Source organism: Ranitomeya imitator, chromosome 5 (assembly GCF_032444005.1).
Source record: "Ranitomeya imitator isolate aRanImi1 chromosome 5, aRanImi1.pri, whole genome shotgun sequence".
Lineage (NCBI taxonomy): Eukaryota > Metazoa > Chordata > Amphibia > Anura > Dendrobatidae > Ranitomeya > Ranitomeya imitator.
The window spans coordinates 617784782-617856870 of record NC_091286.1 but is presented as its reverse complement, the minus strand read 5'-3'; the positions used below and the strand labels follow the sequence as shown (position 1 = coordinate 617856870).

Genomic DNA, 72089 nt, shown 5'->3' with positions numbered 1-72089 from the left:
GTGCTGCATTACATTCTATGGGGGCTGGCTGCATTACATTCTATGGGGGCTGGCTGCATTACATTCTATGGGGGCTGTGCTGTATTACATTCTATGGGGGCTGTGCTGCATTACATTCTATGGGGGCTGTGCTGCATTACATTCTATGGGTCTGTGCTGCATTACATTCTATGGGGTCTGTGCTGCATTACATTCTATGGGGACTGTGCTGTATTACATTCTATGGGGGCTGTGCTGCATTACATTCTATGGAGGCTGTGCTGTATTACATTCTATGGGGGCTGGCTGCATTACATTCTATGGGGGCTGTGCTGCATTACATTCGATGGAGGCTGTGCTGTATTACATTCTATGGGGGCTGTGCCGTATTACATTCTATGGGGCTGTGCTGCATTACATTCTATGAGGTCTGTACTGCATTACATTCTATGAGGTCTGTGCTGCATTACATTCTATGGGGGCTGTGCTGTATTACATTCTATGGGGGCTGTGCTGCATTACAGTCTATGGGGGCTGGCTGCATTACATTCTATGGGGGCTGGCTGCATTACATTCTATGGAGGCTGTGCTGTATTACATTCTATGGGGGCTGGCTGCATTACATTCTATGGGGGCTGTGCTGCATTACATTCTATGGAGGCTGTGCTGTATTACATTCTATGGGGGCTGTGCCGTATTACATTCTATGGGGCTGTGCTGCATTACATTCTATGAGGTCTGTACTGCATTACATTCTATGAGGTCTGTGCTGCATTACATTCTATGGGGGCTGTGCTGTATTACATTCTATGGGGGCTGTGCTGCATTACAGTCTATGGGGGCTAGCTGTATTACATTCTATGGGGCTGTGCTGCATTACATTCTATGGGGGCTGTGCTGCATTACATTCTATGGGGGCTGGCTGCATTACATTCTATGGGGGCTGGCTGTATTACATTCTATGGGGGCTGTGCTGTATTACATTCTATGGGGGCTGTGCTGTATTACATTCTATGGGGGCTGTGCTGCATTACATTCTATGGGGCTGTGCTGCATTACATTCTATGGGGTCTGTGCTGCATTACATTCTATGGGGACTGTGCTGTATTACATTCTATGGGGCTGTGCTGTATTACATTCTATGGGGGCTGTGCTGCATTACATTCTATGGGGCTGTGCTGCATTACATTCTATGGGGTCTGTGCTGCATTACATTCTATGGGGACTGTGCTGTATTACATTCTATGGGGGCTGTGCTGCATTACATTCTATGGAGGCTGTGCTGTATTACATTATATGGGGGCTGGCTGCATTACATTCTATGGGGGCTGTGCTGCATTACATTCTATGGGGCTGTGATGTATTACATTCTATGGGGGCTGTGCTGCATTACATTCTATGGGGCTGTGCTGCATTACATTCTATGGGGTCTGTGCTGCATTACATTCTATGGGGACTGTGCTGTATTACATTCTATGGGGGCTGTGCTGCATTACATTCTATGGAGGCTGTGCTGTATTACATTCTATGGGGGCTGGCTGCATTACATTCTATGGGGACTGAGCTGTAATGTTGGATACAGCTGTAATTATATGTTCTATAGTCTTGTTACACTCCCCTCACTTCTTGTAACCTACAAGTGTACAAAGATATTATACAGTCACCATGTGACAAGTGGGCCTGTGTGACTTCAAATGCCAGGGCTGAATTTTAGTCCCAGTCCGGCCCTGTCCCAAACACACAGCCAATGAAAGATAATAAAACTGCTAGGTTGGCCAAGCCAATCACCTGACCCGAATCCAATTGAAAATGTAAGGAAGGGACTAAAGCTCAAAGTTCATAGAAGGAGCCCACAGGACTTTCAGGATTTGAAGAGTGTTTGTGTGTAAGAATGGGCTAAAATCACACCGGAGCAATGTATGCGACTAGTTTCTCCATACAGGAGGCATCTTGAAGCAGTCACTAACATAGGCTTGTGTACGAAGTATTAATTAAATTTCAGCAAGCATATTCAATATTTTTTTCCTGTGTAATTTCTCATTATTACACATAAATTAATTTATGGACATCTATGGTTTGATTTCTTTGCCTGTGTAGATCGGATGAGTTATTACCGACATCTGGTAAGAATTTCATGTCAATAGCACCTTTAGAAATTTATTTACTTAGAAAATTGGTGACGGGTTCAATACGTATTTTACTGTATACTGCTGCAAATTATAATGTCAGAGTGGGCAAAAAGGATTGTGATTTACTCAAATATTCATTTTTTTTCCCCAAAAGATTCTATTGAGTAAAATACCATTTGGTGTAATGTAATTTCCATCCATATTCCTGAGGCCTCACGAAAAGCTGACACTGCATAAGACTTTACAGCAGGTTTTTGTCCTTGGTCATCTACAGAGAGCAGGATTAATAGATAGAACCTAGATTCCAAATTGGAAACGGATCACACCACTGACGACAGGTAATTTACGCTCCTCCTTTCCCCCCTCTCTGCACAGGACAACCTGACAACACCACTATATATCTCAATGAGACACAGTCTAGGTGCTTGCTACAAAGCAAATATATATATACAGGAGATAAAAAATATACAGGAGATAAAAACAAACTAAGAGAATATAAGAATAATACAAAGTATTAAAAGAAAACAAATAATCTCGAGACATAGTAAAAATTTGGCTTTAAACACAGTAGAAAATTGTGTTCAGTCTTTTTTTATACCTCTATTTCTGTGCAATGGTTTTTAGGAAAATGACAGTTTCCAGCTACATAAAAGAGACCGCAGCGCTGGACATTTTACAAAAATAACTACTTTTCTATAAACTGTAGTTGGTAGTTTTCCTGCCCCGCTTTCATTACTGGTAAAAAAAAATGTCCAGTTTCCCTCTGATGTCAGATAGACTGAAAGCTGAAAATAGGATGTAGTAGAACTGACAGTGCGATGGTGGTGGTGATGGTGGTGGTTGTGGTGGTGGTGGTAGTGGTGATGGTGGTGGTGGTAGTGGTGGTGCTGATGGTGGTGGTTGTGGTGGTGATGGTGGTGGTTGTGGTGGTGATGGTGGTGGTGGTGGTGGTGGTGGTAGTGGTGATGGTGGTGGTGGTAGTGGTGGTGCTGATGGTGGTGGTTGTGGTGGTGATGGTGGTGGTGGTGGTGATGGTGGTGGTTGTGGTGGTGATGGTGGTGGTGGTGGTGGTGGTGGTAGTGGTGATGGTGGTGGTGGTAGTGGTGGTGCTGATGGTGGTGGTTGTGGTGGTGATGGTGGTGGTGGTGGTGATGGTGGTGGTTGTGGTGGTGATGGTGGTGGTGGTGGTGATGGTGGTGATGTTGGTGGTGGGCCTCCAGCAGTCAGCCGTAGATCATGTGGAGAGAAGAATTCGGAGAATGGCATTACTCTGACTCATCCACAGCTCTATACAAGGAAAACGAAAATATTTCCTTCTCGTTGTCTGTCCAAGGATTCCACATCTGCTTAAATCAATTTTTATCTGATGCTGGTGAGGCTATGTGCACACGTTGCGGATTTTGCTGCGGATCGTATTGGCTGCTGCGGATCCGCAGCAGTTTTCCCTGAGTTTACAGTACTATGTAAACCTACGGAAAACAAAATCCGCAGTGCACATGCTGCGGAAAAAAAGTGCGGAAACGCAGCGTTGTTTATTCCGCAGCATGTCAATTCTTTATGCGGATTCTGCAGCAGTTTCAATAGGAATCCGCAGGTGTAAAACCGCAGGTGAAATCCGCACAAAAAACGCAAAAAAATTGCAGCAATTCCGCAGGAAATCCGCAGTGCGGTTTACCTGCGGAATTACCAAAATCAGTATGGAAAAATCCGCACCAATTTCCGCAACGTGTGCACATGGCCTTATAGCGGCCTCTGTTCCAGAACTTCAGCAAAAAATCGCTGTACATAATCTGCTCTGAATTTTTTACTCTAACATCTAAGAAATCATCTTTTTTTCACATTTCATATGCATCCAAAGCGCAACTATCCGATCCTTAGAAATGAGCCATAAACAGCGTGGTCCCAGCACCCAGGAAAATGAAAGTATTCTGCCACTTGAGCAATGCCTACTGAATGCCCCCTTCACACAAATACCCAGAGTGCCCCTTTAGTAAGTATTATTGCTTCCTTCTTCAGGGTATACACACATCGCGTTTTTTACTGTATTTTTTTGTGCAGTTTTGCCACAAAAGACGTAGCGCTTTACTGTACCAGCAAAGTGAACAAGATTCTCAGGCACACACTGCTTATTTTTTCCTTGTAGATTTGAAACAGTTTCAAACCTGCAGTAGGGGAATTCTTTCACTGTTCTTGCAGTTTTTCACACACACAAATGATTCCGAAAAAATGCATAACAAAATTCATCATAAACAATACATTTTGCTCTGCTTTTTGACTGCAGAAAATACTTAACGTGTGCACATGCCCTACCCTAAAAAGTAATGTTGCACCTTAAAACCAGGGGTGGACATACTGACAGTGCAGCTGGGGCAACTGCACCAGGGCCCAAAGGTGGAAGGGGCCCTTGCAGGCAGGCGCCTACTACCTATAGCGGCAGAGTATGCAGTATAGGGTATAGTATAATAAACACCCTATAGTGCTCCACACAGTATAATACACACCCCATAGTGCTTCATTCGGTATAATACACACCCCATAGTCCTCCATATAGCACAATGTAGCCCCACACAGGAGTCCAATGCAGCCCCTCAGAATGTAATGCATCCCCATAGAATGTAATGCAGCGCCCATAAAATGTAAAGCAGCCCCACAGAATGTAATGCAGGCCCATAAAATGTAAGGCAGCCCCCATACAGTATAATGCAGCCCCCATACAATGTAATGCAGCCAGCCCCATACAATGCAATGAAGCCAGCCCGATGCAATGTAATGCAGCCCCCATAAAAAGTAAGGCAACCCCAATACAGTATAATGCAGCAAGCTCCCATACTACTGTATGTAATGCAGCCAGCCCCATACAATATAATGCAGCCAGCCCTATACTATGTAATTCAGCCAGTCCCATACAATGTAATGCAGCCCCCGAAAAATGTAAGGCAGCCCCCATACAGTGGAATGCAGCCCCCATAAAATGTAAAGCAGCCCCCATACAGTATAATGCAGCAAGCTCCCATACTATGTAATGCAGCCAGCCCCATACAATGTAATGCAGCCCCTGCACTGACACCGCTGCCGCCTCACCAACACCGGAGCTACCGCCTCACCAACACCGGAGCTACCGCCTCACCAACACCGGAGCTACCGCCTCACCAACACCGGAGCTCCTGCAACCCTCAACCTACTGTCTCCTTCCCCATAATCCTGTAGAATGTAAGCCCGCAAGGGCAGGGTCCTCGCCCCTCTGTATCAGTCCGTCACTGTTAGTTTGTTTGCTGTAAGTGATATTTGTAACTTGTATGTAACCCCTTCTCATGTACAGCACCACGGAATCAATGGTGCTATATAAATAAATAATAAAAATAATAATAATAATAATAATACAATGTAATGCAGCCAGCTCCTATACAATATAATGCAGCCAGCCCTATACTATGTAATTCAGCCAGCCCCATACAATGTAATGCAGCCCCCGTAAAATGTAAGGCAGCCCCCATACAGTGGACTGCAGCCCCCATAAAATGTAAAGCAGCCCCCATACAGTATAATGCAGCAAGCTCCCATACTATGTAATGCAGCCAGCCCCATACAATGTAATGCAGCCCCCATACAATGTAATGCAGCCAGCCCCATACAATGTAATGCAGCCCCTATGCAATGCAATGCAGCCAGCCCCATGCAATGTAATGCAGCCAACCCCATACTACGTAATGCAGCCAGCCCCATACTATGTAATGCAGCCTCCATACAATGTAATGCAGCCAGCCCCATGAAATGTAATGCAGCCAGCCCCATACTACGTAATGCAGCCAGCGCCATACTATGTAATGCAGCCTCCATACAATGTAATGCAGCCAGCCTCCATACAATGTAATGTAGCCAGCCTCATAAATAAATACTCACCTCTCCTCGTTCCCCGCTGCAGCACGTCTCCTCACGTCAGCAGCGCCACTGCCCGGCACAGCGTGGTGCGCGATGATGTCATTGCACCCGCTGCATCAGAGACAGAGGGGGGTGATGACATCTGAGTGCAGTTTCATGATTCACACGCACCTTTAGGCTGTGTGCACACGTTGCGTTTTTTCACGGTTTTTTGCTATAAAAACGCATAAAAAATGCATACATATGCATCCTATCATTTAGAATGCATTCTTCAATTTTTGTGCACATGATGCATTTTTTTCCGCGAAAAAAACGCATCGCGGTAAAAAAACACAGCATGTTCATAAATTTTGCATTTTTTTTCGCGTTTTTCCCGCTATATGATGCATTGGGAAAGCTCCGGAAAAAAACGCAAAAAAAAACGAGATAAAAACACGAAAAAAACGCATGCGGTTTTCTTGCAGAAAATGTCGTTTTCTTCAGGAATTTTCTGCAAGAAATTCTTACGTGTGCACATAGCCTTACTAGACTCGCCGAACTGGCATACGAAAAAAAGCGCTGGTTGGCCATGCCCTATAGTATAACACTGGGTCTAGTGCTATACAATAAAACATCGGAGAGCCCCAGACGTGTTACATGCTCGTGTGAGTGAGCCCTAAAACTGAGAGTCTGCAGTCATAATATTACTGTATAATGCTGTTTAGGGAGCAGAAAAGTGATATTTCATTGTACATGCTTTTTGTATGTAATTAAAAAGTGAATGTAGAGGTTTCCATCCGTTTTGTATCATTTGTTACATAATAATACATAAATAATTAATAAATATTAATACATATTTTGACAAATTATGTTTGTTACTTAGTAAAAATATACACATACACTAGGTGAAAAAAATCAAGCCGTGCATGTGGCCTCTTTACTTATTAAAAGTATCACTGCACCACCTGGTGGCCAAAGTAATAATTATTAATAACCTAAAAGGAAATTCTGGCAAAAAAAGAAAAAAAAGTTTTGAGATATATTTCTGAATATCGCATTCACGGGATCTATAAATTTGAACCAAAAACAATAACTATAATGACGAAGCTCATTAAAGCTGAAACCCTTTGGTGCTGCTCAAAGGTTTCACTATAATAGGCACGGAAAGCAAAGCGCCATTTACCTGCTTAATGCTATTGTACAGTGAATTGGTGTGAATTTCTAATGGGGTTTGGGTGCTTTATCGAGATTTGAGGTCTCAGACTCTAATGTTGAAGCCTCTGGATCAAAGTGCGTATTCATGGGTGGACTTATCATTGGTGCAGCCTGGGGCCCAAGGAGCAGGGGGTCCATTTCGACCTCCAGTACAGGTGGATTCTTGTATTATGATTGGCTACTAGATGGCAAAGAGTCCATATATTGATATAGCACAAAGGTCCTTTATTGTCTTTGTCCACTAATGGGTGTATTGTAGGTAGAATTTGTGGAATGGTTGGAGAGCTTCAAGATTTGACAAAGGACCATGTAGGTGTGAAATATGCTGCCTGGGATAAGAGTAAAAAAGTATGCAAATGCTATGGGATCCCCTTATCAAGATAATAAGTTTACACAAAAAACAGTGAAAGGATACACAAATTAATTAAAAAAAACACTTAAAAAGGCAAAAAGTGCCCAAACAATGTCTAAACACTGATGGAAGACCATAATAGCGTTTAACACCTACCCTCATTAGCCAATAATATTATAGAAGGTTATTATAATAAACCAGACTCCTCACTATATACCAGTATCCAAATTATAGTGTGTGAACAAAATGGTGTAATATGAGAAATGCCCAATGTAGGGCAGAATATGCACACAATAATGTTTTCATAAACCAGATGTATATCTATGCAAATAAATGGTATGGTATAAGAAATGCCCAATATGGGGCTGAATATGTGCACTATAATGACAGCCGAATGGACAACTTATCTAAACGATGGTAGCATACATGAGATGGGAATAAAGGTTAAAGGAAATATACCTGGCCAACCCAACAATGATGGGTAAAAAAACCTTTTATGAGGCATAGTAGTAGAATGAGGACCAGAGTCCCCACGCGTATCGCCACACCTGTTGTGGCTTCTTCAGGGGTAAGGCTGAATGTGTATACCACATGGTGTCAGCTTTACATGTGTACAGAAGTTAATCAAATAGAAATCGCAATTAATTCCCAGACAGAGACATAAGGGAAGTCAAGGACAGCAGGTCGGTGTCCGGAAGTAGTCACTGGGCATGCGCAGTTGTCTAAGGTAAAGATTGGCGGAAACCGGTGGTCTTATGCTGGGTAGGAGCAATGGGGTTGCCCACTACCAAGTTGACCGCATTGGCAGGCTCTTGGAAGGATATGGATAGACCGGTCTTTGTATTGTGCAGAATCCATATCAGTATTTTGGAAAGACAGCATCCGCAGCTGCACCTTAGCGGATTTGGACAGGAGTCCTGGTATGAACTGCTCTTTTATCATTTTATCAGCCCTTTCAGGATCAGTCTCCTGCATGGCCCTCAGGGCCTCCTGCAGATTTTATGCATATTTCCTTATAGTCTCCTGAGGTCTTTGTTTGCAGCTGAAAAGCCTCATTTTAATTTTTTTTGTTATGCCGGTATTCTGTCCCCGGGGCCTGTGGCTGCAAATATGGCTCTGTGAGATTCTGAATCTCTTCACCCTACTTACAATTGGCGACGTTCGCAGATAGCTTAACTCAGCTGCAGGCACACATGTTATTGAAGCATCCAAAAGAGACTTTGATTTCTTTAAGAATCCTTGTTGAATGCATACAAACAGCAGCAGGTAAAAAAGACTTTCTTGCGACAAGCTGAAAGCACATGTGCCTCTAATGAAGCCAAGATGGAGACTGGTTCGCAGGGAGAAGAAGAAGGAAGTGACATGACACCCAGCAAAGGAAGACAGGGAGACAGAAGGGACAAACTTCACGGAAAGGGAGGATTTAAGCTATGTAAAACACAGGAACACACAGCAACAATAAACAACATGAGAAACTGCAAAACAGCATGTAAAATGTACAGGACAGTCTGTGAAATGCCTCATTCATGGGACAAAACAGCCAGTATCAAAGGTGTCTCTTAACTTAGTGAGCACAGCTTCTACAGTTTGTTTCTTAGCATCGGGCCTGGACTTGGGTCTCGCTGTGCAGCACCAGTGCGTTCACTGATTAGAATAGTAACCTTTTGTGCCTCTGTGAAAGGTTATAGCTCAAATAAATTCTGCAGCCTTTCCTTAAATTATTGCAGAGCGTGGGGTACACGACTATACTGTGGTAGCCAGAGGGCACCAGGGATATATGCCATGGTGAGAGGCAAGATGGAGCTGTGGTATCGCTTCCATGGAAACTAGCAGCTCTAGCTCGGTAATCTGCTCTGTCCTCCCTTGCGGGTCTGTTATTAGCATATCACATAGCTATCATCTCCTTTTACAGTTAACCCGGGGTTAATACTCTTCACTTTCCTGATGTTGCAGTCTCTGTCACAATTCTGAGGCAGGTCTTCAGGTAGGTGGAACAGCAGCCTGCGATCCTGTTAGTGATGCTCATTTTCTGCCTCCACTGAGCCCGGTGTAATGGCGACCAACAGTCAGGGCATAATGACAGGCCGTCCTCAGCGTAATAAAAAGGGTAAAGTTATGGAAGGGATGCAGTATCAGCCCGTCTCAATAAGCAATGTCCAGGTGCGAGAGGAAAAAAATCACTTTGCCTGGAGCAGTTGATGATGATTACAGCTCTCCACAGTTATTCAGCACACTGAACCAACAGCCCCTCATGGTGTGATGACCCCGGCTCTTTTCCGGTAATCTGTAGCAGCTCCTGGCTCCCGCTGCATATAGCACTCTATGTGCACTAAGACTTCTCCTCTCCGCCTGGACCTTGGCATCTGAGTCACCCGCCAGGGCTGTGGGGTACTCGGTACCAGGTCCAGTACTTAAAGGGGATGTCACGGTGGCTGCGACCCGGTCCATGGCCCTGGGCTCCCAGATTAAGGGGAACGGTCTTTTAAGGGGAATTGTGAATAAAGTCTATTGTTTGTGACGCCACCTGTGGTATTCGGTCAGTAGGGACTGCTTTAAGGGGTCCTCTGGGGTGATGGTATGGCAGCTAGATGGTATAACTTCCCACAGGTGAAGTAGGTCCCTAGGACTCCCAAGGTGTATGGCAAGATGGTGTATGCCGAAAAATAATGGAGGACACAGAGTTGTAGTCTTTACCTGGTTTACTGATGGCAACAGTCCTCAGTCCAGGGTACCATGTGCCGGGAAGCTGTGGTCCGGCCAGCTTGGAGGCAATAAAGGATCCCTCTCCCAGGTGAGGTCCGTAAGCCTTTCCTACATGTGCTAGATGGCGAGGTCCATGCTGCTTGTAGCTTGTTGACAGAGTCCTCTCTCTCCTGTCCTGAGACCGATGTCTGTGCCATTTTACAGGGTATCTATCATGACTCGGGCTCTCAAGTTACTGCTTCACCTCAGACTTGGTGTGGGCAATTGACATTCAGTCCTATGCCCTCTGGTTCTGTTGCGCGTCCAGGAGAACAACACGACCTCAGGCTCCCGGTGCCCAGTTACTACGCTCTGGCTGTGAGGGTGTCCTTCCGCTGTTCCCCTCCAAGCCTCTTCCTCCACTGTGCTCCTTTCCTCTAAGCTCCTCCATGATTCAACCCCTCAGGTTATGTCTTTCTAGAGGCTGCAGCTCCCATGTGGCTGCGCGGCCTCTCTGTCTGTTCCAGACGTCCTTCTGCTAACTCTCCCTCCTGGAGATTGACTGGCTCCTCCTCCAGACCAGGATGCATATAGCTAAGGGAAGCTCCCCTGAATCCGGGTCACAGCTCTCCCTTCTGGCCTGGATTCGGAATGTGTTGAATGTGAGTGCCTAACCTGGTCAAGAGAATCCTCCTTGCCTCCAAGCGTGATATCACCCTTCCCGAAGGGAAGGCAATATCACTGTAACAACCGGTTACCAGGGGTGTAACACATCCACGACACCTCTTGATTACAGGAAAGTACCCCAGCTCTCTTCCAACTGAGTACAAGTAAGGATCATGTCTAGATAGCTTTCCTCCGATCCCTAACTAACGTAGTCTTGCAGTTGGGCACTATTTGAACTGCGCAGGACACCATGTCGCATGCGGCTGCACAGATTTCGCTGGTGTCCCGACAGTGACCACAGCAAAGGCACAGGCTGGCCTCCTTAATCTCCAGCACCACTCAACAATCCAAGGGGCGCAGGGTTACTTCTCCTATCCTCGATAGTTCTCCCGTGAGGGGGCTGCTACCCTTATGACTTTACAATAGCCTTTACACTAACTACGTGTGTGTGTGTGTGTGTGCGTGTGTGTAAAAATGGCTGAAGAGCTGGTTTCTCACACCATCAGAGTTCACAGACATTTTTACCTCCTGACTTTTCAGGGCACCACATATGTATTCCAACATAGTCCAGTTAATTTCTTTCGGTTTGCTTATGGTTAGTAATGAGCAGATCCCATAGAGTGCCAATATCTTAAATTGTCCTGCAACAAGCTGAGGAATTTTCTCCCCTATGAGGTTGAAAAAGAACCATGACCCCCAGTCAGTACCTGGGTTGTTATAATCTCCCATAATCACCGTGGCGCAGCCCACGCCATCTGATTAACTCTGCATTGGGGGTCTATAGGTTACTCCAAAAAGTACTTTTTCCGTATTTAGCTTCCTATGTAATTCCACCTACAAGGTTTCAACTTCTCCATACTCTTCTTCTCCTATAGCCTCTGTCTCACCCATTTCCCATTTGACCTGCGTAAAACCAGTCAGATTTACAACCTGATTATGAATAGTCCATCCATGTCTCAGCAACACCAATATATCACGTGTTCCTCCAATACCAAGGCCTCAGTTTCTCCCATACTTTGTGAGACTCCTTTAAAAACAGCAACATCCAGACTTTATTCTGCAAAACGTCAGTGCAAAATACAATACATACAGTACAAAAAATACAAACTCTTTATGGTAAAGTGCAATTAAGCAAACATAAATTAAAATAAAAAAATAAATCCAATAGATTTTATTTAAAAATATTGTTCTACTTTTTTTTTCTGTTCAACCTCAACATTTCCAGTACTTGTTATTCCCTAACATTTACTGTAACACATATTCCTATATACTCTGTGAAATATTGAATGAAACTTACTGCTGCTAATTGGAAACCATCAGCAATGTTCTTTTAATGGTTTGCTATTCTTATTGCGTGTCCCTAAAAGGTCGTTAACCCTAAATGGATTGTCTACTAATGTACCACCCCTTTAAATATGACAATTGCTGCATTTATGGTATTTATACTCATCATAGAAAAAACTCATGCAAATTCATAGTATTTTCCAAAATATAAACAATTTTTATATCACACTATGGATATTTCGTTACATGGCCTTTTCCCAAAGAGCATAAATAAAAATTGGAATTTTCTTCATTTCGCAGAGGAAATTTTAGATTTATGACCGGACGGGTGTGTGATATTCATCTATAGCCCCATTTATCCTTGCAAATGTATATGGAATAGAAATAAAGCCATATAAAGATCCATCAGCAGAATCTAGCCTGTTTACTGATGGTTTCCTGGTATGAGCGTTATGTTCTACGCTGCTGAGAGCCAAAATTAACTGGAAAAACAAAAAGTTACTATAGATATTTTTAAAAGAATCGAGCGCCAGGTTTTATATTTCTATATAAATAACCAAACAATAGCAAAAAAAATATATTTTTGGAAAGTCGATTTCACAGCTGTAGACCTAAGGGGTTCACAGCTGCTGGTGGCCATATAAGACACATCTCAACGGGAGAGAATAATATCCGACATTTTAAACTTGATCCAAGTAAAAGGGAAGAATGAGGAAAGCAGGGGAAGGGGGTGCATTTAGTGTAAGGAGGTGGTCCCGCCACGCTTATATGGCATATCCAGAGGATATACAGCTCCCACCTCTGGACGCGCCTATCTGGATAACAGGGCCGCTGCGGCTGAAGATGTTGTTGTGCATGCATGGCTATATCCAATAGCTTCTAAGGGAGAACTGAGTATAGTCAAGTGTGGCTGAGAATACTTCTATTAATATTACATTAGTGTTTTTTTTTGTTTTTTTTACAAAACTCCCTGTTTTTAGCATAATAATTCCAGTTAAAATGCACATTGTTCTTTTGCTATGGCCTTTTGTAATATTCGAGGTTTTCATGGAAGTTGGTCTTGTTTGGAGTTCATGTTCCGTTCCTGGACTAACTTCAATAAAAGGATGGGAAAAGTCATATCTTAAGCTGAGTAAAATCATAATGAAGGACGATTCTAGATGACACTGAGGAATCCTCTAGTGAAGTCATTGCTTGTTGTTCAGCTGCCATTCTTGACCCCAGCTAGAAGACACCGATCGCTGGTCACCAGTCCAGTCCCAGATCTGCTCTGATCACCAGTCTAGTCCCAGATCTGCTCTGATCACCAGTCCAGTCTCAGATCTGCTTTGCTCCACACGTATTTCCCGCCTCTTTTAAAAAACATCTTCTCATCAAAACCACTAAATTTTATGGCATTTTCAACTCCAACATCCAAGATTGACTTTGAAGGATCTTTTCGTCCATTTCTGCAGTCAAGGAAACGCATCTAGAATAAAAGTGAGATTAAAATAATGAACCGGGTTAGAATATTGGAGTCCCTGTAGGTATGGACACTTTAGGGTATTAGGAATGGGTTTTCTATATCAGACAACTCTTAGTACCGTAGATCTACAGTATTAGCACAGAGCTATTCCGCTCCTCTATTTACTGCAGCTTCTGTAGAGTAACTTTGTACTTTTCATGCATTGATCCTGGATTTCAGCCTTCATTATACTTGTATTACACTCCAGAGCTGAAGTCACAGTTCTGCTGGTTGTTATTGGAAAAAGTTACTAAACTTTTCCTCCCATTATATTACTATTAGTGATGAGCGAGCATGCTCAGATAAGCTCATACCCTAATAGAGTATTTTTCGGTGTGCTGGAAAAAAATGCTCCAAGTTGCTGTGGCTTCATGCCGCGTGGCTGTTTGACAGCCACAACACATGTAGGTATTGCCTGTTTGTTAGGCAGCCACAACACATGTAGGTATTGCCTGTTTGTTAGGCAGCCACAACACATGTAGGTATTGCCTGTTTGTTAGGTAGCCACAACACATGTAGGTATTGCCTGTTTGTTAGGCAGCCACAACACATGTAGGTATTACCTGTTTGTTAGGTAGCCACAACACATGTAGGTATTGCCTGTTTGTTAGGCAGCCACAACACATGTAGGTATTGCCTGTTTGTTAGGCAGCCACAACACATGTAGGTATTGCCTGTTTGTTAGGTAGCCACAACACATGTAGGTATTGCCTGTTTGTTAGGCAGCCACAACACATGTAGGTATTGCCTGTTTGTTAGGTAGCCACAACACATGTAGGTATTGCCTGTTTGTTAGGTAGCCACAACACATGTAGGTATTGCCTGTTTGTTAGGCAGCCACAACACATGTAGGTATTGCCTGTTTGTTAGGCAGCCACAACACATGTAGGTATTGCCTGTTTGTTAGGTAGCCACAACACATGTAGGTATTGCCTGTTTGTTAGGTAGCCACAACACATGTAGGTATTGCCTGTTTGTTAGGCAGTCCCTGCATGTGTCCCGGCTGTCGAACAGCCACGAGACATGCAGCTGTGGAAACTCGAGCACTTTTTTCGAGCACGTCGAAAACGCTTGATTAGGACATGAGCATGCTCGGATAGTACCTTAAACGAGGACACGTACTCATCACTAATTACTATACAACATTAATCTCCAGCCTGTGACTTTCCGGCAAATGTGAATGTACAGCACCATCAGGCACAGATTTCCAGAGCATGCAGCAAAGTATTGGAAACCTTTGACACTCCATTTAATGTAGTGGGAATTGCGCAATACGTCATTTACATTATGGTGGTGCTGGGGAGAAATCTAATATTTACCGTAAAGTTTACGTACAAATTCACACTCTCCTGTGGTCAGCCTGTTATTGGGCGATTATTTTTTCAAAAAGGATTGCCCAAACCAGACATCTCCTTTATTACTAGTCTTATACCCTCATAGAGAGTGCAACATCTAATAATGAGAATCATTATTACATTACACAAAATACATTAAAATGGTATCGACTTACATATTCATCCAAAATGAGGTATGAATCCCGCATCTAGAAAAGTAGAGAACACGTCAGACGATCACATGGGGAAGTTTGTAATTAAAAAAAATAAGAGACAAGGTTAAGACTCGGAATAAACACCTGTTGGTTGGATTCTGGAACCAAACATTTGATGTCTTTATGACGATTCAGAAAACCCTTAAACTCTTCGTCGCTTATGACAAACTTCTCAGCCTGTCTCAGCGCTTCTTCTCCAGAATTCTCCCCATCAATAATGAGACACTGGAACACCTAAGAAATAACGAAAATGACACTATGGAAACTCTGGTCATTTTCTTTTTCTCTCGACATGCCTTGTTTTCTGAAGGACAAGTTCTAACATATATTTTAATGAAAGAAAAATTCCAAATGGGGGGAAATAAAAAAACAAAACAAAAGAGCAGTGTGCTTTTTATTGGAAACATTCTGGGTGCATACAGTGTTCTAATTACTTTTTATAGCATTTTGCAAGTAAAGGTGTCCGACATAAAAAAACAGCAATTTTAACTTATATAACTTACGGGTTAAATAAATGTATACTCTCAGTTGCCTAACATACTTTTTTTTAGTTCTTTTATGGGGGCAATTCTTATATTTATGCTTTTTGGAATATTTTTTAAAACTGTTTTTTTTTTTTTACTTTATACTGCACTTTTTTACTTCCTTAAATCTGAGGTTGTTTAATCACTTGTACTACAGTACTATAGTATTGCTGTATGTAGCGAACCTTATGGTCTCTTATGAAGCCTGGCCTGTAGCTAGGCTTCACAGGAGGATGAAGATGGCAGCGTCGCAACGACAGGGTCTTCGAAAGGTCCCTGGCATCTCATTAGCTTCCTTTGATTATGTCGCGGAGTGCCAATGGAAGCTGGCACACTCCACAACAGCTATGCGCTACTTAATTGCTGTTGTCAAAAATTGACAGTGGCATTTAATTATTTAAATTCAGATCTAACCCTGATTATTGGTCATTGAGGCAGATGCTGGCTGTATGAACGCTGTGTAAGCTGAGCCCGCTGATGAGTATATTCTTTGTCGAGAATGAGTTAAAAAGGAAAAGCTATAGTGAAAGTAAATGTATTTTCAGGGAAAAAGGACTGAGTATGGCTATGTATTACACAAAGAGGTCATTGATTTCAGTGTTCATCATGCACCAAGGTGGCTAGGGTTATAGCCTTGAAGCACTGAGGTCAAATCCCACCAAGGACAACATCTCCATGGAGTTTGTATGTTCTCCCCGTGTTTGCGTGGGTTTCCTCCGGGTTCTCTGGTTTCCTCCTACACTCCAAAGTCATACTGATAGGGAACCTAGATTGTGAGCCCCATCAGGGACAGTGATGATAACGTCTGTACAGAGCTGTGAAATATAATAGAGCTATAAGTGTGTAAAATAAATAAATAATGCTTCTTTTCTCCTGTGGTGGCCCTGCATCTTCCTTTAGATGACATCTCATTGCTCGAGGCCTTCAAACAAATAGGAATAGTTTCTGACCTTTCATTCACCCCCTACATCCGATCACTGGCTCGCTCTTCTTACCTGCATCTCAAAAACATTTCTAGAATTCGCCCTTTTCTTACTTTCGACTCTGCAAAAACTCTTACTGTTTCACTTATTCATTCTCGTCTGGACTATTGTAACTCTCTACTAATCGGCCTCCCTCTTGCAAAACTCTCCCCGCTCCAATCTGTCCTGAATGCTGCAGCCAGGATCATATTCCTCACCAACCGTTACACCGATGCCTCTACCCTGTGCCAGTCATTACACTGGTTACCCATCCACTCAAGAATCCAGTACAAAACTACTACCCTCATCCACAAAGCACTCCATGGCTCATCACCCCCTACATCTCCTCCCTGGTATCAGTCTACCACCCTACCCGTGCCCTCCGCTCCGCTAATGACCTCAGGTTAGCATCCTCAATAATCAGAACCTCCCACTCCCGTCTCCAAGACTTTACACGTGCTGCGCCGATTCTTTGGAATTCACTACCTAGGTTAATACGATTAATCCCCAATCCCCACAGTTTTAAGCGTACCCTAAAAACTCATTTGTTCAGACTGGCCTACCGCCTCAATGCATTAACCTAACGATCCCTGTGTGGCCTATTTATAATAAAAAAAAAAAAGGTTCCTCGCATCATGTTCTCATACACTTTATGCAGTATTAGCCCTCTGTGTCTGTACTGCTACATACTTAGGCAGATAACTGGTTCATGCAGCTTTACATGAACACCTGAGCCTTACACTATGGCCGGTCCGAATAACTAAAGCAATTGTTACCATCCACCTCTCGTGTCTCCCCTTTTCCTCATAGATTGTAAGCTTGCGAGCAGGGCCCTCACTCCTCCTGGTATCTGTATTGAACTATATTTCTGTTATGCTGTAATGTCTATTGTCTGTACAAGTCCCCTCTATAATTTGTAAAGCGCTGCGGAATATGTTGGCGCTATATAAATAAAAATTATTATTATTATTATTATTAATAGTTGGGCACAGACACTCGCTCTTTTTCATACAGAATGTGACATGTCTTAAAGAGTCTTAAATACTAAGACTCCGATTTATCAACGTGTTTTCACCAAATTTCTGGAGGAATATACTTTTAAAAGCTGCAACTTGGGCATGAGAGGACGAAAACCCATTGACAAATTCTTCAAAAGTTGTACCACCGTAGTTGCCTAACTTTCTCCAGAAACATACTTCTGGACTACACGGAGGTGCCCGGCACCTAAATCATGAATTGGGTGCCTCTTACTCATTCATGCCCATTATTAAGACTAAAGAGTACAACGCGAGTCCTAATGAATCGGTACCGACGTTCCTGATTTCCCGCACAGCCATTTCTTCACTCCAGCCTACCTTCCAGCGTACTGGGCTGATCATGATAATTTCGTCTCTCATGTCGTCTTCCACGTTGTAACTGTTGATGACCGAATTGATTTTAAAGGCCACATTGTAGTCACAGCACCACTGTCTGATCTTCATCAGCTTCTCCACGTGATTTTTGTTTCCTTGTCCTCGACCAATGAGCTTGTTGACTTCTTCATTGAAACTGTCACAGGACACGGCAAGAATATCCAAATGTTCTCCTAGAAAACACAGAATTTAATAATTTGTGCTCCGGAATCAGAAATTCTGGTTTAAAAAGTAACCGTCAGGTTTTGTTTTTTTTTAATAATTCAATAGTACGTGTAAAAAATATAAACTTTATAAGATATCTTATTGAGGAAATCTGTTTCTTTCACCTTCTGGACTGATCTTTCATGCTTAAAATTCTCAGTTCACAAGTAAAATCTGTCTGCAATGAATATAGACTTTCCCATTACTGAGATAGGTGATGACAATGTCTTTGTTTGCCTCCCGCCCCTCCTCCCTTTTGCATAGAACTTTATGAGCACCAACTATCATCTTTCTCAGTAATGGGAAAATCTCTATGGACTGAATACAGATTTTACCCCTGAATTGAGAAGGAAAGTTCAGTCCTGGCAGAGAAAGGAGCAGATCTCACTGATAAGATATAGTACAAAGTTTCTTATTTTCATATGTGGTATTGATTTATGAAATAAAAATTAAAAATTGATGATTACTCTTTTGTCTACAGAGTTCAACAGCTGACACTCCCACCTATCAGCTGTTTGCTGGTCCTGAGGTGGCTGGATAGAAGCAGTGTGTGAAACTGGCACAAAACAGCTTTGCACACTGTATAACGGGCATTCTTGGGCACTGCAGCTCACTTCCTATGGCCACTACCCAGAGATGTGTTGTGTCAGATCTAAACACTGTTTACATCCAGCAGCTGTTGAAGAACAAAACTGTTGATTTATGGGAGTTCCAAGTGTTGGACCAGATCAATCAGATAGTGATGACCTATCCTAAGAATCAGTCATCAATATCATAAGCCTATAATACCCCTTGTGAGGGGTTGACATGCTTAGCTGCTTCTTCAGGTAGACACAGGAACACTTTGGTAGTGAAACACCTACTGGTTTATTAAAATTCATCATAGACTAAGGCAGGGTTCAGGAAAACAAAAGCAGAGAATCCCTGGCTTAACAGAAAACGAAGCAAACAAGGTTCAACAGAGTCTTTTCTCTGCAGGTTTCGCCTGCAGACACCTGGCAATGTCCTCCGGTCCTCCTGGAGCCATGTGGGAGTGCTTCCTCTCCCAACACACCACCCAGACTGTCTCTCATGTCCAGGTATTTAGCCCGGACCATGTGATGATCACATGATCGTGACAACACCACAAGTCCTGCCAGTTCACATCGGTGTTGGCTCTGCAAGAGGGGATACGGTGAGCACCCTCCCACTTTATGGGTGCTCACATAAAGCTAGCCCATTGTAACTTTAAAATTATCCCTCTCAGAACTTAGTGTCCTGGATGCAAAAACAATCTGGTTCTACATCTCTGACTGTAATATATGCAGTGACACGTATCTCCCTTCATACACAATGACTCTGTCATACCCGTTAAAGAAGAACTTCCATCTATGTGTGTACTTGTAATATAGTGTGAGCTTATTAATAGTGATGAGCGAGTGTGCCCGGATAAGGTTTTATCTGAGCATGATTGTGTCCTTATCGAGTATTTTTGGCGTGCTCGAAATATATGCTCGAGTCGCCTTGGCTGCATGTCTCATGGCTGTTCGACAGCAGCAACACAGCCTGTCTTTTAGGCAATCCCTGCATGTGTTGTGGCTGTCAAACAGCTGTGAGACATGCAGCCGTGAGGACTCAAACACGTTATTTGAGCACGCGGAAGTCGCTCAGTTAGCACCAGAGCATGCTCAGACAACACCTCATCCGAGAACGTTCACTCGTCACTAGTTGCCTATCGCTGCTCTTTCGAAGATTCAGCGCCGTTCTCCTCTTTTTCTCCGTGATGTCACCGCTCTGCAGACTGACTGCTCTCTACGTGGCCCAGAAGTGCCTTTTACAATGTAAGCTTATGGAGTGTAAAAATGAGTCTCCATCAGAGACTTCCGGCTCACACACTCAGATCGTAGAGTTAACCGTATAGTTGTAATTGCGGTGACGTCACCGAGAAGAGCAGCAGAAGGGGGCCGGACACCGGAGCGAGCTGCGGTAGGTGTGTATAATAATGCACTCACAATACATTACTTGCACATATACACACATTTAATACAAAAAATGTAGATGGCAGGCTTCTTTAATAATAATTGTTAACTGTGCCCCTTTTTAAATGATGCTTCTACTGATCAGCGCCGGTCACTTACCGTAGCTTTTAAACCATTTCTCAGTGATCTGGCTTCCATTGCTCACAACGCTGACACTGGGCAGCTGCAGCTCTTTTTTGCAGTACTCAACCAGTTTTCCTAGGAAGTTTCCTCTTTCCTGAAGAAATGGTTCACCTCCAGAAAAGTTGATTTTCTCCATACCTTGAAAAAAAAAGAAAGAAAAGCAAACAGCAATTTAGATGCAAGAGTTATAAAGTTTCCTTTCTTCCTTCTGCAAGTTCAATAAATCCGCAGACCAAGCCTGGCATTGTGATGTTCACTATAGCTGATACTATTATAGATGCCTCCATTACCGAGAACTGGCCACACATGATCACCCGAAAGAGCACAAAATATGTTGTAGGCATAGGATTCCCCCTAATACCCACCCTAAACGGTGATTCGGCCAAATTTGCTACGGTAATAGACAAAATATAAGGTAGAAATAGAAGCAAAATGAGCAGATATAAATAATAGATAATAATGAATAATAAAAGCCATCCCACCACGACAAGTTGTACCCCAATCAGGACAGTTCTATCCTCCAGTATTAACCTCACCTTGTGCCAGAGGACCTCTAAGTAGATGGGGCAGAGAAGGACCCAGATCCGACTGGTCAGACAACCGGCCACAGAAAGTTTTATAAATGAAATGCCTAGATCAAAAAAGGGGTAGCGACGCCGCTGTATATACAAAGTACAATGAACTTCGGCAAAACCAAAAGAATGTGCCGGAGCATAAGCTGGTATACATGCAACTTATAAGAGCATGTTCGCACTGTAGCCATTTCCCAAAACAAAATCTAATCCCACTGCCCCCATAAAAGTGAAATCTGTTACTTGCTAATGATGTATGACCCCATAACCAAAGATAACTACATTACACAGTGCCAGCCAAAGTTGATCTCTTAGGCTACGTTCACATTTGCGTTGTTTGGCGCGTCGTCGTCGATGCAACGCACAACGCATGGCAAACGCATACACAACGCAGCGTTTTTTTGACGCATGCGTTGTCCTATAGAATTGAAGATCTAAAACGCCCCCAAAAAATACATTTAGTCAAAAGATGCATGCGTCAAAAAATGCGGTTCAACGCAGGCACCTGCGCCCTATGCGTTTTTCATAGACACTAATGTGTTTTTTTGGCGCATTTACGACGCAGGTGCGTTGCATGTGTTTTTCTTCGGAAATGTGACGCATCAAAACTGCAACCTGTAGCGTCGTCCGCGTCCTGTCTGGTGCGCCAAAAAAACGCATGCGTCATAATACGCATGACAACGCATACGGCGCATGTCCATGCGCCCCCCATGTTAAAGATAGGAGCGCATGACGCATGCGTCGGTATGCGTCGACGACGTTGCGCCCCACGGCGCAAATGTGAACGTAGCCTTAACGGTATGAGCCACAGATGCCCCTATAATAAATGAGTCAATCAAGATGGCACAATAACAGTGCCTTGGGCAAAAGTTCCTTCATAACATGATGTCAGTCTAATGTAAACCAAAAACACTCGAGTATAAAAAGGTGACCCCAAGAAATGCTTGCGCCAAGACTAACATTGTTTTGTGGTACTATTACTGGTGCACCCATAACAAAGTGTTGGCCACAGATGATGCCGATACAGGGTGTCACAAAAAGAAGACCACAAAACAAGAAGACAAAACCCCTTTGACAAAACCCAGAAGTTGTCTGAAAATGTCAACGCCCAAACACCGAGAGCGGAAACATTTAGTTTTGGCGGACTGGGGTTTTACTGGTAAAAAATGTACAAAATCTTCATCTTGCATTTTAAGATACATCATCCATCAGTGACTCACCTGCATCCTTCAACATGGACAATCCTTTCTTGGCTTCTTCTATGGGCAACACGAAAGACGTCTTTGCCGTGTGGAAGCAGAAGCCACATTTGTAATTGCACTGCCTTGTGAAGTGATAATTCACACTGACAGGCTTTACTCGCCCAGAACTCTGAGGTGCGTTCATTTTTGAAGAAGAAATATTTTTTGTCCCAAAAACCTCCAGCCAGCACCAGGAAGAAAGCATCTTCATACATTCCAGCAGGAAAGTCATATTCCTCCAGACTGCTGTCAGCACCTCCATGATGGGGAACAAACACAGGGACATCATCTTGGACAAGTGGCTGATTCTGGATGCACCCTACTCCTTAAATATGCTGCTCTGTGTCCTCCTCCATGGGCTGACAACATCAGATGTTTCAGTTTCCATTCATGAGAAATCCAAAATCTGAAACCTGCTCACCTGCGCCTCTAGTGGCACAGTTTATAATGACAGCTAAAGAAACTTATTCAAAACTTCAAATGTCTCTTTTCTTCTTCCTTTATTACACAACATATTATTGTAAAGAACAATACTATATGTGTTCATAGGAGACGGTAGATTTATAGACATAGATACGACACGACTCCAAGTCGACATATCGTCACTTACATTTTGAGACCATATACAATTTCACTATAAACCAGCATATAATATACGACATGCAACTACCATAGGGGGATACATTTGATTCTTTGTGACTATCATACTAAATCCAATATGTCAAGATAGCAGACACGTGACACCGACTGTACACAATCATGCGACCCTATAAGAATTAATGACATGTGATATCAATGCATTGCCTCCCCCCCCCCCCCCTTCTGCCAGGAGAAAATCCTATTTTTTTATTTCTACATTAACATAAATAAGCTTATGAGGGTTTGTTTGCGAGATGATTGTTACTTTTTAATTACACCATTCATTTTACCATGGAATGTATTGACAAATTCTAAGTGGGTTAAGATAGTGAAAAACAATCGCAATTCTGCCATTTTTTATTTTTTATTTCTTTTTGACAGCATTCATTGTATGATAAAAACGATCTGGCAATATTATTCTTCAGGTCAGTATGAGTAAAGCATTGTCGAAGTCGAATTTTTATATTCTAGTGGCTAAATCTTTTTTCGAAGTTTGTAAATAAGAAAGAAAAATGTGCTTTGTGTCACTATTTTCTTAGATCGGTAACTTTTTTTCTTGCCTCTGTGTGAGGGGGGCTTCTTTTTATTACATATTTTGGGCGGAGGTACAGCAGAAAAAAAATGAGTGATTTTGTCATTTCAATTTCTTTCTCCTTATATTTCTATTGTAGGATAATTACGTTATCGTAAATTGAACTTTTACAGATGCGGCGATCCCAAGTAAATTCATTTATTTACCTGGGAAAAGGTGATTCAAACGTTGATCTTTTTTTATATTTTTTTAATATATATTTTTTCCCTTAATGTTCTCTTAGGGGACTGCTCCCCTGACTCATGCTATTTCTTGATCGCTGATTCTATGTACTGAAAACCCCATAATATTGCAGAATATAGTGAAAATGAAGGTCTTCGGGACTGGAGTACCAAGATGGCAGCAGCGTGGGCATTGAGAAGGTCCAATGCCAATCCAACCCGAACCGGCTCTGAATCCGACACTCCCTTGAATGCCGCTGTCAGGAATTGACATTTAGTAGCTAAACTGTATTGATAGGAGCAGATGATGGTGGCAGATGCTGGCTGAATAACCTGGCCCAAGATCGGACTCAGACAATAGAGGACCCTGTGCCAGAACAATATATGGCCATGTGCAGTCCTATAGCTCATCATCATGTACATGCGGAGAAGACAACAAGGTCCCGAGCATTAAGATTGGTGGTGCTTTGGACGTGGAAGTGGGTCCCTTTACCTCTTGGACCCCTCTGTGGCTGCACAGGTTGGGTCACACCAATGGTATGTCCGCCCCTGACACAAATCCCACCTTCACCTTAGGTCAGGAAGGGCTACCGGGAGTATTCCCATCTCAGATCCCATATGCCACAGATGTCTGATAGGTATGGGTATCACCTCTGGTACCTGCACCATTGTGGAAGACAGGTCCATGACCTATATCCGGCTTGGAGAGGTTACTGCCGAAAGTATGAAGAGGTGACCATGCGTGGGAGTCTTTCTGGTTATTCACCTCTGTGGGACAGAATGAAAACTTCTTCACCCGTGCATGGCCGCCTTTCCATTTTTTCTCTGCCTGGAGGCAGTGGCTGGTGAACTTCCCAAAAGCAGGCTTGAAAGATGGAACTCAAAGTTAAATAATAAAATATGGGGATAGATAAAGGGATTTCAACTTTTTTTGTAAACAGATGTATTGGGGGCATGATTTGCGGCACCTACTAATATATAGGTGTTTCAGGTTCTCCTCCTTCCTCAAAGACTGCACAGTTCTCCTTTTCTCAGAACGTACAGTAATGGAGGATCATGTGACCAGACCTGTCAATTAGTCTCCTCCAATAGAAACACACTGCATACAGGAAAACTGCTTTTTTCAATTGGAGGAGGCAGATAGACAGGTCTGGTCACATGATCCTCCAGGAAATATAATGTCTGATCACTGATAACATAAGATTTTTCAAATTTCAGTATCCAGAGTCCGGTATAATTTGTATTATTTTATGTTTTGAGTGATCTCACATTATATTTTTTTTTACTTTTCTTTGAATACTTTTTAAGGCTTTCTCTCTTACCTGCTCCATAAGAGACAATTTACACATTTTATAAGTGTATTTCTTACACTATTTAGGTATATTATTGAATGGTTTATCCTCTGTGCAATTAATTTTTATTTTTTTTATTTTTTAGTACAATCCTTTTTAAGCAGCCATTTTACACAGGAACTCTGCAGTTTGTGAGGAAATCTGCACTTACAAGTACAGAAGGAAAACCTGTAAAACTTACACATACTTCCCAAACATCCTGGATTCAGTGGGTCAGTCACGAACCTTGAGATTCCCATAAGATCAGTGGTATGTCCCAATTTTACCTGTACAGTATCTGTGCCCTCAAGGAACAGATGCGATTGAATATAAGGGAGGTACAGGAGCCATCACATCCTTACTCACCATCCTGTCTGGGTACATGGGAAGTGGGATGTGTGGGCCATGGTCAGGAATTCACTCTCTGGGGGGCATCATACAGTATGGGAGGCCTGTTCAGGCATCAAAGTGCGTGCGTGCATGTGTCATAAACTCATAATACTGTATGGGGCACTGTAGGGCATCATGATGTGTGGAGGGGTAGCTGTGGGGACATTGTTCTATGGAACGGTTAGGGGGCAACATACTTTTTGTTGGACAGTAATATGGAGACTTGCTTTTTTGCGTGGTGAGCTCACATTTTTATTGATACAATTTTGAGTTATATTAGACATTTTGATTGCCTTTTTTTTCTTAAGGACATGCGGTGACCAAAAATCAATTCTGACATTTAATTTTTTTTCTCACTTTATGGCATTTACCATAGGGTTTAATACAATTTATATTTTGATAGATAAGGCTTTTACAGACATGGTTATACAAAATATGTTTATTTTATGGGCATCATAAGGCACTTGAGGGGGGACTGTAGGTATCATAATGTGTGGGGAACACTGGCAGCATATAGTGTATTGGGGTGCAATGTGGGGCACCATGTTATGTGCTGGCTGGGGAATGTGGGGGAAGTATACTATGTATTGGCGGGTCCTACATTGTGTGTGGACACTGGGGCATCATACTGTGTAAGAGTGACCGTGGGGGGCATCATACTGTGTGTGGGGACACTGGGGCATCATACTGTGTAAGAGTGACTGTGGGGGGGAATCATACTGTGTGTGGGGACACTGGGGCATCATACTGTGTAAGAGTGACTGTGGGGGGCATCATACTGTGTGTGGGGACACTGGGGCATCATACTGTGTAAGAGTGACTGTGGGGGGAATCATACTCTGTGTGGGGACACTGGGGCATCATACTGTGTAAGAGTGACTGTGGGGGGCATCATACTGTGTGTGGGGACACTGGGGCATCATACTGTGTAAGAGTGACTGTGGGGGGGCATCATACTGTGTGTGGGGACACTGGGGCATCATACTGTGTAAGAGTGACTGTGGGGGGAATCATACTCTGTGTGGGGACACTGGGGCATCATACTGTGTAAGAGTGACTGTGGGGGGCATCATACTGTGTGTGGGGACACTGGGGCATCATACTGTGTAAGAGTGACTGTGGGGGGCATCATACTGTGTGTGGGGACACTGGGGCATCATACTGTGTAAGAGTGACTGTGGGGGGGAATCATACTGTGTGTGGGGACACTGGGGCATCATACTGTGTAAGAGTGACTGTGGGGGGAATCATACTCTGTGTGGGGACACTGGGGCATCATACTGTGTAAGAGTGACTGTGGGGGGCATCATACTGTGTGTGGGGACACTGGGGCATCATACTGTGTAAGAGTGACTGTGGGGGGCATCATACTGTGTGTGGAGACACTGGGGAATCATACTGTGTAAGAGTGACTGTGGTGGGCATCATACTGTGTGGAACTGCCATCATCACACTATATGTGTGGGCAATCATATTGTGTGGTGGGTACCTCGGGCATCATACTGTGTAGGGTAGGCACTGTGGGGGCCATAATAGGGACATATTGTGTGGGATACTAATAGGCTTCATTAGGAGCAATATTTCTGTATGGACACACATAAAGAACTGGGTGAGGTTAAGGAAATGGCTTAATGCAAACTAAAAGTTGTCACTGCACCCTGTGCCGGCTATGTCCCTCTTTAATAACTTTCAGGATTGGGAGGTATGCTTACATATGACCCAACAGATATGGTAAAGATAAATCCTTCAAGTGACGTGTGAGGCGGATGACATAAAGGACAGGATAAGTGATTGTGCTTGGTTCCTACATGTAATAATCTGCTGTCAGATAAGCAGCCTCGTACAGAACAGCTCAGCTGGGAAAATGAAAGTCAGCAGCCTGAGGTCACCAGTCAGGAAACAGAAACTAACACTGGATGTCACCATGTTAGTTTCTATTCTCCTCCTCAGTAGTCGCAGTTTCTCTTCTCCCCAGTAATGACATGGACCTTCTCATACATGATGTCCCAGATGCCAGGCTGGAGGAGACACCCGCTGTTCCTGCAGCTGCACTTCTATGTCAGGTGTGGACGTGCACACAGTAGAGGGATGGCCACCAGCGCTCCCACGTCCCGCGTGTTTGCTGTGGAACCAAACAGATATTCCCCTAATCCCTTTTATTTCCAACCCTACAATCAGGAGTCTCGGGCTCCGTCCATGACCCCCAATGACTGGCCGGTGCTGGCTCACGGAGGACCTGCCTATTCGGTCTGTCTTACCAGTGCAGGTAGGGTAAGATCTGCCAGACTGCACCAGTCTATAGCACAGCAGCTATCTCAGCAGCTTCCAGGAAGCCAGATCTTCAGAATGATGTCCTACTGCCCAGAGGACCTTCACGGGTCTCTACAGAAGGGCTTCTTCATCTCGCCTCCTTATTGCTGCCCTGATGTCCAGACCAGACTATGTGAGGTCCTCATGGCGGACGGAGAGGACATCCAGCTGTGCAGCTACAGCACAGAAGAAGAACACATCTGGCAGCACCTATGGCAGCTGGACGGAGAAGCCAAGGAGACCACAAGGTCCCGAGTGTTCAGAGTGGAGGAGCCAATGTCATCTCCATTCGTGGACACCATTAAAGGTTCTGCTGTCTTCTACTCTCTGCAAGATGCATGTGAGGTCCTGGAGGAGGTGAGAGGATATTCTGTATATTCTGTGTTTTACATTATGGACACTACTTATCTCTGCCAGTAGAAGCGACCTATTGTAGATTGCTTTTACAGGAAATCAACCATTAATTATCTGACATTTTTTTTCATAAAGAAGTTCGTCAGCAGCTGCAGCATATATTATACAGTCCTGTGTTTCTACTGCTGCAGGTCATGATAATACAGACCCCATCTGCTGCAGACCCTCAAAATACAGACCTCCGCTGCTGCAGAACATCATAATACACTTCAGCTGCTGCAGAACATCAAAATACAAACCTGAGGTGCTGCAGAACATAATACACACCTCAGCTGCAGCATAACGTAATAATACACACCTCAACTGGTGTAGGATATCATAACACACATCTCAGCTGCTGCAGAACATAATACACACCTCAGCTGCATCATAACCTAATAATACACACCTCAACTGGTGTAGGATATCATTACACACATCTCAGCTGCTGCAGAACATCATAGTACACTCCTCAGCTGCAGCATAACCTAATAATACACACCTCAACTGGTGTAGGATATCATAACACACATCTCAGCTGCTGCAGAACATCATAGTACACTCCTCAGCTGCATCATAACCTAATAATACACACCTCAACTGGTGTAGGATATCATAACACACATCTCAGCTGCTGCAGAACATCATAGTACACTCCTCAGCTGCATCATAACCTAATAATACACACCTCAACTGGTGTAGGATATCATAACACACATCTCAGCTGCTGCAGAACATAATAATACACACGTCAGCTGCTGTAAGACAACATACTACATACCGCAAATACTGCTGAACATCGTAACACACACACCTCAGCTACAACCGAACATCATAAAGCGCACCCCAGACAACGCAGAACATTATAGTGCACATCACAGCTGCTGCAGAACATCATAACACAAACCTCAGGTGCAAAACTTCATAATACACTACTCACTTGTTACAGATGCACTCTTCAAAAACTGAACTATGGATCACTAATACCTGGAGGAAAGAAGGTTTGATCATCACCACAGACAGCGATTCTTTACTGTAAGAGCAGTCAGACTATGGATTCTTTACAGTGCGAGCAGTCAGACTATAGATTCTTTACAGTGCGAGCAGTCAGACTCTGGATTCTTTACTGTAAGAGCAGTCAGACTATAGATTCTTTACAGTGCGAGCAGTCAGACTATAGATTCTTTACAGTGAGAGCAGTCAGACAAGGGGTTCTTTACAGTGAGCAGTCAAACTATGGATTCTTTACAGTGTGCAGTCAGACAATGGGTTCTTTACAGTGCGAGCAGTGAGACTATGGATTCTTTACTATAAGAGCAGTCAGACTATAGATTCTTTACAGTGCGAGCAGTCAGACTATAGATTCTTTACAGTGAGAGCAGTCAGACAATGGGTTTTTTACAGTGTGAGCAGTCAAACTATAGATTCTTTACAGTGCGAGCAGTCAGACAATGGGTTCTTTACAGTGCGAGCAGTGAGACTATGGATTCTTTACTATAAGAGCAGTCAGACTATGGATTCTTTACTGTAAGAGTAGTGAGACAATGAAAATCTCTGCTATGGGATGTTGCAATGGTTGATTCACTACAACAGTACAAGGAGGGCCTGTGTGCGTTTCTTGAAAAATCTAATATTGCAGTTTACTGGTACTACATTCTGTGATGGGGCGGTGATCCAGGGAGCAGCATGATTGTTGTATGTGGAGTCAGGAAGGAATTTTTTGACCAATATGGAGGTGTTAGCGTCCGTCTCATGGGGTTTGTTCCTTTCTTTGGTCAACATGTAAGGTTAAAGTTTGAACCTGATGGACTTATGTCTACCTTCAATGTAGAAGTTCTGCAGCAGCTGAGGTGTATAAAATAAGAACTACTGTACTTTGTACTATAATTTATAAAGAGTTTCTGGACATGTGCTGATACTGAAAAAACCAGAGGCAGAACCCACGGACATGTTTCTCTCTTTTCTCCTGCAGTGTTCCTCAGTTATCCCTGAAGCTCAGAAGGTTTTGGCCTCAATGGAGCCGCACAGAATCCCGGACAGAGGACGCTTCCCCATCATTGCTATTGAGGGGCTTGATGCTACAGGTAAGAATATTTATTAGCTCTGCATCTTCAGCTACTTGTTTCCAAGTTATTATAAAACTTTAGGAATTGAATACAATTTCAATGATTTTCTCTGAGCGCAAAAGAAACTTGTATTGGTCGCCATCTACTAAATACCAAATGTTGCCTTATTTTTATGTTGTGCTCTGTACTAAACTGTTCATCATCTAGTATCATGTGCTATGGAGTCATTGCCCGTCTCTATTCCATATGTACATTGGGTGACTTTGCAGATCTCCAGTTCCAAGAGCTTCTCTAAACATAATGCAGCGCCTCAGGGTCCTGGTCGTTGCAGTAATGTCATTTTCCTCTAGGGGGAGTGATGTTACGTTTGGAAGCAATGAAGGAGAACTCTTTTGTCAGGTAACACAATGCATGCAACATGTTCACACTCCAGACCAGAAGGGGGAGCTCTAAGCCTGTTTAAGGTGAACTCCCCTATAAGAACATCCTGATCTGGAGGGAAAGGGTTCAGGTCCTGTCAGGAAGACAGAGGGAAAGGAAGCATAGGAGCTGTGCGGCCTGAAGTGCTACAGCTCCTGGGAAGAGACACTGAAAGAGAACTGTATTGTAGAGAGGGTGAAGAAGTCATAGCAAAGGAGTGGATATCAGAGGAGGTCTGCCCTGCACAGGCTGCCTCCTTCTGAGGCACAAGATCCCGGTAGCAGGAACACCGAGGGAGCAACAGTCCTTTATGCTTTGCTCCAGAGACCGGCAGGACAGCTAATTTCACATTACCTGCCCGCCCTAAACCTAGGAGGCCAGGTGGCACCACTTAGAGGCTGGGGCATGATAGAGTCCCTGTAAAACGCCTCAAGCCACCAGAGAAACAACATCTGTAACATCTTCAGCAGTTGTGAGGACCTTATGAGAGGCTTAGCAGTAAGGTACTACAACACACGGCGCTAGAAGAAGGCTACTGATTTCTACCAGGGATTCAAGCTTGAGGAGGCTAATTTGCATATTCCAGGTGCCTTTTGGGAAAAGCGAAGTCTCCCTAAGCTAGAAGATCGTTGGGTACAGCCGGGACCAGCTGCTTGGAAAGCATCGCCAAACCAGGGATTCAAGCTTGAGGAGGCTAATTTGCATATTCCAGGTGCCTTCTGGGAAAAGCGAAGTCTCCCTAAGCTAGAAGATCGTTGGGTACAGCCGGGACCAGCTGCTTGGAAAGCATCGCCAATTTTTGCCTGTAGGATATTATTGCAAGAGAGCTTGGCTGAGTAGATTACACAAGAAGGAAAACACACAGCAAGTCAGCAGGATCTAGGAGCAACATGGCAGATGTGACAACCTACATGGTGAGCTGCAGCATGTGCTACATGTTCACAGACCGACCAGAAGAAGAATCAAATTTCACCTGTCAGAAGTGTAGACTAGTGGCCCTTTTAGAAGAAAAGGTGCGGGGTCTGGAAGAAAGAATAGCAACTTTGAAACTCATCAAAGAGAATGAAGACTTTCTAGACAGAACAGAAGCATCTCTACTGGTCACAGAAGGTGAAAAAAGTGTCAGAGAACCTCCAAAAGCAGATGAGTGGAAGCATGTGACCAAAAGAAGCAAGAAGACCATGGAGAAATCACCAACCACACAACTGAAGAACCGATATCAAATCTTTGTAGAGGATGAAGATGGCACACCTAAGGATGAAGCAATACCAGCAAGCAAAAAAGAAAAGGGCACACAGCAACAAGTGACAGCAAAAAGTACAGCCAAGAAGCAACGAAGAGTGGTGGTGGTGGGAGACTCACTACTGAGAGGCACAGAAGCAGCCATCTGCAGACCGGACATAACTGCAAGAGAAGTATGCTGTCTTCCAGGTGCGATGATCAAGGATGTGACCGATAGGATACCAAAGCTCTTCAGCTCCAAGGACGTCCACCCATTTCTTCTGATACATGTTGGCACCAATGACACGGCAAGGAAAGACCTACCGACAATCTGCAAAGACTTTGAAGAGTTGGGGAAGAAAGTAAAGGAACTGGATGCACAGGTAGTTTTTTCTTCTATCCTTCCAGTAGACGGGCATGGCACCAGGAGATGGAACAGGATCCTTGATGCAAACAACTGGCTAAGACGATGGTGCAGACAACAAGGATTCGGATTCCTGGACCACGGTGTGAATTACTGGTACGATGGACTCCTCGCCAGAGATGGACTACACCTCAACAAACCTGGGAAACACACATTCGCCAGAAGACTCGCTACACTCATCAGGAGGGCGTTAAACTAGAAGAAGAGGGGACGGGAAGAAAAACATTAGACTTGAACAAAGAAGACCCAGGAAAACATACTCAGATGGGAGGTAAGAACATTTCTAAAGCAATCCACAGCGAGGAGATTGGAACAAAACAAAATCCTCTAAACTGCATGCTCGCAAATGCCAGAAGCCTGACAAACAAGATGGAAGAACTAGAAGCAGAAATATCTACAGGTAACTTTGACATAGTGGGAATAACCGAGACATGGTTAGATGAAAGCTATGACTGGGCAGTTAACTTACAGGGTTACAGTCTGTTTAGAAAGGATCGTAAAAATCGGAGAGGAGGAGGGGTTTGTCTCTATGTAAAGTCTTGTCTAAAGTCCACTTTAAGGGAGGATATTAGCGAAGGAAATGAGGATGTCGAGTCCATATGGGTCGAAATTCATGGAGGGAAAAATGGTAACAAAATTCTCATTGGGGTCTGTTACAAACCCCCAAATATAACAGAAACCATGGAAAGTCTACTTCTAAAGCAGATAGATGAAGCTGCAACCCATAATGAGGTCCTGGTTATAGGGGACTTTAACTACCCGGATATTAACTGGGAAAGTGAAACCTGTGAAACCCATAAAGGCAACAGGTTTCTGCTAATAACCAAGAAAAATTATCTTTCACAATTGGTGCAGAATCCAACCAGAGGAGCAGCACTTTTAGACCTAATACTATCTAATAGACCTGACAGAATAACAAATCTGCAGGTGGTTGGGCATCTAGGAAATAGCGACCACAATATTGTACAGTTTCACCTGTCTTTCACTAGGGGGACTTGTCAGGGAGTCACAAAAACACTGAACTTTAGGAAGGCAAAGTTTGACCAGCTTAGAGATGCCCTTAATCTGGTAGACTGGGACAATATCCTCAGAAATAAGAATACAGATAATAAATGGGAAATGTTTAAGAACATCCTAAATAGGCAGTGTAAGCGGTTTATACCTTGTGGGAATAAAAGGACTAGAAATAGGAAAAACCCAATGTGGCTAAACAAAGAAGTAAGACAGGCAATTAACAGTAAAAAGAAAGCATTTGCACTACTAAAGCAGGATGGCACCATTGAAGCTCTAAAAAACTATAGGGAGAAAAATACTTTATCTAAAAAACTAATTAAAGCTGCCAAAAAGGAAACAGAGAAGCACATTGCTAAGGAGAGTAAAACTAATCCCAAACTGTTCTTCAACTATATCAATAGTAAAAGAATAAAAACTGAAAATGTAGGCCCCTTAAAAAATAGTGAGGAAAGAATGGTTGTAGATGACGAGGAAAAAGCTAACATATTAAACACCTTCTTCTCCACGGTATTCACGGTGGAAAATGAAATGCTAGGTGAAATCCCAAGAAACAATGAAAACCCTATATTAAGGGTCACCAATCTAACCCAAGAAGAGGTACGAAATCGGCTAAATAAGATTAAAATAGATAAATCTCCGGGTCCGGATGGCATACACCCACGAGTACTAAGGGAACTAAGTAATGTAATAGATAAACCATTATTTCTTATTTTTAGGGACTCTATAGCGACAGGATCTGTTCCGCAGGACTGGCGCATAGCAAATGTGGTGCCAATATTCAAAAAGGGCTCTAAAAGTGAACCTGGAAATTATAGGCCAGTAAGTCTAACCTCTATTGTTGGTAAAATATTTGAAGGGTTTCTGAGGGATGTTATTCTGGATTATCGCAATGAGAATAACTGTTTAACTCCATATCAGCATGGGTTTATGAGAAATCGCTCCTGTCAAACCAATCTAATCAGTTTTTATGAAGAGGTAAGCTATAGGCTGGACCACGGTGAGTCATTGGACGTGGTATATCTCGATTTTTCCAAAGCGTTTGATACCGTGCCACACAAGAGGTTGGTACACAAAATGAGAATGCTTGGTCTGGGGGAAAATGTGTGTAAATGGGTTAGTAACTGGCTTAGTGATAGAAAGCAGAGGGTGGTTATAAATGGTATAGTCTCTAACTGGGTCGCTGTGACCAGTGGGGTTCCGCAGGGGTCGGTATTGGGACCTGTTCTCTTCAACATATTCATTAATGATCTGGTAGAGGGTTTACACAGTAAAATATCGATATTTGCAGATGATACAAAACTATGTAAAGCAGTTAATACAAGAGAAGATAGTATTCTGCTACAGATGGATCTGGATAAGTTGGAAACTTGGGCTGAAAGGTGGCAGATGAGGTTTAACAATGATAAATGTAAGGTTATACACATGGGAAGAAGGAATCAATATCACCATTACACACTGAATGGGAAACCACTGGGTAAATCTGACAGGGAGAAGGACTTGGGGATCCTAGTTAATGATAAACTTACCTGGAGCAGCCAGTGCCAGGCAGCAGCTGCCAAGGCAAACAGGATCATGGGGTGCATTAAAAGAGGTCTGGATACACATGATGAGAGCATTATACTGCCTCTGTACAAATCCCTAGTTAGACCGCACATGGAGCACTGTGTCCAGTTTTGGGCACCGGTGCTCATGAAGGATATAATGGAACTAGAGAGAGTACAAAGGAGGGCAACAAAATTAATAAAGGGGATGGGAGAACTACAATACCCAGATAGATTAGCGAAATTAGGATTATTTAGTCTAGAAAAAAGACGACTGAGGGGCGATCTAATAACCATGTATAAGTATATAAGGGGACAATACAAATATCTCGCTGAGGATCTGTTTATACCAAGGAAGGTGACGGGCACAAGGGGGCATTCTTTGCGTCTGGAGGAGAGAAGGTTTTTCCACCAACATAGAAGAGGATTCTTTACTGTTAGGGCAGTGAGAATCTGGAATTGCTTGCCTGAGGAGGTGGTGATGGCGAACTCAGTCGAGGGGTTCAAGAGAGGCCTGGATGTCTTCCTGGAGCAGAACAATATTGTATCATACAATTAGGTTCTGTAGAAGGACGTAGATCTGGGGATTTATTATGATGGAATATAGGCTGAACTGGATGGACAAATGTCTTTTTTCGGCCTTACTAACTATGTTACTATGTTACTACCTGGATAAGGGGACTCTGGATTTGCCTCCAAACCGGCCGGACTCTGCCTACCCCATGGTCTGTGCTCTGGACTGTGGATGCTGAAGCCTTCAGTAAAAGGTAAAGAGACTGCAACCTTGTGTCCTCGTTCTTCACTGTGTCTCCCACCATCTATACACTGGGAAGCCCTGGGGACATACTTCACCTGGGGAAGGTATACCATCTAGCTGCCATAACATCACCCCAGCGGACCCCTTAAAGCAGTGTCGATCACCCTGACCGAATACCATAGGTGGCGTCACGAACATATCCCTTTAAAGACCTTTCCCCTTTTACAACGGACGTCCCAAGTGCCACGGACCGGGTCAGCCACCGTGACATCCCCCTGAGAACCGAAGGACCCGGTACCGAGTACCCCTTGCCCACGGGGGTGCTCCAGTAACACTCAGTTATTTGTGCCTACCAACATTTAGGTGACCCAAATAAGGACTTCTAACCCTTTAATAAAATAACAATAATAATTTTATTTATATAGCGCCAACAAATTCCGCAGTACTTTACATTTGAGCATGGACTTGTACAGATAATAAAGACATCAGAGCAACTCATAGTTCAACAGTTACCGGAGGAGTGAGGCTCCTGCTTGTAAGATTATAATCTATAAGGAAATAGGGGGGACACGGTAGGTGAATGTGTTTGTTATGTACGGTCCAGCCATCATCATAATAAATAGGGGTTATGACATAAAGCTCCATGATCCAGTAATCAGCCAGTGTCTGTCTAAGTGCAGTTACCAAGTGCTGTTGGGTGCATGGAGGATGTGGAGATAGATGAATAAGAGGGAGCAGATTCTGAGTAAAATTTAGAAAGAGAGAACAGTGAGGAGTTAGATTACTGAAGTGAAGCGATAGGCCTGTCTAAAGAGGTGCGTTTTTAAAGTATGCTTAAAAACATGGGGGCTAGATATTTGTTAGGGTTGGCGGAACGCACCGAGTATATATATAAGTAATAATAGGTGTGTTCGCAACCTGGGGTCCACCGTGCAGGAGAGTAACCTGCTACTAGAATTGGCTGCGCTATATGGCGGTATAAGCGAACTCTGTTACTTCACAGAATTGCATAGATAGGAAAACGCTGTGCCCTGTTAACCTCACAGAGGATCACAGCTACCTAACTGAGCAGAGAGCAACCAGTGGTCACGCAGTCAGTAAAGCACACAAACACCTCCTCTCCGGTGGACCCAGAATTCTAGTGGCTATATGCCAGCCCTGAATTCACACACACAAAATTCCTCACCGGAGATGCCGGTATTCTGGGGCTTATTTCAGCCAACTCTGACCTCATGCAGACATGACGACTAAAGCAACATAGGTTGATACTAGCGCATGGCTGTGCGGCCATGCAAACCTTTTATAGCTACAGCAGACAAGGACCTTCTTAGTGGTCCAATAGGAACTGCACCAGGACCTAAGCATGTGACCCCCGACCTCCAATGGGAGGTCGTCCTGTGGGCATGCTCAGTATGGAAAAAGCAGGACTTAGTCCCAGAAAGATCTGCTTGCTGCTGAACATTGCTGGCTACAAAGGTAGAGCCTGGAAGGGCAGTAGTAACCAGTCGTCCAGTATCAGCCTGAGCCAGACGCTGGGATGGACGTCTCCGCCGAGCAGGCTCCAATGCGGCTGGAGGAGAATGGGAGACCGCAGCAGACATGGTTCGAGATTCCTCCTGTGCAGTGGTGGGAACTCGACACCTAATTTGTCGGATTCCAGAAAACTGGTGCAGCATGAGAGAAGTCTTGGAGATGGATGTGGGAGGTTTGGATTATGGAGTATGTTAAGGTACCTTCACACTCAGCAACTTTGCAACGAGAACGACAATGATTTGTGACGTTGCAGCGTCCTGGATAGCGATCTCGTTGTGTTTGACACGCAGCAGCGATCTGGATCCCACTGTGCCATCGCTGGTCGGAGCTAAAAGTCCAGAACTTTATTTCGTCATCAGGTCGGCGTGTATTGTCGTGTTTGACATCAAAAGCAACGATGCCTGCAACGTTTTACATGGAGCTAACAACCAGCGAGAACGATAAGTGAGTCGCCGTTACCTCACTGGATCGCTCCTGCATCGTTCTGGAGTATTGCAGTGTTGTGAATTCTGTGGCAGAGCTCCCTCTTGTGGTCACAAGTGGTACTTCGGCTGATTCTCTCTGTGAGCTTCTGTTGGGGGAGGGAAGTGGTACTGCGGCTTCTGAGTTTCCTCCCTCAGGTGATCTGGTGAGGTCGTTAGGTGCTTCTCTACTTAACTCCACCTAATGCTTTGATCCTGGCTTCCTGTCAATGTTCCAGTGTTGGACTTGCTTTTCCCTGGATCATTCCTGTGGCCTGCTGCTCTGCATAGCTAAGTTCTTCTTTGCTTTTTGTTTGCTATTTTTTCTGTCCAGCTTGTCTTATTTGTTGCTGGAAGCTCTGGGACGCAAAGGGTGTACCTCTGTGCCGTTAGTTCGGTACGGAGGGTCTTTTTGCCCCCTTTGCGTGGTTTTCTTTAGGGTTTTGTGTAGACCGCAAAGTTACCTTTTCTATCCTCGCTCTGTTAAGAAAGTCGGGCATCACTTTGCTGAATCTATTTCATCTCTACGTTTGTCTTTTCATCTTAACTCACAGTCATTATATGTGGGGGGCTGCCTTTTCCTTTGGGGTATTTCTTTGAGGCAAGGTAGGCTTATTTTCTATCTTCAGGCTAGTTAGTTTCTCATGCTGTGCCGAGTTGCATAGGCAGAGTTAGGCGCAATCCACGGCTGCCTCTAGTGTTGTTTGGAGAGGATTAGGGATTGCGGTCTGCAGAGTTCCCACGTCTCAGAGCTCGTTCTATGATTTTGGGTTATTGTCAGATCACTGTATGTGCTCTGACCGCTATGTCCATGGTGGTACTGAATTGCCTTTCATAACAGTACAGGAAGCCAAAAGTACTAATGATTCTCAATAGAGGGAAAAAAGAAGTTCTGAGACCATTTTTTTTTCTTTGCACTGTGTTTTGCCTTTTTTTTCCCCTAGACATTTGGGTGGTTCAGTACACAGGTGTGGTGATGGACATTAGAAGTCTGTCTTCATTTATGGATCAGCTCTCGGCAAGAGTACAAAAGATTCAAGACACTATTGATCAGAAATCTATGTTAGAACCAAGAATTCCTATTCCTGATTTGTTTTTTTGGAGATAGAACTAAGTTTCTGAGTTTCAAAAATAATTGTAAATTATTTCTGGCCTTGAAACCTCGCTCCTCTGGTGATCCAGTTCAACAGGTTTTGATTGTTATTTCTTTTTTGCGCGGCGACCCTCAGGACTGGGCGTTTTCTCTTGCGCCAGGAGATCCTGCATTGAGTAATATCGATGCGTTTTTCCTGGCGCTCGGATTGCTGTACGATGAACGTAATTCAGTGGATCAGGCAGAGAAAAATTTGCTGGCTCTGTGTCAGGGTCAGGATGAGATAGAGGTATATTGTCAGAAATTTAGAAAATGGTCCGTGCTCACTCAATGGAATGAATCTGCGCTGGCAGCTATGTTCAGAAAGGGTCTCTCTGAAGCCCTTAAGGATGTCATGGTGGGATTTCCTATGCCTGCTGGTTTGAATGAGTCTATGTCTTTGGCCATTCAGATCGGTCGACGCTTGCGTGAGCGTAAATCTGTGCACCATTTGGCGGTATTACCTGAGCTTAAACCTGAGCCTATGCAGTGCGATAGGACTTTGACCAGAGTTGAACGGCAAGAACACAGACGTCTGAATGGTCTGTGTTTCTACTGTGGTGATTCCACTCATGCTATCTCTGACTGTCCTAAGCGCACTAAGCGGTTCGCTAGGTCTGCCACCATTGGTACAGTAAAGTCAAAATTTCTTCTGTCCTTTACCTTGATCTGTTCTTTGTCATCGTATTCTGTCATGGCATTTGTGGATTCAGGCGCTGCCCTGAATTTGATGGACTTGGAGTATGCTAAGCGTTGTGGGTTTCTCTTAGAGCCCTTGCAGTGTCCTATTCCATTGATAGGAATTGATGCCACGCCTTTGGCCAAGAATAAGCCTCAATACTGGACCCAGCTGACCATGTGCATGGCTCCTGCACATCAGGAGGTTATTCGCTTTCTGGTGTTGCATAATCTGCATGATGTGGTCTTGTTGGGGTTGCCATGGCTACAAGCCCATAATCCAGTATTAGATTGGAAATCCATGTCGGTGTCCAGCTGGGGTTGTCAGGGGGTACATGGTGATGTTCCATTTCTGTCAATTTCGTCATCCACCCCTTCTGAGGTTCCAGAGTTCTTGTCTGATTACCGGGATGTATTTGATGAGCCCAAGTCCGATGCCCTACCTCCGCATAGGGATTGTGATTGTGCTATCAATTTGATTCCTGGTAGTAAATTCTGTTCTGTCCCCACATGAGGCGAATGGAGGTGTAGTTGATTAATAAGTGTTGTGAGAGAGAAACGTACCTCCGTATTTCTTCGATGTGAGGCAGACAGGACCAATGCTGCTAAGCGTCCAGAGAGATGATGCACTCCAGGGATTGTGTAATCCAGACTTGTTTATTTTGTAGATCTGGACATACAGCGTATAACTGGTAATACAGAACTTCTCCAGTAATGCAGGGTAGACAGGGTACAGTAAGATGTAGCACCAAATGTGTCTGCAAGTGTGAGCAGCATGAGAGAGTGGTCGAAAGACTGATGCCTTCCTAAGCCCAGTTCAAAAGCATGTCCTCTCACAACAGAAAGTAAACTGGAAAATGGCTGCCAGAGGAAGAGAAGATTTGACCCTTGAACCGGATGTAAGACTTGCCCACAAGAAATACATGAAAAACAAGCTGCCATACAGAAAAAGGCCATTGGGTGGCAGCAGAGTAAAATATAACAACATACATGGAAACTGAGGAATATACATGGAACAGCACACTCCCCGTCTGAAATTCCGTAAGGGATTTCACTATATCAATGTCCTTAAAAAGTCCAACAACCTAGAAAGTGAAACCAAACATGCATGTAATGCAATAATAACTTTAAACAGGACATTAAGTCAGTTCCTGAGATAATCCAATGGAAAACCCATCTTCGGATCAGAGAAGCCGCACTAGGCCAAACTATCTCTGACCCACTGTAATCCAATGGACAAATAGTAGTGCAGTGTTCTGTTCATAGTTTATCCTACCGGAATGTCCTCGATTGGTAGTACCAGTACGAGCTCGTGGATAGGCCTCTGAAATGACTTAGGTTCACCTTTCCTAAGGACTTTCAGCTCCACCTTCTGGACCTTACCGTCTTCACTAGGGAAAGTCTTTGTAATGATTCCCATAGGCCAGTCAATCCTTTGAGCTTGTTGTTCCTTCATTAACACAATATCTCCTTCCTTCAAGTTTGGTTTACTCTGTTGCCATTTTCTTCTTCCTTGCAGAACCACAAGATACTCCTTTCTCCATCGGTTCCAGAAGTAATTGGCGAGGTACTGTACGCGTTTCCACTGCTTCTGGTAGGAGTTTGCGTGAGTAAACTCTCCACTGACTGTTAGCGGGTTCCCGATCTTTTGGGTAAGAAGAGTAGCCGGCGTAAGAATAGTTGGCGTTTCAGGATCCATTGACACTGGGACAAGGGGTCTTGAGTTGATTATGGCAGAAACTTCAGCCAGAAGAGTAACCAAGGTCTCATGCGTAAGTCTTGAAGAGTTTATGTCCATAAGCATAGAGTTCAAGATGTTGCTTGAGATCCCGATCATCCTTTCCCAGGAACCTCCCATGTGAGAACTATGCGGAGGATTGAAGATCCAGGTGCAACCTTTTTCTGCCAGTTGATCCTGAATTGGCTTGATGTCAATATCCAGCTATCGACATGCACCGATGAAGTTGCTTCCGCGGTCGGACCTTAACTGTTTCACTGGTCCTCTGATCGCTAGAAACCGCCGAAGAGCGTTAATCAGGCTGGATGTGTCCATAGATTCTATCACTTCTATGTGAACGGCACGGACACTCATGCAAGTGAATAGTACGGCCCAACGTTTACTGTTGGCATGACCTCCACGAGTCCTGCGTGCAGATACCATCCATGGCCCAAAGACGTCTAGGCCAACGTAGGTAAAAGGCGGTTCGGTGCTCAGTCTGTTGAAGGGTAGGTCAGCCATTTGTTGATGTACCTGTTTTCCTCTAGTTTTGCGACATTGCACACAGCGATGTATTGATCCCGCTACACGTCTTTTCATGCCTATGATCCAAAGTCCCGCAGACCGTATCTTGCCCTCTGTGATCTGCCTGCCTTGGTGTTCAGTTTTTTCATGAAAGTGCCGAATCAGTAGATCGGTGATGTGATGTCTACTGGGAATGATGCAAGGATGTTGCTCTGAAAACTCTAGCTTGGCTCGACTTAATCAACCTCCGACTCTCAGCAAACCGAAGCTGTCCATTAGTGGATTCAAATGGGCAATGGGGCTTTTCGGAGGGATCTGCTGTTTGTGGTATAAGCATTCCCATTCGGTACTGAATACACTCTGCTGGACATAAAGTATTATAAGAGACTCACAGTGAGAAATGTCCTCAGCAGAGAGTGGTTTTTGGCAGACGTGCCAACCATGACAGTCTTTGTCTCCATGTGAATTGTGATAAGATCTCGCAATGTGGACTAACCTTGCAATAGTCTTGACGAGTTTCATCCAATTGGAGAAGCGTTCAAAGCGCTGACAACCGAGGGTGGAGGTTCGTTTAGCGTTCGTGGCCAGAGCACTGACCTCGGAGCGGACTTCTGGATCATCGTCCGGATCCTGGATGCTGAAGACTTCCTGAACACATTCACTTCCCTTCTGTTCCAGCAGAAACTTTGGACCTGAAAGCCAAGAAGAGTTAGCAAAGGAATTTATAGACATAGGTCTAGTGGCATGGTCGGCTGGATTAAGTTCAGATGGGATATAGTGCCACTGTTCAGGTTTGGAAGACCTTCTTATTCTCTCAATGCGGTTACTGACGTACACGTAGAAGCGCCTTGTTTGGTTGTAGATGTAACCTAAGACAACTTTACTGTCACTGTAGTATTGTACGTCATCTATGTGAGTGTCCAGCTCATGCTGAATAAAGTCTGCGAGTTCTACTGCAAGCACAGCCCCACAGAGTTCCAGCCTGGGAATAGTGTGGTCAGGCTTGGGAGCCAACTTAGCTTTGCCAAAAACGAACCCAACATGATCTTGATTGTCAGATCCCGTTACCTTCAGGTAGACAACAGCTGCAATGGCCTCCGTGGATGCATCCGAGAACACATGGAGTTCCGTCCTGGTGCTAGCAGCAAGTGAGATTCCAGCGTAGCATCTCGTTATATGGATTTTATCCAAGGCACACAAAGACTGCTTCCAGGTTTCCCATTTTGGTTCCTTATCAGGAGGTAGAGGGGTATCCCAGTCCTTGACAGTTTCGGACAGCTGTCTCAGAAGGGATTTACCTTGTATGGTAATTGGTGCTACGAATCCCAGTGGGTCATACAGGCTATTTACCACTGACAGGACACCACGTTTAGTGAATGGTTTGTCTGCACAGTTGATTTGGAATCCGAAGGTGTCGGCTGACAGGTTCCACCTCAGGCCTAAGCTTCTCTGCACAGGCGGACGGTCTGGTCCCAGGTCTATGTCCTTGAATCCAGGTGCGTGGTCGCTTGACTCAAAGGCTCTCATGACAGCCGGGCTGTTTGAAGCAATTTTGTGCAGTCTAAGCTTAGCTCGGTACAGCATATGTTGGGTCCTTTTGAGTAGGTCGATTGCAGCTTCTTCTGTAGGTAGAGATTTTAGTCCATCATCTACGTAGAAGTCTTTCTCTAGAAAGTCTCTGGCGTCTGTTCCATACTCGGACTCTCCTTCTTGTGCGGTTCTCCGCAGGCCATATGTTGCCACAGCGGGTGAAGGGCTGTTCCCGAATACGTGCACCCGCATGCGATACTCCACCATCTCTTTGCTGGGGTCATTGTCCTTGTACCACAGGAACCTGAGGAAATTCCTGTGGTCCTCTCGGACTATGAAACAGTAGAACATCTGTTCAATGTCGGCGGTGATGGCAATGGGCTCTTTCCTGAACCTCATCAACACTCCTACTAAGTTGTTTGTCAGATTAGGACCTGTGAGGAGGACATCATTGAGAGATACGCCTTGATGTTTGGCGCTTGAATCAAAGACAACTCTAATTTGTTTAGGTTTCTTCGGGTGATATACTCCAAATGAGGGTAGGTACCAGCACTCCTCATTTTCCTTTAAGGGAGACGCTGGCTCCGCATGGTTGTTATGGAATATTTTGCCCATAAAGGTGACAATGTGTTCTTTCATCTCCGGTTTATTGCTTAGCGTGCGCTGGAGAGAGTTAAATCTGGACAAGGCTTGTTCACGATTGTTCGGGAGCCTTACCCTGGTAGCTCGGAAGGGTAAGGGGAAAACCCAGTGATTGGTTTCGTCCTTATGGTACTCATTGTCCATTATCCTGACAAATTCCTTGTCTTCCATAGATGGGGCTACTTTGTTGTCATCCTTAGTGGTATGAAACACCAATTTTCCCAAGTCGTCTGCATAGGGAGAAGGGATAACATCAGGCAGCTGTACAGAATCTGGAAGCTTTTCCTTCACCTCATAGTGATGAGGACATGGTTTGCAGAAGGTAGTGCGCCCGTCTCGGCGTACGTACGTCTTAAAGGAATGGACTCCTGTTTGGTCCAAGCATACATTTCCTATGACTACCCACCCCAAGTCAAGTCTCTGGGCGTAGGGGGCGTAGTCAGGACCATTACACTGTTGGCGGACCTTATGTATCCTCAAATTGTCTCTGCCGAGCAGAAGTAGGATTTCAGCATCTGTGTCCAAAGGTGGGATAACGCTGGCTAGGTGCCTTAAGTGTGGTTGGTGGAAAGCAGCTTCCGGGGTAGGGATCTCATCCCTTTGGTCTGGTATTTGATCGCATTCAATTAGCGTAGGTAGGGGTATTTCTACGTCTTCATTGACAGGAGAAGCGATGAAACCCTGTGCTCTTCTGCCGCTAGTCTCTATGCGCCCCGAGCAAGTATTCGGAGTGTAGGGCGTTGCTGGTCCCTTGATTCTAAAGGCTTTAAAGAACTTAGGTCCAGCTAGGGATCGATTTCTCTGATCGTCAATGATGGCATACATTTTTACAGCCTTCACTGGTTGCCCTTCTGGATAGACTCTGATTAGGCATATCCTGGCACAGCATTTAGCACTTTGATTCTCCCCACATACCTCTGAGCATGAGCAGGACACAGCTATGGTGGACTTGGCGTGATTCTGTGGCTCCCCGCCATGGTTTGTAGCGGGACCAGAGGTAACTGCGACTGCTGGATCGCTGGTGGCTGAGCCTGGGTGCAAGGCTGATGGGTGTCTGTCGCTATGACACTCTTCACACTTAATGGCAGATTTACAGTCCTTGGCCATGTGTTCTGATGAAGCGCAGCACTTGAAACATACCCCAAGTTCGTTGAGGATTTTCTTGCGCTCCTGCATGGTTTTGGACCTGAAGCCTCTACATTTGTTCAGTGAGTGTGGTTTTTTGTGAATGGGACACTCACGATTGAAAGACTTATCCCTCGACGGAATAGTGTACTGCTTGTCGGCAGGTACTGCAGGTGATGGCAGGTTAGTCTTTCTGACGCTTACACTGTTCCTTGAGTCCTTGCGTCTATGTGCGACGCTTTCATACCTTGATGAAGGTGTTGCTGGAGCTGCAGTGTTAGACTCCAGGAAGTCGAGGCTAGGGTCGTTCCTCATTTGGGCTTGTTCGTCAATGAACTTGCAGAACTGAATGAACGGAGGAAAGGTGACGTCATGTGACCTTTTATACCTGGAGACGCACACTGCCCACTTCTCTTGCAGACTGTGTGGCAGCTTTGAGATGATCGGGTTCACCCCGTGGGCAGTGTCCAGGTAGCACAGTCCAGACAGACGAGGGTCTCTTTTAGCAAGTTCCAGCTCCATAAGCAGGTCACTTAACCCTGCTGTTCTGTTCGGTCTGGGGAGACCTATTTTGAACTTTGGTATTTTTTGGGGTGTTCAAGATGCGGTTCTGAAACTTGTGGTTGATTGACTTAAATGAGGATGGGTCGGTCGGCCACGGGTTTCAGAGCCGCATCTTGAATATTTTAAAGAATATTGAAGTTCAAAGTCGGTCATTTTTGACCAACAGAACAGCAGGGTTAAATCCAGAAGCTTGTAGGCTTCCTTAAGGTTGATCCTTGGAACGTTCTGCAGTCTCTTGAATAGGGACTTTTCTATGGCTTCAGCGCTGCCGTAGGTTCTTTCAAGTCTCTGCCAGGCCGCAGCGAGACCTGCTTCAGCTTGCCCCACATAGACGGTCCTAAGACTCTTGATACGGTTTGTGGATTCAGGACCCAACCATTTTACCATGAGGTCGAGCTCCTGCTCCGCGGATAGGTTGAGATCAGCAATGGCGGCCTTGAAGGTTGCTTTCCAGGCTCTGTAGTTCTCTGCACGGTCGTCGAATTTTGAGAGGCTAGTGCTGATTAGCTCCCTGCTCACCATGAACCTGGCAAACTCGGACATGTCTGATCCTTCACTCCTTGTTACCATATTAGCTTGTGGTGCCCCTCGGGCGTATAAGCTGTGTGGCGTGGAAGGGTGAATTGTTCCCGGGTAGAATGATGTCGCTGCAGGGTTGAGCTGTGGTTTAACCTCTAGAGATTCCGATGACTGCTGCTTGAACTGTGGAGGCGGGCTGGAGTGTGCCTTGTGGTCGTCTTGCGATGATGATTGCTCCTGAGGGGGTACATCACGGCGTTGGTCTTGGGTCTCTGTAGGGGCTGTGGGCGATACTGGCACCATAGGTTGGGCTGACTTGGACGTTTCCGCAATGTTGGGTTGAACGTCACTGGAGAAGGTGTGCGCTGCAGGTATCTGTTTCTGCACGTAGTCTCTGGTACGAACAGCTGGGTCGTCTTCTTCCTGTGGTGGCAGGCAAATTGGGTCGAGGTTTTCCTTCAATGCTTGCTCGAGTATTTTTACTTCGGCTAATGCAATTTCTTCCTCCATTTCTGTTTGAAGAATCTTTGCTCGAGCCTCTGCTTCTGCTCTCTTCGCTTCTGCTTCTGTTTGAAGAATCTTTGCTCGAGCCTCTGCTTCTGCTTTCTTTTCGGTGTATGAACGTCTTAGTTTGGACCGCTCTGCATTTAAACGGGCCTCTAGGATTCTGTCGCTGAGGGCTGAAGTTCTTGAGCAGGATGATTTGTATGACCGAGCAGAGTGTTTAGACGAGGCTGACCTGTGTGATCTAGTTTCTTGCAGATGGGTGATACGAAGCTCCGCTTTATCTTTGGCGTCTTGCACGGCGGCGTCCCTTTCTCTGTCTGTGGAATCTGCCTTGCTTAACTCTGATAGGGCTTCGTCGATTTTAGATTCTTTTAGGAAGGCAGCATACTTCGCGGACAGTCTCTTGTATCTGCTGTGGGCCACGTCTAGCTGTCTTATAGTGTCCTGTAAACCCGCTGCATCATTTTTGTGGCGTTGGACGCTTGACATAAGGGAGGTGACTCGTTCCCATAGGTCATTAAGGTTGTCATTGAACTCATCCCTTGTGGAATGGTATTCTCGAGGACCTTTAATGTTGGCTTGATGGAACGTACTGGTCGTGCATCTGGGTCTGCTGTGGAAGCGGGCTCTGCTTCCTGGTCTTCATAATGGACAGTATCAGGTTGTATTTGCTCTGTTTCAGCATTGGGGAACTGTGGAAGGTCCTTTTCGGCCATTTTGATTTAAGGTGCGCTGTCCCTTTAAGAAACTGAACCTTTAAATTGGGGCTGGAAATTGCGGTGCAGCTTAGTTGCGACCCCCTGATAAGATTCCCAAGGTGTTGTTGGAGAATTGTGGGGTTCTGCAGTCCGACAATCTGCAGCAATGTGGTATAATACACAGAGAGTCTTTATGTACAATGCAGTCTGAGGTGATGCTGCAGGAGATTTCTTAGCAGAGCAGGGCTGCAGTATGTGAGCGGGCAGAGAGCGGGCACGTGAATAGTGATATAAGGGTGATTCTGGCCGGGCTTCAAGGCAGTCTTTCGACTGTTCTGTCCCCACATGAGGCGAATGGAGGTGTGGTTGATTAATAAGTGTTGTGAGAGAGAAACGTACCTCCGTATTTCTTCGATGTGAGGCAGACAGGACCAATGCTGCTCAGTGTCCAGAGAGATGATGCACTCCAGGGATTGTGTAATCCAGACTTGTTTATTTTGTAGATCTGGACATACAGCGTATAACTGGTAATACAGAACTTCTCCAGAAATGCAGGGTAGACAGGGTACAGTAAGATGTAGCACCAAGTGTGTCTGCAAGTGTGAGCAGCATGAGAGAGTGGTCAAAAGACTGATGCCTTCCTAAGCCCAGTTCAAAAGCACGTCCTCTCACAACAGAAAGTAAACTGGAAAATGGCTGCCAGAGGAAGAGAAGATTTGACCCCTGAACCGGATGTAAGACATGCCCACAAGAAATACATGAAAAACAAGCTGCCATACAGAAAAAGGCCATTGGGTGGCAGCAGAGTAAAATATAACAACATACATGGAAACTGAGGAATATACATGGAACAGCACAAATTCACAAAAGGTCGACTGTTTAATTTATCCGTGCCTGAGCACGCCGCTATGCGCAGTTATGTGAAGGAATCCCTGGAGAAGGGGCATATTCGCCCGTCATCGTCACCATTAGGAGCAGCGTTCTTTTTTGTAGCCAAGAAGGATGGTTCGCTGAGATCTTGTATAGATTACCGCCTTCTAAATAAGATCACGGTTAAATTTCAGTACCCCTTGCCATTGTTATCTGATTTGTTTGCTCGGATTAAGGGGGCTAGTTGGTTCACCAAGATAGATCTTCGTGGTGCGTATAATCTGGTGCGAATCAGGCGAGGAGATGAATGGAAAACTGCATTTAATGTGCCCGAGGGTCATTTTGAGTATCTAGTGATGCCATTCGGACTTGCCAATGCTCCATCAGTGTTTCAGTCCTTTATGCATGACATCTTCCGAGAGTACCTGGATAAATTCCTGATTGTGTACTTGGATGACATTTTGATCTTCTCGGATGATTGGGAGTCTCATGTGAAGCAGGTCAGAACAGTTTTTCAGATCCTGCGTGCTAATTCTCTGTTTGTGAAGGGATCAAAGTGTCTCTTTGGTGTGCAGAAGGTTTCATTTTTGGGGTTCATCTTTTCCCCTTCTACTATCGAGATGGATCCTGTTAAGGTCCAAGCCATCCATGATTGGACTCAGCCGACATCTCTGAAAAGTCTGCAAAAGTTCCTGGGCTTTGCTAATTTTTATCGTCGCTTCATCTGCAATTTTTCTAGTATTGCCAAACCATTGACCGATTTGACCAAGAGGGGTGCTGATTTGGTCAATTGGTCTTCTGCTGCTGTGGAAGCTTTTCAAGAGTTGAAGCGTCGTTTTTCTCCTGCCCCTGTGTTGTGTCAACCAGATGTTTCTCTTCCGTTCCAGGTCGAGGTTGATGCTTCTGAGATTGGAGCAGGGGCTGTTTTGTCGCAGAGAGCTTCTGATTGCTCAGTGATAAAACCATGCGCTTTTTTTTTCCAGGAATTTTTCGCCTGCTGAGCGAAATTATGATGTGGGCAACCGAGAGTTGCTGGCCATGAAGTGGGCATTCGAGGAGTGGCGTCATTGGCTTGAAGGAGCTAAGCATCGCGTGGTGGTATTGACTGATCATAAGAACTTGACTTATCTTGAGTCTGCTAAGCGGTTGAATCCTAGACAGGCTCGTTGGTCGCTGTTTTTTGCCCGTTTTGACTTTGTGATTTCGTACCTTCCGGGCTCTAAAAATGTGAAGGCGGGTGCTCTGTCTAGGAGTTTTGTGCCCGACTCTCCGGGTTTGTCTAAGCCGGCGGGTATCCTCAAGGAAGGAGTAATTGTGTCTGCCATCTCCCCTGATTTGCGGCGGGTGCTGCAAAAATTTCAGGCTAATAAACCTGATCGTTGTCCAGCGGAGAGACTGTTTGTCCCTGATAGGTGGACCAATAAAGTTATCTCTGAGGTTCATTGTTTGGTGTTGGCTGGTCATCCTGGAATCTTTGGTACCAGAGAGTTAGTGGCTAGATCCTTTTGGTGGCCGTCTCTGTCGCGGGATGTGCGTGCTTTTGTGCAGTCCTGTGGGATTTGTGCTCGGGCTAAGCCCTGCTGTTCTCGTGCCAGTGGGTTGCTTTTGCCCTTGCCGGTCCCAAAGAGGCCTTGGACACATATCTCTATGGATTTTATTTCTGATCTTCCCGTTTCTCAAAAGATGTCAGTCATTTGGGTGGTCTGGGATCGCTTTTCTAAGATGGTCCATCTGGTATCCTTGTCTAAATTGCCTTCCTCCTCTGATTTGGTGCCATTGTTCTTCCAGCATGTGGTTCGTTTACATGGCATTCCAGAGAATATCGTTTCTGACAGAGGTTCCCAGTTTGTTTCAAGGTTTTGGCGAGCCTTTTGTGGTAGGATGGGCATTGACTTGTCTTTTTCCTCGGCTTTCCATCCTCAAACTAATGGCCAGACAGAACAAACCAATCAGACCTTGGAAACATATCTGAGATGCTTTGTTTCTGCCGATCAGGATGACTGGGTGTCCTTTTTGCCTTTGGCTGAGTTCACCCTTAATAATCGGGCCAGCTCGGCTACCTTGGTTACGCCATTTTTCTGCAATTCTGGGTTCCATCCTCGTTTCTCTTCAGGACAGGTTGAGTCTTCGGACTGTCCTGGTGTGGATACTGTGGTGGACAGGTTGCAGCAGATTTGGACTCATGTAGTGGACAATTTGACCTTGTCCCAGGAGAAGGCTCAATGTTTCGCTAATCGCAGACGCCGTGTGGGTCCCCGACTTCGTGTTGGGGATCTGGTTTGGTTATCTTCTCGTCATATTCCTATGAAGGTTTCCTCTCCTAAGTTTAAACCTCGTTTCATTGGTCCGTATAGGATTTCTGAGGTTCTTAATCCTGTGTCTTTTCGTCTGACCCTTCCAGATTCTTTTTCCATACATAACGTATTCCATAGGTCATTGTTGCGGAGATACGTGGCACCTATGGTTCCATCTGTTGATCCTCCTGCCCCGGTTTTGGTGGAGGGGGAATTGGAGTATATTGTGGAGAAGATTTTGGATTCTCGTGTTTCTAGACGGAAACTCCAGTATCTGGTTAAATTGAAGGGTTATGCTCAAGAAGATAATTCCTGGGTTTTTGCCTCTGATGTCCATGCTCCCGATCTTGTTCGTGCCTTTCATGTGGCTCATCCTGGTCGGCCTGGGGGCTCTGGTGAGGGTTCGGTGACCCCTCCTCAAGGGGGGGGTACTGTTGTGAATTCTGTGGCAGAGCTCCCTCTTGTGGTCACAAGTGGTAGTTCGGCTGATTCTCTCTGTGAGCTTCTGTTGGTGGAGGGAAGTGGTACTGCGGCTTCTGAGTTTCCTCCCTCAAGTGATCTGGTGAGGTCGTTAGGTGCTTCTCTACTTAACTCCACCTAATGCTTTGATCCTGGCTTCCTGTCAATGTTCCAGTGTTGGACTTGCTTTTCCCTGGATCATTCCTGTGGCCTGCTGCTCTGCATAGCTAAGTTCTTCTTTGCTTTTTGTTTGCTATTTTTTCTGTCCAGCTTGTCTTATTTGTTGCTGGAAGCTCTGGGACGCAAAGGGTGTACCTCTGTGCCGTTAGTTCGGTACGGAGGGTCTTTTTGCCCCCTTTGCGTGGTTTTCTTTAGGGTTTTGTGTAGACCGCAAAGTTACCTTTTCTATCCTCGCTCTGTTAAGAAAGTCGGGCCTCACTTTGCTGAATCTATTTCATCTCTACGTTTGTCTTTAATCTTAACTCACAGTCATTATGTGTGGGGGGCCGCCTTTTCCTTTGGGGTATTTCTCTGAGGCAAGGTAGGCTTATTTTCTATCTTCAGGCTAGTTAGTTTCTCAGGCTGTGCCGAGTTGCATAGGCCGAGTTAGGCGCAATCCACGGCTGCCTCTAGTGTTGTTTGGAGAGGATTAGGGATTGCGGTCTGCAGAGTTCCCACGTCTCAGAGCTCGTTCTATGATTTTGGGTTATTGTCAGATCACTGTATGTGCTCTGACCGCTATGTCCATGGTGGTACTGAATTGCCTTTCATAACATTGCAGTATATAGTGTAAATCAAAGTCTATTATGAAGCTCAGATTGTGAAGTACCAAGATGGCACCCATGGGATCCTTCAGCATGGGCATTCCTGAAATCGTGGTATTAGGAGTCGATGAATGCTGGTTCACGCGAGTACTAACAACTACTCCAGTTAAATGCTGGTGTCAGAGATTGACAGCAACATTTAGATGACTATCAGCAGAAACATATGCTCACCCTCATGTGGAGCGGGCTCAGCTCTTGAGCCTGCTCCGCATATATTGATCTGCTCCATGACGGATATACAGTATATATATATCTCTATACATATATTTATAAAGGAATTAAGCACTTGATGTCTGGGTCTCATCAGTACACCATATATTTAGCTACTTGCTAGAGGACTCTACTTATCAAAAGAGATTGCCAAGAGTGTACCACCTCTTTAAGGAATATTTGTGATTCCTCCAACTTGTAAGAGGAATAGTTTATATAAAAATAATATATATAAGGAATTGCTTATTCAGCTCCTAGGTGGTTCCAGACCAGAGCTTTAGTTTGATTTCCTCATGATGTTTGGTTGCTGATTATTATCAGGACATACAATCAGCATGTTATTTTTTTTTAAGGTAAATCCACACTGACAGAGTCTCTTAAGAGTCAACTGAATGCAATGTTACTTAAATCCCCCCCTGATTCCATCAACCAATGGAGGAAAATCTTTGATTCAGAGTCATCGTTGATAAAAAGAGCCTACTACGCCATAGGCAATTACATTGGAGCTGCGGAAATAGCAAAAGCATCAATAACATCCCCCGTTATTGTGGACAGGTAAGTGTAACATGGCATTCAGATTTAGAGATGATTCTCAAACTTTAGTAGATAAACTGTTTACTTGTCTTTACAGGTTCTGGCACAGTACAGCTGCCTATGCTATCGCCACCGAGGTGGGAGGTGGTATCTGCAACCTGCCAGATGCCCACCATGATGTCTACCATTGGCCACAGGATCTTCTTCAGCCTGACCTTGTTATTCTACTGACAGTTAGTGATGAGGAGAGAATCCGTCGAATCCGCAAACGGGGACTTGAGGAGACGAAAGAAGAGAAGGAATTAGAAGATAACAGCATTTTTAGACAAAAGTAGGTGTCCTCATTATCCTAATGATATTAAGGACTGTCTGAAATCCCCGTTGTTACCTAGATGTAATATAATCTTCTTATTGGGAAGTTACACCTGCCCTGGTGCCATAGGGGGCCCAAAACTCATTCTGCAATCTGCATTCTAACACCAATGTAGGGGTGTATCTATAGGGGGTGTACAAAGAATAGTCACCTCCAGCCTTGGTGCTTCAAGAAGTCCAAAAATCAGTTCAGGCAGGTTCTGCCATAGATTTTGCATTACGGACCAGAAGTTTCAAGTTACGTCTCTGGTTCTTATATCAGTGAGACTTTAGTTAGCCAGAACCTGTCAGTATAAGGAACCAGTCAAGTCTCTTAAAGGGACACTGCCACCTGAATTTGGAGGGAACAATCTTCAGCCATGGAGGCGGGGTTTTTGGGTTTTTGATTCACCCTTTCCTTACCCGCTGGCTGCATGCTGGCTGCAATATTGGATTGAAGTTCATTCTCTGTCCTCCGTAGTACATGCCTGCACAAGGTGCAATCTTGCCTTGCCCAGGCGTGTACTACGGAGGACAGAGAATTAACTTCAATCCAATATTGCAGCCAGCATGCAGCCAGCGGGTAAGGAAAGGGTGAATCAAAAACCCCGCCTCCATCGCTGAAGATTGTTCCCCCAAATTCAGGTGACAGTGTCCCTTTAAGCCTCCCAAACCACTGTCATAAGGTTACACAGTCCAAATCCTAACAAAGTTCTTGACATCCAAGATATACATTAATAACTCTTCCTTTGATAATTAGCTACCGTAGGATTAGTCAGGTGGGCTGTCACTTCCACAAAATACTAATTGAGGATCGGGTGTTATCTTCCAGATCCTGTAGTGACACTTTTACTCTCAGCGTGATTGATATCTTCCGCACTATCCCGATGTCTCTTCAGTACTGGACGTTGAGTCCATATTGAATCTGAAGCAGGAATGATCCCGGAGAAGTGTAATAGGGTGCAGGGTTAAGTATGTCACCACTGAACAGACAGACCAACTGTTGAGGGGGTTTATTAACAGGAATAAGATTCTCCTCACAGGGAGAAAACAGTAGGATATAAACTAATAATATAACCGTGCAAATATATGGAAAGTAGTAATAGTTCCTAGACAGTCAAACAGTGTAACAGTAGTAAACAGAATTTCTTGAGAAAACACTTATCAGTCTGATGAGGACTTGCTTGTAGGGTCGTCTTCTCCAACATAGGTGCCAAAAAACAGCTGCACTTGTTGTCCTTCTGTTATCCGTGGGCTGAGTAGTCTTTGGGAACCCGCAACCTGGGGTTTAAGGGGTTACTGTGATGGACAGAAGGGATGCTAGGCAAACGGGGTCCCCTCTGCTCTGAGTCTTTTACTTTAACAGCACAGCCTATGCTGGGAGAACGATGCTGAGTCTATTTTTGAGTCTCTCAACAGGAATCAAGGGCACTGCACTAATACCGTGGGTGCCGGGGGCCACTGTCTCTGCACGGGCCACTGGCTCTGCACGGGCATCAGGGCACACCTCTCCAGTCACAGCAGAGTCTGCTTTCACGTACCCACAAGATGCAGTCTTTCTGGACAATCTCCCTGTATTCGTCCTCCGACCTGGAGCTCTCTCTCCCCTCTCCGGGGCGCTGCTCAGTGCTGTTGTGACCGCTGTACGCGCTACTCTCCCCGCTGCACCCGCTGCTGTCTCTGCTGCACACCCTGCTCTCTCTCTGTCGAGCACGCGTATTTTCTCTCTCTCAGCCCGGCTTCCTTCCTGTTCCGGTCTCTAAGTCTGCCCCTAGGGAAACCTGCTGCACATCCACATGGTTCCAGGCACGGAGCAGAGAAGGTAACCCCTTACAGAAGCAACAACTTTCTCTTCTAGAATCCCTGATTGGCACATTCATTGACTTGTTTTTCATGGATAGGGTCTGTCATAGCCTTTTGTACTGAACCAATGTAGATGACAATAATAAACGTAACACCATAACTTCCATCATGTTACTTGGCACCATAATAACTGCCAATTCATGGGAAGTTCGCAGAAAAAGAGTTGGTAAATCTATTGGGTACCCGCTTAAAAGGCATCTGTCACACCCTGGACGCTTTTCAGCTATTACTATGGACATACAGGAGAAATAGAGTTTTAATGTTTTATGTTAATGATTTATTCCAGGCTCCGGAGTGTGCGGTGTGCCCTGCACTCACGCTGTTCTGGGTACCTTATCCGCCCCTGCAATGGCAGGAGAAGAAGGATCAAGACACTGTCAAAGAAGGGCGGATAAGGTACCGAGAACAGTGTGCGTGCAGGCGCGGGACTATGGTGCCAAAACTGCACGTCACAGGGTAGTGTCACATGCATGAGAGGGGGGTGGTAATATGATGAAGTCAGGAGGCAGAGATTTCTTCCCGGCACCACACGCCCCGGAGCCTGCGAGAAATCATTAACATAAAACATTAAAACTCTATTTCTCCACAACTAGACTGCAGCTATGAGGCATACAGGTAAGAATATTTAAACCATTCTATTACCTGTATGCCTATAATAATAGCTTGAAAGTGCCCAGGGGGTGACAGATTCCCTTTAAGCCGACCATAATCTCCTGTAAAGCAGCACTTTTGGATAGTTTCTTCTGCATTAGGAGATGGAACCCCCTGAAGAATGGGAGAAAGGGTCTTCTTGACCTGTAAAATCTGGTGTGCTACATTTGCTAATCACCCAAAAGGCCAACTCTAAATTTTGTCAAGTATGATACCATCCAATGGCTCATCTCAGCAATGTTTTCTTATTTCGACTGCTACCCGTGCAAAATGTACAAAGGTAACAAAAACAAAGAGGCAAAATCAAATTCTAACTACGACAAGGGCAGACTTTTCTGTGATTCAAAGAGGGCCAGTCCACAACTTACAGGTCTCGTACCTTTTGGGTCATTTTACGAAATGCTGCGAATAACAGTTGTGACTCTCAACAAATTCTGACCATGTCACCTATTGTTGTTCTAGAGTGGAAGAAGTATACAAGAGGATGGAGAACCCTCGGTGTGTTATTATTGATGCCGGCCCCTGCATGGAGAATGTTTTACAGGAGGCATTATCTGCTATAAAGAAACACTGTGACCTCTAATTGTGGCTAAATGGGCAGCACGGTGGCTCAGTGGATAGCACTGCAACCTTGCAGCACTGGGGCCCTGGGTTCAAATCCCACCAAGGACAACATCTGCATGAAGTCTGTATGTTCTCCACATGCTTGGGTGGGTTTCTCCCAGGTTTTATTGTTTCCTCCCCCCACTCTTCAATATATATTGATAGATTATGAGCCCCAATGGGGACAGTGCCGATAATATATGGAAAGCGCTGCGGAATAGTGCTATGTAAGTGAGTAAAATAAATAGAAATAAATTGATTATACTGTATACTGAATATATACTATTGTACATATATGTTGACATACACTTATCATTCTAATGTTTTTATTTTCTTATTGTACATTTTTATTGTATTTTCTTTACATGTTTGGGGGCAGCCTGATTTGCTGAATTAGCAGCATCAGAGATTTTCATTCCAGTCGGTCCTACTGATTTCTACGAGACAAGTGAGCATGCTCTATGGCAGCGGTTCTCAACCTGGGGGTCGCGACCCCGAGGGGGGTCGAACGACCAAAACACAGGGGTCGCCACCTCTCTGACCTCCCCATCCACCTTCCCCCGTATGCAGGCTCGGACTGGGGCACCGGGACACCGGAGAATCCCCCAGCCCCTGCCTCCTTCATTTGTCCCTGCCCTGCATGCGGCGGTGCACAGTTTATTATTATAGCCGGCGGTTTGGCGCACATGCTGTACTGAAGAATGTGAAGTGCTGTGCAAGCAGCCGCGCGGCAGCTGCTCGCTCCTTCACATCTGAAATGATCACACACACTCATCTCGCACTGGCCTGCGACGGCGACGCCGAGTCTGTGCTCAGAGGCTCTTGATAAGAGCGGCCCGTGCGCAGCGTGGTGCGAGCGCCGACCTCACTGACTTCAGCCAGCACACAGCACAGTCCGAGGAAACAGCTGACTGTGTGACTCAGAGTCAGAGAGGAGAAGACAGGGAGGGACACACGCACCCGCACGACGCACTGTCTGCACTGAGTCTGCACTGTTCATCATCACCGACCTGTTTATTGTTACTTTGCCCGCCCTCGACTCCGCCTCTTCATCAATAAAACTCTGTGGTCTGACTGGAGTCTGGACTAAGGGTGTATTCTAATGCTGATTGGCTGACAGATGCAGGCAGGAGCAGCCAATCAGCATTAGTTTTCTTTGTGTGACCTCACAGGTCACAGCACACCTCAATGAGCTGTGCTGTGATTGGTCATCTGTCCTCCTGCCCAAGCAGCACACCACAGGTCAGGCACACAGGCGCGCGCACTGTCTGCAATACTATGATTGGAGGCTGCCTGGAGCTGAGGGACGTCACATTTTTTTGGATGATCGCAGCCAGTCAGTAAGGTGTAAGTAAAATATGCCTGCAGGCAGCCTGCAGCATAGTTTGAGACACTGAGACAGTTATGGGAGGCCCCCCTGCAATCTGAAGGTGACACAACAAGGTGGGGGTCCCCCATAGAAAATTTCTAATTTCCTGTGGTCCCCTCCCCCTTCCCCACTGTCCCCTAATTTACTGTGGATCACCTCTCCCACCATTTCACCTCTGGGGAAGGGGGCCCTCATGAAATTAGATGAAACAGTGGGGAAGGGCCCGGGGGCCCTCAGGAAATTAGGTGACGCTGTGGAGAAAGAGGCACACAGAAAATTAGGTGACACAGTGGGGAAGGCGCCCTCAGATATTTGACCCCTTCACAACATCCGCCTTACATGTATGGCGCATGTTAAATGCCATGCCACTGTCAATCTCTGACAGCCGCATTAAACATGTGGCGCCGACATGTGTGTGCATCAGACTGTTATATTTAAACCCATGGTATGCCATGGTGAAATGTTATTTATTGGAATTCGTAATAAATATTTCTCAACATATACCGTATATACTCGAGTATAAGCCGACCCGAGTATAAGCTGTGCCATATACAATGCTCTGCACCGTTGCCCCAGATAGATACTCCACATAAAGCTGTGCCATATATATAGTGCTCTGCACCGTTGCCCCATAGCTGTGCCATATAGTGCTCTGCACTATTGCCCCATAGCTGTGCCATACAGTGCTCTGCACTGTTGCCCCATAGCTCTGCCATATAGTGCTCTGCACCATTGCCCCACAGCTGTGCCATATAGTGCTCTGCACCTTTGCCCCATAGCTCTGCCATATAGTGCTCTGCACTGTTGCCCCATAGCTCTGCCATATAGTGCTCTGCACCGTTGCCCCATAGCTCTGCCATATAGTGCTCTGCACCATTGCCCCACAGCTGTGCCATATAGTGCTCTGCACTGTTGCCCCATAGCTCTGCCATATAGTGCTCTGCACCATTGCCCCACAGCTGTGCCATATAGTGCTCTGCACCGTTGCCCCATAGCTCTGCCATATAGCGCTCTGCACCATTGCCCCATAGATGCTCCACATAAATCTGTGCTGCTGCTGCTGCAATAAAAAAATAAAAAAACACATACTCGCCTCTCTTGCTTGCAGCTCCTCGGCGCCATCTTCCCGGCGTCTCTCTGCACTGACTGATCAGGCAGAGGGCGGCGCGCACACTATATGCGTCATCTCGCCCTCTGACCTGCACAGTCAGTGCGGAGAGACGCCGGGAAGACGGAGCGGCGCCCGGCGTGTGGAACGAGGGAAGGTAAATATGACATACTTACCTGCTCCCGGTGTCCCGCTCCTTCCCCCGGACAGCTGATCTTCGGTGCCGCAGCCTCCTCGAGTATATACGGTAATTGTTTTTGTGATTATTTATTATGTTTGATTTGTAGCAATGAGAATACAATACATAATGCATATCAGATATTTACATTCCGAATCATAACTAATAAAATTACAGTTTTAAAGTAGCCACCAAAATTATTTTTTGGGTTGGGGGTCACCGCAACATGAGGAACCGTATTGCGGGGTCACGGCATTAGAAAGGTTGAGAACCACTGCTCTATGGTATGTGCAGAGCTTACCACGCAGGGAAGGGAAGGAAGAAGGAGGAGCTGTTCTCATCACCTATTGTCAGTGCTGTGGCATTATTTTTACATTAAAGTTTTCACTTTTATTGTAATCTGAACCTGTGATGGGAATGTGATGAATGTTGACAGTCCCGAGTGTACACAGGACAAGATGAAAAGTGATAGGAGGTGTCAGACTATTGTAAGTGCTAGTCCAAAATTTTCGAATTTTTTTTTTAGATGGTGACAAGGAAAAAAAAAAAAATCAAACAGTGAAAAAAAAATATTTGAATATAAAAATGTAATTAAATGTCATTTATACTCACAACTGCTGCTACAAATACGATGGGCACTGACAAAATGACCCAATGGGAATGCCTAGGACTTATGGACTATCCTACCTCAAGAGGTTATTTTTAATCAATTTGTTTGGAATATAGTGTGGTTGATATAATATCATGTTTCCTCGCTCACCAAGACATCCAGGTCATTGATATGCAACTTAATCAGATTGTGGCATGAATTTAAAATCTCCAGAAAAGATGTAAATCGCAGGTCATCTCCTAACATAGCAGAAAGACGTCATCCACATAGAGAAGTTAAAGCTTTATGCAGTTCTTCTAACTACAATTCATTATACGTATACCCTCCAACCAGGACAGAAAGTCATTTCCATAACTTGGGGATACAAAGGACCCAATTTCTGGCACTGTTATAAAGGTTATTAACTGTTATATATGTTCAGTACGAGATGGCAAGAGTCTGCGCTGTCAGCAGCGGATTGTCAGGAGCATATAACAGTTTCCACTCTGCTGCAACTACCAGGATCAGAGATGACTCAGATCCTGGTTATTTACCCCTTAGATGGAACGGTCAATGCTGACCACTGACATCAGTAGTTCACAGAGACAGGGGGCTTGCACCATTACCTCTGCTCCCACTATGCTTTATTGGTGCAACAGTTTGACCATACAACAACTGTCCCTTCTAAACTTTCTAAGCTCATGAATCATTATTAATATGTTGTTTTAATTATTTCCTCATAATAACAATAACCTTATGAGACTCCCTTTAACTTTATAAATCACACTGTCTGCTCTTATGAACTATAAATACTATACTATCCCTCCTTATGAATTATGACCTCCATATTGTTTACTCTTATAAAAGATTGCTTCCAAACTGTCCCCCTTATGAACAATAAAAACCACAATGTGTCCTCTTAATGAACTACAACCGCCACACTGTCTGTTCCTTTAAAATATTGCCTCCACACTATCTTGCTTTATGAACTGCAACCTCCACAACATCCCCCTGTATGAACTATAACTGCCACACCGGCCACCCTTATAAACTATAACTGTCCCATCATCTACTTAACTATAAACAGCACGCTGTCCTACCTTATAAACTATAACCACCATGCCTTGTCACGAACTATAACCGCCACCTTATCCGCCCCTTTAAAATATTGCCTCCACATCGTCTTCATTATGAGCTATAACCACTCCGTCTCCCCTTATGAACTATAACTGACATTTTGTCCACTCCTATAAAATATTGCCTCCACACTATCTCCCTCATGAACTATACCTGCCCCTTCATAGTAACATAGTAACATAGTTAGTAAGGCCGAAAAAAGACATTTGTCCATCCAGTTCAGCCTATATTCCATCATAATAAATCCCCAGATCTACGTCCTTCTACAGAACCTAATTGTATGATACAATATTGTTCTGCTCCAGGAAGACATCCAGGCCTCTCTTGAACCCCTCGGCTGAGTTCGCCATCACCACCTCCTCAGGCAAGCAATTCCAGATTCTCACTGCCCTAACAGTAAAGAATCCTCTTCTATGTTGGTGGAAAAACCTTCTCTCCTCCAGACGCAAAGAATGCCCCCTTGTGCCCGTCACCTTCCTTGGTATAAACAGATCCTCAGCGAGATATTTGTATTGTCCCCTTATATACTTATACATGGTTATTAGATCGCCCCTCAGTCGTCTTTTTTCTAGACTAAATAATCCTAATTTCGCTAATCTATCTGGGTATTGTAGTTCTCCCATCCCCTTTATTAATTTTGTTGCCCTCCTTTGTACTCTCTCTAGTTCCATTATATCCTTCCTGAGCACCGGTGCCCAAAACTGGACACAGTACTCCATGTGCGGTCTAACTAGGGATTTGTACAGAGGCAGTATAATGCTCTCATCATGTGTATCCAGACCTCTTTTAATGCACCCCATGATCCTGTTTGCCTTGGCAGCTGCTGCCTGGCACTGGCTGCTCCAGGTAAGTTTATCATTAACTAGGATCCCCAAGTCCTTCTCCCTGTCAGATTTACCCAGTGGTTTCCCATTCAGTGTGTAATGGTGACATTGATTCCTTCTTCCCATGTGTATAACCTTACATTTATCATTGTTAAACCTCATCTGCCACCTTTCAGCCCAAGTTTCCAATTTATCCAGATCCATCTGTAGCAGAATACTATCTTCTCTTGTATTAACTGCTTTACATAGTTTTGTATCATCTGCAAATATCGATATTTTACTGTGTAAACCTTCTACCAGATCATTAATGAATATGTTGAAGAGAACAGGTCCCAATACCGACCCCTGCGGTACCCCACTGGTCACAGCGACCCAGTTAGAGACTATACCATTTATAACCACCCTCTGCTTTCTATCACTAAGCCAGTTACCAACCCATTTACACACAATTTCCCCCAGACCAAGCATTCTCATTTTGTGTACCAACCTCTTGTGCGGCACGGTATCAAACGCTTTGGAAAAATCGAGATATACCACGTCCAATGACTCACCGTGGTCCAGCCTATAGCTTACCTCTTCATAAAAACTGATTAGATTGGTTTGACAGGAGCGATTTCTCATAAACCCATGCTGATATGGAGTTAAACAGTTATTCTCATTGAGATAATCCAGAATAACATCCCTCAGAAACCCTTCAAATATTTTACCAACAATAGAGGTTAGACTTACTGGCCTATAATTTCCAGGTTCACTTTTAGAGCCCTTTTTGAATATTGGCACCACATTTGCTATGCGCCAGTCCTGCGGAACAGACCCTGTCACTATAGAGTCCCTAAAAATAAGAAATAATGGTTTATCTATTACATTACTTAGTTCTCTTAGTACTCGTGGGTGTATGCCATCCGGACCCGGAGATTTATCTATTTTAATCTTATTTAGCCGGTTTCGCACCTCTTCTTGGGTTAGATTGGTGACCCTTAATATAGGGTTTTCATTGTTTCTTGGGATTTCACCTAGCATTTCATTTTCCACCGTGAATACCGTGGAGAAGAAGGTGTTTAATATGTTAGCTTTTTCCTCGTCATCTACAACCATTCTTTCCTCACTATTTTTTAAGGGGCCTACATTTTCAGTTTTTATTCTTTTACTATTGATATAGTTGAAGAACAGTTTGGGATTAGTTTTACTCTCCTTAGCAATGTGCTTCTCTGTTTCCTTTTTGGCAGCTTTAATTAGTTTTTTAGATAAAGTATTTTTCTCCCTATAGTTTTTTAGAGCTTCAATGGTGCCATCCTGCTTTAGTAGTGCAAATGCTTTCTTTTTACTGTTAATTGCCTGTCTTACTTCTTTGTTTAGCCACATTGGGTTTTTCCTATTTCTAGTCCTTTTATTCCCACAAGGTATAAACCGCTTACACTGCCTATTTAGGATGTTCTTAAACATTTCCCATTTTTTATCTGTATTCTTATTTCTGAGGATATTGTCCCAGTCTACCAGATTAAGGGCATCTCTAAGCTGGTCAAACTTTGCCTTCCTAAAGTTCAGTGTTTTTGTGACTCCCTGACAAGTCCCCCTAGTGAAAGACAGGTGAAACTGTACAATATTGTGGTCGCTATTTCCTAGATGCCCGACCACCTGCAGATTTGTTATTCTGTCAGGTCTATTAGATAGTATTAGGTCTAAAACTGCTGCTCCTCTGGTTGGATTCTGCACCAATTGTGAAAGATAATTTTTCTTGGTTATTAGCAGAAACCTGTTGCCTTTATGGGTTTCACAGGTTTCTGTTTCCCAGTTAATATCCGGGTAGTTAAAGTCCCCCATAACCAGGACCTCATTATGGGTTGCAGCTTCATCTATCTGCTTTAGAAGTAGACTTTCCATGGTTTCTGTTATATTTGGGGGTTTGTAACAGACCCCAATGAGAATTTTGTTACCATTTTTCCCTCCATGAATTTCAACCCATATGGACTCGACATCCTCATTTCCTTCGCTAATATCCTCCCTTAAAGTGGACTTTAGACAAGACTTTACATAGAGACAAACCCCTCCTCCTCTCCGATTTTTACGATCCTTTCTAAACAGACGCTTTTATGAACTATATCCACCATACCAACCCCCCTTATGAATTATAACCTCCATATTGTCTGCTTCTATAAAACATTGCCTCAAATCCGCCCCCCCTTATGAACAATAAAAACCAATGTCTCCACCTTATGAAAGATAACCTGTCATGGTTAGGACATGGTTAACGTCCTGTTCTCTCAGGGTTAATTTTGCTGGCCTCCCCTTGGATCTGGGGGGGGGGGTATTTATACTCACTCCAGACTAGGATTCCCTGTTAGCTATACCTACGTCTTGTCTGTGTGCCTGTCCCTGGAGTGTGTGCTGGCTTTGCATTTGTGTTCCTTGCTCTCCAAGCGTTACTCTGCTCATTTGTTCTTTTGGATTTCTGACCTCTGGCTTCTCTTCTGACAATCCCTTGTCTCTCCCCTTTGGTACTTTGTGATCTCCTGTTTCTGATCTTAGCTTGTTTGACTATTCTCCTGGGTGTATCGTCTCCTCTGCGCCCCAGTGTCTGGCTCCGCCCCAACCACCTCCCACTCTGTCACATGGTTCAGGTCCTGTTTGTTACCTGGTTAGTAACCTGGCGTTTTGCTCAGCTCCCTTGCTGCTGTGTGCAGCTCTCCCTGCAGCAGCATTACCCGGGAGCCATGACATAACCACCACGCAATCCTCACTTATGAATTATAACCGCCACACTGTCTCTTCCTTTAAAATATTGTCCCCACACCATCTTGCCTTATGAACTGTAACCTCCACCACATGCCCCTGTATGAACTATAACGGCCATGTTGCCTGCTTCCATAATATGTCTCTACACTACTTCCTTTCATGCTCTCCCTATTGCCATACCATCTCTTAATGCTGGCCCCCTTAATAATGCTATCCCCATGTTCATAGGCCTCCTCTCCATACTGTGCCTTCTCTTTATAGAATTCCCCCTCCATATTATGCCTTTTCTCTGCCCCTTTTCCATACTGTGCATAACACTACCCCTCCCTCTTTATATCGTAACCCCTATAGTAAAAGTCCCTGGAACCTTTGGCTCCACAGCGTACTGCTCACTATACCCCAAGACTTCACCTTCTTTGCGGTGCTTCAGGGTGATGAGTTGCCTACTCTTCGGGCAGGCAGCTGAATACAGCTCATTTGCTCCTGCAGTGCTTGATCTTATAACTTGTATTACATTCATGTCTTAAAGAACTTTTACAACTGGTTCAGGTGAGCCAACAGGAACTGATGAAATCCCATCCCTGCATGAAAGTACTGTCTATTGTTATAACTGGATTATTACTGTATAACGATAATCCAATTCATACATGAGCCATGCGAGACCGTTCTTCATTCTAGTGCTGCAAGAAGATCTGAATGTTACCTAGGGGAAGATGAAACTGATGTTGTACAGACCCATAGTCTACAAGAATTTATGTGGAATGTCATTTTTTTAATGTGTACTCTGCTGCCCCCCAGTGGCTGTTTACCATCACTGCCGCTTTACCTGTGAAATTGTAATTTGTTTTACTTAGAATTGAGAGTCCTCAGTGGTTGATTCCTGTTAACGGCTAACTGAAAAGATGGTAACAAATTGCAAGCTTTTCAGTTAGCCAATAAAAGGTATCAACCACTGAGGACTCTCAATTCTAAATATTTTTCTATCTACTGGCTAACACGCTACCAAGATATATAATTGTGTGCTTAAATTCTATAGTTTACACTTACAGAGTAAGGCCAGGATGAAGGGTAGGCAGAGGAAGGCAACCACCTGGGAATCTAGATTGTGGGCCCCAATGGGGAAAGTTCCGAATGCGGTGGAATTAATGGCGCCATGTAAATGAGTAAAATAAATAAATAAAAATAAATATGAGAGCCAGCGCTGCAGGGTCCAAGGAGCACAAATCAGCACCCTGCCTTCAGGTTTACCTCCTCATGCTCTTGACATCACCGCAGCACCCAAGAAAAGATGAAGGCTTGAAATATGGTAGGGGCTTTATAGAGGAGCCAAAGATTAAGGGAACTTTTACAGTATGGGGGTACACCATTGTGAGGAAGGGGAAGTGCGAAAGTACAGCATTTAAAGGGGTTAGTGTGGAGGAGGCAGTGTGAAGAGGGGGCGCAGTACGGAGAAGGGGCAGTATGGGGGAATGGATACTTTGAAGATGGCGACAGCCTAAAAGGATGCTAGCACTGGGAGAAATAGTGTGGAAATAGGGACAGCGTAAGGGAAAATAGTGGGGAGGTCACAATGTAGAGGTCATAAAGGAAGATGGTGAGGATGTTATAGTTCATAAGGGAATATGTTGTGGAGGCAAAATTTTATAGGAGTGTACAGTGTGGCGGGAACCGTAATTATAGTCCACATAGGATAATGGTAAGGCTGTTAAAGTCCGTAAAGGAGGATGGTGTGGTGGTTATAATTTATAAGGGAGGATGGTGTGTAAGTTAAATTTCATGACGGTACCATGATTATACTTTAGAAGGGATGACCGTGAGGTAGTTATAGTTCATAAAGAAAATTCTGTATTGGTTATAGTTCACAAGGTAATCGTTACTCGGACGCGTCCGCTCTTCGCCAGTCATTACACAGGCTGTCCATTCATTACAGGATACAATTCAAAGTACTTGTTCTCACCCACAAAGCTCTCCACAGTGCGGCACCCCCTTACATCTCCTCCCTCATTTCTGTCTATCGGCCTAACCGACCGCTGCGCTCTGCAAACGACTTTCGACTAACCTCTGCACTAATCCGCACCTCCCACTCCCGACTACAAGACTTCTCTCGCGCTGCGCCAATCCTCTGGAATGCTCTACCCCAAGATATTAGGACCATCCACAATTTGCATTGTTTTAGGCGCTCGCTCAAAACAAATTTGTTCAATGCGGCCTATCATGTTCCCTAATCGGTTATTTTGTTTGTGTGTAGCCCATTCACTATCTCCATCTATCCCCCACCCTCTGAAGATGGCTGGACCATCATTGTAAATACACACCTATGCTTTGTATCCCCCCACCTCATTGTAGATTGTAAGCTCTCACGAGCAGGGGCGTATTATTTTGCTTTAACCCCTTAGTGACAGAGCCAATTTGGTACTTAATGACCGAGCCAATTTTTGCAATTCTGACCACTGTCACTTTATGAGGTTATAACTCTGGAAAGCTTCAACGGATCCCGCTGATTCTGAGATTGTTTTTTCGTGACATATTGTACTTCATGTTATTGGTAACATTTCTTCCATATTACTTGCGATTATTTATGAAAAAAACGGAAATATGGCAAAAATTTTAAAAATTTTGCAATTTTAAAACTTTGTATTTTTATGCCCTTAAATCAGAGAGATATGTCACGAAAAATAGTTAATAAATAACATTTCCCACATGTATACTTTACATCAGCACAATTTTGGAAACAAATTTTTTTTTTGTTAGGGAGTTATAAGGGTTAAAAGTTGACCAGCAATTTCTCATTTTTACAACACCATTTTTTTTTAGGGACCACATCACATTTGAAGTCATTTTGAGGGGTCTATATGATAGAAAATAACAAAGTGTGACACCATTCTAAAAACTACACCCCTCAAGGTTCTCAAAACCACATTCAAGAAGTTTATTAACCCTTTACGTGCTTCACAGGAACTGAAACAATGTGGAAGGAAAAAATGAACATTTAACTTTTTTTTGCAAACATCTTAATTCAGAACCATTTTTTTATTTTCACATGTGTAAAAACAGAAATGTAACCATAAATTTTATTATGCAATTTCTCCTGAATACGCCAGTACCCCATATGTGGGGGTAAACCACTTTTTGGACGCACCGCAGAACTTAGAAGGGAAGGAGCGCCGTTTGACTTTTTCAATGCAGAATTGGCTGGAATTGAGATGGGACACCATGTCACGTTTAGAGAGCCCCTGATGTGCCTAAACAGTGGAAACTCCCCACAAGTGACACCATTTTGGAAACTAGACCCCTTAAGGGACTTACCTAGATGTGTGGTGAGCACTTTGAACTCCCCAGTGCTTCACAGAAGTTTATAACGTAGAGCCGTGAAAATAAAAAATCGCTTTTGTTTACACAAAAATGTTTTTTTCGCCCACAAATTCTTATTTTCACAAGGGTAACAGGAGAAATTAGACCACAAAAGTTGTTGTGCGATTTCTCCTGAATACGTCGATACCCCATATGTGAGGGTAAACCACTGTTTGGGTGCACCGCAGAGCTTGAAAGTGAAGGAACGCCGTTTTACTTTTTCAATGTAGAATTGGCTGGAATTGAGATTGGACGCCATGTCGCGTTTGGAGAGCCCCTGATGTGCCTAAACAGTAGAAATCCCCCACAAGTGACCCCATTTTGGAAACTAGACCTCCCATGGAACTTATCTAGATGTGTGGTGAGAACTTTGAATGCCCAAGTGCTACACAGAAGTTTATAATGCAGAGTCGTGAAAATAAAAAATATATTTTTTTCCACAAAAAAGATTTTTTAGCCCCCAGGTTTTTATTTTCACAAGGGTAACAAGAAAAATTGGACCCCAAAAGCTGTTGTCCAATTTGTCTTGAGTATGCTGGTACCCCATATGTGGGGGTAAACCACTGTTTAGGCGCACGGCAGAGCTCGGAAGGAAGGAGCGCCGTTTTGGAATGCAGACTTTGATAGAATGGTCTGCGAGCATTATGTTGCGTTTGCAGAGCCCCTGATGTACCTAACCAGTAGAAACCCTCAACAAGTGACCCCATTTTGGAAACTAGGCACCCCAAGGAACTTATCTAGATGTGTGGTGAGAACTTTGAATGCCCAAGTGCTTCACAGAAGTTTAGAATGCAGAGTCGTGAAAATAAAAAATATTTTTTTTTCCACAAAAAAGATATTGTAGCCCCCAAGTTTTTATTTTCACAAGGGTAACAGGAGAAATTGGACTGCAATAGTTGTTGTCCAATTTATCCCGAGTACGCTGATGTGCCATATGTGGGGGTAAACCACTGTTTGGACGCACGGCAGAGCTCGGAAGGGAAGGAGCGCCGTTTTGGAATGCAGACTTTGATAGAATGGTCTGTGGGCGTTATGTTGCGTTTGCAGAGCCCCTGATGTACCTAAACAGTAGTAACCCCCACAAGTGACCCCGTTTTGGAAACTAGACCCCCAAAGGAACTTATATAGATGTGTGGTGAGAACTTTGAATGCCCAAGTGCTTCACAGAAGTTTATAATGCAGAGTCATAAAAAAATATATATATTTTTCCACAAAAAAGATTTTGTAGACCCCAAGTTTTTATTTTCACAAGGGTAATAAGAGAAATTGGACCCCAGAAGTTGTCCAATTTATCCCGAGTATGCTGATGCTCCATATGTGGGGGTAACCCACTGTTTGGGCGCACGGCAGAGCTCAGAAGGGAGGGACCATTTGACTTTTTGAGCGCAAAATTGGCTGTCGTGTATGGAGACCCCCTGATGTACCTAAACAGCGAAAAAACCCCAATTCTAGCTCCAACCCAACTCCAACACACCCCTAACCCTAATCACAACCTGATCCATAATCCTAATCACTAACCCTAACGATAATCACAACCCTTACCCCAAAACAACCATAATGTCAACCCTAACCATAACCCTAATCAAAACCCTAAATCCAACACACCCCTGTTATGAAAGGTAATTCAGTAGCACAATGGACATAGAGATCAGCGCACATACAGTGACCTGGCAATAACCCAAAAAACAAGAACGAGCTCTGAGACGTGGGAACTCTGTTGACCGCAATCCCTAATCCTCTCCAACAACACTAAAGGCAGCCGTGGATTGCGCCTAACGCTCCCTATGCAACTCGGCACGGCGTGAGAAACTAGCTAGCCTGAAGATAGAAAATAAGCCTACCTTGCCTCAGAGAAATACCCCAAAGGAAAAGGCAGCCCCCACATATAATGACTGTGAGTTAAGATGAAAGGACAAACGTAGAGATGAAATAGATTTAGAAAAGTGAGGCCCAACTTTCTGAACAGAGCGAGGATAGGAAAGGTAACTTTGCGGTCAACACAAAACCCTACAAAAACCACGCAAAGGGGGCAAAAAGACCCTCCGTACCGAACTAACGGCACGGAGGTACACCCTCTGCGTCCCAGAGCTTCCAGCAAGCAGTAAAAAACAAATTGACAAGCTGGACAGAAAAAAAACAGCAAACAAATAGCAAAGAGGAACTTAGCTATGCAGAGCAGCAGGCCACAGGAACGATCCAGGAGGAAACAGATCCAATACTAGAACATTGCCTGGAGGCCAGGATCAAAGCACTAGGTGGAGTTAAATAGAGCAGCACCTAACGACTTCACCACATCACCTGATGAAGGAAACTCAGAAGCCGCAGTACCACTTTCCTCCACCAATGGAAGCTCACAGAGAGAACCAGCCGAAGTACCACTTGTGACCACAGGAGGGAGCTCTGCCACAGAATTCACAACAGTACCCCCCCCCCTTGAGGAGGGGTCACCGAACCCTCACCAGAGCTCCCAGGACGACCAGGATGAGCCATATGAAAGGCACGAACAAGATCGGGAGCATGGACATCAGAGGCAAAGACCCAGGAATTATCTTCCTGAGCATAACCCTTCCACTTAACCAGATACTGGAGTTTCCGCCTTGAAACATGAGAATCCAAAATCTTCTCCACAATATACTCCAACTTCCCCTCCACCAAAACCGGGGCAGGAGGATCAACAGATGGAACCATAGGTGCCACGTATCTCCGCAACAATGACCTATGGAATACGTTATGTATGGAAAAAGAATCTGGAAGGGTCAGACGAAAAGACACAGGATTAAGAACCTCAGAAATCCTATACAGACCAATAAAACGAGGTTTAAACTTAGGAGAGGAAACCTTCATAGGAATATGACGAGAAAATAACCAAACCAAGTCCCCAACCCGAAGTCGGGGACCCACACAGCGTCTGCGATTAGCGAAACGTTGAGCCTTCTCCTGGGACAAAGTCAAATTGTCCACTACATGATTCCAAATCTGCTGCAACCTGTCCACTACAGTATCCACACCAGGACAGTCCGAAGACTCAACCTGCCCTGAAGAGAAACGAGGATGGAACCCAGAGTTGCAGAAAAACGGTGAAACCAAGGTAGCCGAGCTGGCCCGATTATTAAGGGCGAACTCAGCCAAAGGCAAAAAGGACACCCAGTCATCCTGATCAGCAGAAACAAAGCATCTCAGATATGTTTCCAAGGTCTGATTGGTTCGTTCGGTCTGGCCATTAGTCTGAGGATGGAAAGCCGAGGAAAAAGACAAGTCAATGCCCATCCTACCACAAAAGGCTCGCCAAAACCTCGAAACAAGCTGGGAACCTCTGTCAGAAACGATATTCTCTGGAATGCCATGTAAACGAACCACAAGCTGGAAAAACAATGGCACCAAATCAGAGGAGGAAGGCAATTTAGACAAGGGTACCAAATGGACCATCTTAGAGAAGCGATCACAGACCACCCAAATGACTGACATCTTTTGAGAGACGGGAAGATCTGAAATAAAATCCATAGAGATATGTGTCCAAGGCCTCTTCGGGACTGGCAAGGGCAAAAGCAACCCACTAGCACGAGAACAGCAGGGCTTAGCCCGAGCACAAATCCCACAGGACTGCACAAAAGTACGCACATCCCGCGACAGAGATGGCCACCAAAAGGATCTAGCCACTAACTCTCTGGTACCAAAGATTCCAGGATGACCAGCCAACACCGAACAATGAACCTCAGAGATAACTTTATTCGTCCACCTATCAGGGACAAACAGTTTCTCCGCTGGGCAACGATCAGGTTTATTAGCCTGAAATTTTTGCAGCACCCGCCGCAAATCAGGGGAGATGGCAGACACAATTACTCCCTCTTTGAGGATACCCGCCGGCTCAGATACACCCGGAGAGTCGGCCACAAAACTCCTAGACAGAGCATCCGCCTTCACATTTTTAGAGCCCGGAAGGTATGAAATCACAAAGTCAAAACGGGCAAAAAACAACGACCAACAAGCTTGTCTAGGATTCAACCGCTTGGCGGACTCGAGATAAGTCAAGTTCTTATGATCAGTCAAGACCACCACGCGATGCTTAGCTCCTTCAAGCCAATGACGCCACTCCTCGAATGCCCACTTCATGGCCAGCAACTCTCGATTGCCCACATCATAATTTCGCTCAGCAGGCGAAAACTTCCTGGAAAAGAAGGCGCATGGTTTCATCACCGAGCAATCAGAACTTCTCTGCGACAAAACAGCCCCTGCTCCAATCTCAGAAGCATCAACCTCGACCTGGAACGGAAGCGAAACATCTGGTTGACACAACACAGGGGCAGAAGAAAAACGACGCTTCAACTCTTGAAAAGAGCAATTGACCAATTGACCAGCAGAAGACCAATTGACCAAATCAGCACCTTTCTTGGTCAAATCGGTCAATGGTTTAGCAATACTAGAAAAATTGCAGATGAAGCGACGATAAAAATTAGCAAAGCCCAGGAACTTTTGCAGACTTTTCAGAGATGTCGGCTGAGTCCAATTATGGATGGCTTGGACCTTAACAGGGTCCATCTCGATAGTAGAAGGGGAAAAGATGAACCCCAAAAATGAAACCTTCTGAACACCAAAGAGACACTTTGATCCCTTCACAAACAAAGAATTAGCACGCAGGACCTGAAACACCGTTCTGACCTGCTTCACATGAGACTCACAATCATCCGAGAAGATCAAAATGTCATCTAAGTACACAATCAGGAATTTATCCAGGTACTCTCGGAAGATGTCATGCATAAAGGACTGAAACACTGATGGAGCATTGGCAAGTCCCAATGGCATTACTAGATACTCAAAATGGCCCTCGGGCGTATTAAATGCAGTTTTCCACTCATCGCCTCGCTTAATACGCACAAGATTATACGCACCACGAAGATCTATCTTGGTGAACCAACTAGCCCCCTTAATCCGAGCAAACAAATCAGATAACAATGGCAAGGGGTACTGAAATTTAACTGT

At 44.5% G+C, this 72089-nt stretch overlaps 2 protein-coding genes across 2 annotated transcripts; one reads left to right on the top strand and one right to left on the bottom strand.

Annotated features, from left to right (window-relative positions):
- Positions 1–11909: 11909 nt before the first annotated feature.
- Positions 11910–22653, bottom strand: RSAD2 (radical S-adenosyl methionine domain containing 2). The gene is made up of 6 exons (XM_069728053.1): positions 22254–22653; positions 20438–20599; positions 18060–18289; positions 15303–15452; positions 15180–15212; positions 11910–13633 (listed from the first exon to the last, which is right to left on the bottom strand). Exons 1-6 carry the CDS (start codon positions 22561–22563, stop codon positions 13469–13471), a joined length of 1050 nt encoding a protein of 349 aa, XP_069584154.1. The 5' UTR covers positions 22564–22653; the 3' UTR covers positions 11910–13468.
- A 4533-nt stretch (positions 22654–27186) lies between these two features.
- CMPK2 (cytidine/uridine monophosphate kinase 2) lies at positions 27187–56099 on the top strand. The gene is made up of 5 exons (XM_069728052.1): positions 27187–28054; positions 30063–30174; positions 52175–52376; positions 52453–52686; positions 55683–56099. The coding sequence occupies exons 1-5, from the start codon at positions 27365–27367 to the stop codon at positions 55801–55803; spliced, it is 1359 nt and encodes a 452-aa protein (XP_069584153.1). The 5' UTR covers positions 27187–27364; the 3' UTR covers positions 55804–56099.
- Positions 56100–72089: the final 15990 nt, after the last annotated feature.

Bases quoted from the DNA above. Each gene is read 5' to 3' on its own strand.
- RSAD2 (XM_069728053.1), bottom strand. From the start codon at position 22,563: ATGATGTCCCTGTGTTTGTTCCCCATCATGGAGGTGCTGACAGCAGTC. The intron at 20,600-22,253 runs GTGAGTCACTGA...TTTTTTTTCAAG, and splicing joins GTCCATGTTGAAGGATGCAG to GTATGGAGAAAATCAACTTT. The intron at 15,453-18,059 runs GTAGGCTGGAGT...GTTATTTCTTAG, and splicing joins TCAGCCCAGTACGCTGGAAG to GTGTTCCAGTGTCTCATTAT.
- CMPK2 (XM_069728052.1), top strand. From the start codon at position 27,365: ATGACATGGACCTTCTCATACATGATGTCCCAGATGCCAGGCTGGAGG. The intron at 28,055-30,062 runs GTGAGAGGATAT...TTTCTCCTGCAG, and splicing joins CATGTGAGGTCCTGGAGGAG to TGTTCCTCAGTTATCCCTGA. The intron at 52,377-52,452 runs GTAAGTGTAACA...TTGTCTTTACAG, and splicing joins TCCCCCGTTATTGTGGACAG to GTTCTGGCACAGTACAGCTG.